Source organism: Camellia sinensis, unplaced genomic scaffold, assembly GCF_055761805.1.
Source record: "Camellia sinensis isolate YWXY unplaced genomic scaffold, ASM5576180v1 Unanchor14, whole genome shotgun sequence".
Lineage (NCBI taxonomy): Eukaryota > Viridiplantae > Streptophyta > Magnoliopsida > Ericales > Theaceae > Camellia > Camellia sinensis.
In genome coordinates this window covers 3,957,088-4,029,176 of record NW_028129020.1, presented here as the reverse complement: position 1 = coordinate 4,029,176, position 72,089 = coordinate 3,957,088, and the positions used below count along the sequence as shown (strand labels likewise).

Sequence of the window (72,089 nt, the reverse complement as noted above, 5' to 3'; positions counted from 1 at the left end):
CATCATAATATATACATGTTATACGATTTTTTATTTATTGTTTTTCAGTCAACATAATCAACAAATTAAAAATTTGAAATTTTCATTTTTTCAAAAATTACAGAATTTATATACCAAAATATAAATTTTTTAGGATGTTTGTTTTTTTTTAATTTTTAAAATATGTTTAATTAAAATTTATAAACTTGTATACAATACTGTTCATGAATTACCAAAAAGAAAAATAGAATTTATACCCAAAAAAATTGAGAATATTTAAAACATAAACAAACCTATTAATTGTAGTTATTTTTTTAGAACAAAATTTATACCTAAAAAGATTAATAAAAAGGATAATTTATAATTTAGATTAAAAAATATTTAAAACATAAACAAAACCCTATCATTTTACAAAAGTTTCAATGCCAAAAATTATAAATTGAAAACTCTTAAATACTTACAGAACTTATATGAAAAAATAACTAAACAAAAATTTCAATTACTGAGAATATAAAAATTAATGAGCCTTAGATCATTTACCTTTAAAGATGAATGATAATCTTATTTGTATGCCATAATTGTATATAACAATTTTATTTTGTAGTTTCTTTAAAAGAGAAAATCATTATAAAATGATAGAATAAACCAAAAAGCATAGAGGAATAAATCAAAAAGTTAGGTTGTGTCTGGTACAACTTTCTAATTATAATTATATCTCTTCACGCGAATAAAGTGTTTGGATGGGATTTTCAAAAATTAATTCCACAACACATTTCAAAATACGTTTCTGTTTCACGTTTGGTAGAGCTCATTCTAAAACAAACTTCCAATGCAAAACTCTCACTTTTTCATACAGTTTTTAAATTTTTTGAGTCTACGGGACATCCTCCAGACATCCCCTCGGATGTCCGGCTCAGTTGAGCACTATGGTGGCTTTTTTTTTTTCTTTTTGGGTAACTTTTTCATACATACATACATGTGTTTGTGCTTAGACTAATTTTCTGTTGAAAGCGAATAAAAAAAATTGAATAAAATTGAATTGTGTGTGGTAAGTTGTGTAGATGCTAACAGAATAATATTCTAATTTTTGTTTGACTCCCACATAGGTAATACTAGATAAATTTTTTATCCATTTATTTGAAAATAACAATACAATAAATATTAAATAATTTGTGACAGCAATTATTAAAAATATAAAAATGTTTTAATTGAAAATATTTATTTTGAAAAAAAATTATTGCCTTTGTAATATTTTCAATTAAAAAAATTGATTAATGTTATTTGCCGTTAATAATTAATTTTTTTAATTGAATTTTAAAAAGAGTTTGTTTATTGATCAGAATTTTCAATAGAGTTTTGAGTAGTATTTTTGGTTATGAGTTATAACAATTTGAATTAAATTTTGAAAACTCTTTCTAAAATTCATAACCAAACAAATTTTCTTATTTTATAGGTCACATAAAACATTAAAAACTCAATTTAACAGTCAATTCAAAACTCAATTCAAAATTCATAACCAAATAAATTTTCTACACTCGAATCATAATTTAAAAACTCATAAACTCAAAATACAACTTTATCCTTAAATTATATTTAAAACTGTGGGGACATAATTTTTGAATGACAACACGTGGCCGAGGTGTCACCGAAGTGCCAGCTGAGGTGCCACGTGTCCTGGTCATGATGCCGAGATGATCTCGGTTAGGCGAAGGTATCAACGAGAATACCAGAATCCGAGATAAGCGGATAAATAACAAGAGTCCTAAAATGGGAGAAGACTTCAGTTTGGGTAAAGGTGAGACTCTTAGAGAGCTTATCCTGATCTTATTGAGAATCCAAGATTAACAGTAATCCTGAGTCCATTGGAGTTAGGCTTCTATTGGGACTAGGATTGAGTTGGCTATAAAAGAGAGGCACCCCCATGAGTCTAAGGTATGCTTTTTATGCTCAAGTTAGTGAGTTTAGCACTATTGATTATCTCTGAGAGATATTGAGTACTGACTTGATCGTCGGAGTACCCCCAGGTGGCGAACCACCACCGGAGTCTTCTCTTTCTGTTGCAGATCAGCCAGGTGTCATCTATTCTGCCGGTGCCCTCCAGCTGGTCACTAAGCGGGCAGTGTGGTCAGAAAATCACTCACACAATTTGGCGCCGTCTATGGGAAAGAAAGGAGAATAGATGGCCATCATCGTATAAGATCAACGCAGCGGAAACGACGAATTTAGCAAAGATAGAGAATGTGTCGACATAAACAGAATGAAGACGCTTCCAGAAGGGACGCAGAGACAGGGGGCACGAGCGCTCCCAAGGAGATAATATTCGAGTATAGACGAGCTCAGCCTAAGTGAGCAAATCCCGGATCCCAGATCCCAGAAGACATGATCTCGGCCTAGATGAATAGGTCCGAGAAGAGAAGAGCTCAACCTGAGTGAGCAGATCCAAGATTCCAGAAGACAAGAGCTGGGCACTTAAATCCGAGAAGAGAAGAGTTCAGTGAGCAAAATCTCAGACCCTAGAAGATAAAAAAGAAACACACAATTAGGGGGCAGAGAGAAGACAAAGATGTTTAACACTTGTTGAAATTTGTAGCAATTTACAAGTTGAAGTTAAACCAAGATGATGTTTAACACTTGTTGAAATTTGTAGCAATTTACAAGTTGAAGTTAAACCGAGATTATTGTTTAACACTTGTTGAAATTTGTAGCAATTTACAAGTTGAAGTTAAACCGAGATTATTGTTTAACACTTGTTGAAATTTGTAGCAATTTACAAGTTGAAGTTAAACCGAGATTAATGTTCAACACTTGTTGAAATTTGTAGCAATTTACAAGTTGAAGTTAAACCGAGATTAATGTTTAACACTTGTTGAAATTTGTTGCAATTTACAAGCTGAAGTTAAACCGAGATCATTGTTTAAACACTTGTTGAAATTTGTAGCAATTTACAAGTTGAGTTAAACCGATATAATGTTCAAACGCTTGTTGAAACTTGAGAAAGGTTTACAAGCAGAGTTAAACCGAGATGATATTTAACGCTTGTTGAAACTTGAGAAAAGTTTACAAGTAGAGTTAAACCAAGATGATGTTTAACACTTGTTGAAATTTGAGAAAAATTTACAAGACAAGACAAGGTTGTACTGAAAGAAGTATTTACATACTTGCCGAGATTACCATGTTGCCAGGACTTGGAAGATAATGAAAGACAGAAGTCTTAAAAAGTAAAAGAAAAGTGGCGAATTTTTGAGCAACACTTGTGAACATTTGTTACAATGTTTTCAAGTATTAAACCGAGATTGAGATAAACCGATTAGTGGGTACAACCGAGGTGTTACACCCCGAGGCGATTACACAGTTAAGGTGTAAATTGAAGACATGCAAATTATTTTTCCATACAAGAGTAAAAAGAAGAACACATCGGCCAGAAAAGGATTTGTGACTGCAGCATGAAACCAACTTCCATAATGTGATCCTAAGTGCAACTTATGTTCACATTAGTGGGCAAGGAGAAGGAATGATAATGTTACCACTTGTTGAAATTTTAAAACAATTTATAAGTTGAAATAGTTGGAGATTACGAAGTCTACCACTTGTTGAAATTTTTTAGCAATTTACCAGTTTGGTATAGCCGAGATCACACTAAAAGACGTTTTTCGAGATATGATCATCCGAGATGACCAACTAGCTTGTTAAAAGCTTAGAAGAAGCATGTATAAAAGAAGGCAAGTACAAATGAGGAAGCAATGCCTGAATGCCTCTGTTAAAGAACACACTTGTAGAAATAAAATACCGAGGTTATGTTAGTTTGAGGTGCCTACCCAATGATAATTTCGAAGTGATGCTTATCCGAGGTGTCTACCTTATGATAATTCCAAAGTGATGCTTATCCGAGGTGTACTACCCCGAAGTGATTTGCAGGATATATTTGAAAAAAAATTGAAAAAAAAAAATCTAAAGTATGGGGAAGCATACAGGCAGTAAGCAGAAGAAAGCATTCAATACTCAAAAAAAATACAAACATGCATTAAAAGAAGCACTTCGACCTGGTAAGGTGATTTCTTGTTCAAATACAAAGCAGTGGCGTATCGGCGAACAACAGACATTGTTTAGAAGCAAAGAAGTTACATATGCAAAGACAACAAAAGTACAAGAATGAAGACCCTAAGAACTAGGGACTAAAGCAAGAATGTCGAACTGATCTGCTTCGACGATTGACGGTAGTTCAGCCTCGGCAGTCAGTTGGGGAAGCTTCTCTACTGTTATCTCGACATTTATTTCAAGAAGGGACGTGGTTCTAGGACTATGCAGAAAACAGAAACGAGGGCAAGAATCTGGAAATACAACAAGAAGAGACAAGAAGAGAAAATTTAGAGCCAAGAATAGTGGTGAATCATCAAGAACACTGTGACAGAGTGTATGCAAGGGTACAAGGCCAAGAACAGTGGCAAAAGTGCAAGAAAGTTGTGAACAGTATGTGTATTCAAGACTTGGGCAAAAACAAAATCATGAAATAGACATACTGAGATACATGATTCATGAAATCGAATACTTGAGCAAAACAGCAATGGCAACAAGTAATGAAGCAAAAAATCTTGAAAAACAACAAAACTTGAAATCAGGAGGAACAGTGGCTTACCAGAAAAAGTGAAGCTGGTATGAGAATCGTCGAAATCAGACGACGACAGCAATCGGAAAGGATCAGCAAAAGCCTCACGGGAGGGAGAGAGTGAAACTGGTTGCAGAAAGCTTCGCAAAAGCAGCAAATGAAAGATTTGAAAGGGTTGATTTTGATTAAAAGCATAAAGTGGCGGCAAAATGGCAATTATGGTGCATGGGACAACGTGCTTGTCAGACAGCGCAAGTAAGTGCGAGACGACTTAATGACGCATATCAGACACAGCTCCGTAGAGAAAAGATGCGTGACGGTTTCGGTTGAAATATTGTACATGCCAGTTCATACGCGTGATGAAACACTTGGAGTTTTTGATTTAATGAAACAAATACCTCGGCTAGGAGGACGGTTTCGGTTGAAAAACTTGGACGAACTTAGTTGTTGGATCCAAAGTATTGATGAAAGCAGATTATAGGTCTCGATCATATTGAGCCAACGAGTTCTGACTTCGACAATAGATAATGAAGCAAGCTTAGCCGACGCGCTAAATGGAGGGAATGATATAGGTTCCATCACCTCAGGATGCCGAGGTAATAGAACCTAGGGGGCAGTTGTGGGGACATAATTTTTGAATGACAACATGTGGCTGAGGTGTCACCGAAGTGCCAGCTGAGGTGTCACGTGTCCTGGTCATGATGCCGAGATGATCTCGGTTAGGCTGAGGTTATTAATGAGAATACCGGAATCCGAGATAAGCGGATAAAGAATAAGAGTCCTAGAATGGGAGGGGACTTCAGTTTGGGTAAAAGTGAGACTCTTAGAGAGCTTATCCTGATCCTATTAGGAGTCCAAGATTAGCAGTAATCCTGAGTCCATTGGAGTTAGGCTTCCATTGGGACTAGGATTGAGTTGGCTATAAAAGAGAGGCACCCCCATGGGTCTAAGGTATGCTTTTTATGCTCAAGCTAGTGAGTTTAACACTATTGATTATCTCTGAGAGATATTGAGTACTGACTTGATCGTCGGAGTACCCCCGGGTGGCGAACCACCACCGGAGTCTTCTCTTTCTGTTGCAGGTTAGTCAGGTGCCATCTATTCTGCCGGTGCTCTCCAGCTGGATACTAAGATTGCAGTGTGGTTAGATTTTCACTCACACAAAAACTCTACTAAACCTTACCTTAATTTTATTTTATTTTTTTATCAAATTAACGGAGAGATTGAGAGAGAGATGGAGAGATGGTTAGTTGATTGTTGCTTGGGTGGCAGAAACGTGGGGATGAAATGGGCAATTTTTTTAAAAAAATTCTTCGTCAGGCTGAGTGTTGGTTGGGAAAATGAGGAAACGTTGGTGTATTTTTTATTTATTTATTAAAATCACTTAAATTCCATATGGCAGCAGCTTCAGGAGACCAAATCCAGAATTGGGATCCTCCCCTTAGAGCATCTCCAACCCATCCTCCATATCTTCAAATATGGAGGATCCTCTCCCAAAAATAATTCCAACCCATCCCCTATGTCCTCCTCCATTTGAGAGGAGGATGAATTGATCCTCCAAATATAGAGGGAGGATGAAAAAATAGAAGTGACTCTAAAACACTATTCACTCTATATTTCTTAATTATATTCGAAATAACTTTTAATGTGTAAATTTAATTTTTATAAAAATGACATCAATAAAAATTATAAAATCATACCTTTAAAATGAGTATAATATTAAATATGTTTTACACAATGTGGCAAAGCTTACTGATTTTATTTATTTATAATAATAATGAATAAAATTAAATTATAAAAATAAAAAATAAATAATCACTGAGATGTAGTTTTATATAAATAACTAAACAATTACTCAGATGTGCTCTCAAAGTTCAAATTTTGAAAAGATTGGCCAAGAAGAGTGATATTACTTAACATAATATAGAGTAAAATAAATAAATAAATAAACAAAAATTTCTATAATTGAGAATTTAATAAATTCAAGACTCTTAAACAACTAAAGAATTTATACCCAAGAAAATAAACAAAATAAACAAATTCAAAACGCTTAAACAATTATAGAATTTATTTTTAAAAAAAACAAAATTTATACCCAAAATAAAAATAAAAAAATAATAAACAATCATTGAGAATATTTAAAATATAAACAAACGAATTAATTCTAGTTATTTTTTTTAAAACATAATTTATAGTTTAGAATAATAATGAACAAAATTAAACTATAAAAATAAATAAATAAACAATCATTGAGAATATTTTAAAACATAAACAAACCTATTAATTCTAGTTATTTATTTTTAAAAAAATTTGTAGTTTAGATTAAACTTTTATATGGTAAAAAAAAAAATGAAACAAATTTTCATAAAAATATAAGCCTAAAATTCACATCATAATATATACATGTTATACGATTTTTTATTTATTGTTTTTCAGTCAACATAATCAACAAATTAAAATTTTGAAATTTTTATTTTTTCAAAAATTACAGAATTTATATACCAAAATATAAATTTTTTAGGATGTTTGTTTTTTTTAATTTTTAAAATATGTTTAATTAAAATTTATAAACTTGTATACAATACTGTTCATGAATTACCAAAAAGAAAAATATAATTTATACCCAAAAAAATTGAGAATATTTAAAACATAAACAAACCTATTAATTGTAGTTATTTTTTTAGAACAAAATTTATACCTAAAAAGATTAATAAAAAGGATAATTTATAATTTAGATTAAAAAATATTTAAAACATAAACAAAACCCTATCATTTTACAAAAGTTTCAATGCCAAAAATTATAAATTGAAAACTCTTAATACTTACAGAACTTATATGAAAAAATAACTAAACAAAAATTTCAATCGCTAAGAATATAAAAATTAACGAGTCTTAGATCATTTACCTTTAAAGATGAATGATAATCTTATTTGTATGCCATAATTGTATATAACAATTTTATTTTGTAGTTTCTTTAAAAGAGAAAATCATTATAAAATGATAGAATAAACCAAAAAGCAGAGAGGAAGAAATCAAAAAGATAGATTGTGTTTGGTACAACTTTCTAATTATAATTCTATCTCTTCACGCGAATAAAGTGTTTGGATGGGGTTTTCAAAAATTAATTCTACAACACATTTCAAAATACGTTTCTGTTTCACGTTTGGTAGAGCTCATTCTAAAACAAACTTCCAATGCAAAACTCTCACTTTTTCATACAGTTTTTGAATTTTTTGAATATACGGGACATCCTCCAGACATCCCCTCGAATGCTCGGCCCGGTTGAGCACTATGGTGGTTTTTTTTTTTTGGTTAACTTTTTCATACATACATACATGCGTTTGTGCTTAGACTAATTTTCTGTTGAAAGCGAATAAAAAAAATTGAATAAAATTGAATCGTGTGTGGTAAGTTGTGTAGATGCTAACAGAATAATATTTTAATTTTTGTTTGACTCCCACATAGGTAATACTAGATAAATTTTTTATCCATTTATTTGAAAATAACAATACAATAAATAATAAATAATTTGTGACAGTAATTATTAAAAATATAAAAATGTTTTAATTGAAAATATTTATTTTGAAAAAAAATTATTGCCTTTGTAATATTTTCAATTAAAAAAATTGATTAATGTTATTTGCCGTTAATAATTAAATTTTTTAATTGAATTTTAAAAAGAGTTTGTTTATTGATCAGAATTTTCAATAGAGTTTTGAGTAGTATTTTTGGTTATGAGTTATAACAATTTGAATTAAATTTTGAAAACTATTTCTAAAATTCATAACCAAACAAATTTTCTTATTTCATAGGTCACATAAAACATTAAAAACTCAATTTAACAGTCAATTCAAAACTCAATTCAAAATTCATAACCAAATAAATTTTTAGGCAAATTACACTAACAGTCCCTATAGTTTGGGACTTGTGTCACTTTGATCCCTAACTTTTCAATTGTGACACATTTGATCATGAATTTTGAATCTTGTTCCAAATAAGGACAATTAAAGATACCATTGTTTAATTTGAAGGGCAAAATCGTCAATTTAATAAAATATAAACTAATTTGACAAAAATAAATGTCAAAAAAATATTTTTAATTTTTTAAAAATTATTTTTATCCATCAATGATAAAATTATATAAAATTGATAAAAATTAATAAAAATTACATGATTAATTTTTAAAAATTAATTTTATATGATCATCATCCAAACACATAACAAAAATTAATTTGGTAAAAAAAATAAATAAATGTCTAAGAGATTTATCAATTTACATAATTTCATTTTTAGTGAATATAAATAATTTTTAAAAATTCAAAAATGTTTGTTTGACATTTATTTTTGTCAAATTAGTTTATATTTTATCAATTGACAATTTTATCATTGAAAAATCTAATGATATTTTTAATTGTCCTTATTTGGAACAAGATTCAAAATTTAGGGTCAAATGTGTCACAATTGAAAAGTCAGGGACCAAAGTGACACAAGTTTCAAACTATAGGGACTATTAATGTAATTCACTCTAAATTTTCTACACTCGAATCATAATTCAAAAACTCATAAATTCAAAATATAACTTTATCCTTAAATTATATTTAAAACTCTACTAAACCTTACTTTAATTTAATTTAATTTTTTTATCAAATTAACGGAGAGATTGAGAGAGAGATGGAGAGATGGAGAGATGGTTAGTTGATTGTTGCTTGGGTGGGAAGAAACGTGGGGATGAAATGGGCAAATATTTTTTTTTAAATTCTTCGTCAGGCTGAGTGCTGGTTGGGAGAATGAGGAAACGTTGGTGTATTTTTATTTTATTTTATTAAAATCACTTAAATTCCACATGCCAGCAGTTTCAGGAGACCATATTTAGAATTGGGATACTCTCTTTAGAGCATCTCCAACCCATTCTTCATATCTTCAAATATGGAGGATCCTCTCCTAAAAACAATTCTAACTTATCTTCTATATCTTCCTCCATTCGGGAGGAGGATGAATTGATCCTCCAAATATAGAAGGAGTATGAAAAAAGGGCCATTTTTTGATAAGTCCTATTTATAACTGTTTTGTTCCATAAAACCCAAACTGTTTCTGAATATTCCATTAGGTCCATTAATTGTTAAAGGACGAAATAACCCTCTCCGCCTCTCCCGCGTGAAACCGATTCTGCAAAAACCCATTCCTATTCGAAATATTCAGTCCACAAAATTTCCAAAACAAAAACTCAATCGACGAAACGATACTGATATTGCCTCCAGTAACCCTAGATTCCTCTTCGTCTCACCACTGCGAAGCTTCACATCGGAAGGAGGGTGCTTCGTCGTTCGAAGATTGTTGTCGCCCCATTGAGTTTATTTTATCCACTGAGTGTGATCCATATCCACCAACCATGACGAACAAAAGTAAGGAATACCATTCCACCTTCTGCTTCTCAATCATAATGTCATCATTGATGTATACATACACCCTCTGGTTTTCGGATTTGAATTTGTAAACATAGATGTTTTCGGAATTAATTTTGTAAAAATATATGTAAACATTCACATTGGCCTCTAACTGTTGTAGTTTTCGGGATTTGTTTTTGGACACATGGATGATGTGAACATTCACATTACTATTGATTGCTGGGTAATTTTAGAGTAGTACACACTGATGTGAATGTTCACATCATGTGAATGTTCATATTAATGTCAGAACCCCCCAACTTCACTCAACACTGTGATGGAGGATGATGAAAACATTCACATTGTGACATCAATGCCCAAGTTGTTTGTGTTATTGGGTGTAGTTTGGCCCTGTTGGTTCCCCCCTTTGATTTTTAGAAAATTATAACATAATGTGATCACCCATGTAAGCATTCACATTGGCCAGTAAATGTTGTTGTGTTCGAAATTTATTTCTTAAACATGGCTGATGTGAACATTCACATTACTATTGATTGCTGGGTAATTTTAGAGTAGTACACACTGATGTGAATGTTCACATCATGTGAATGTTCACATTAATGTCAGAACCCCCAAACTTCACTCAACACTGTGATGGAGTGTGATTTAAACATTGACATTGTGACATCAATGCCCAAGTTGTTTGTGTTATTGGGTGTAGTTTGGCGCTGTTGGTTCCCCCCTTTGATTGTTAGAAAATTATAACATAATGTGATCACCCATATAAGCATTCACATTGGCCAGTAAATGTTGTCGTGTTCGAAATTTATTTCTCAAACATGGATGATGTGAACATTCACATTACTATTGATTGCTGGGTAAATTTAGAGTAGTACACACTGATGTGAATGTTCACATCATGTGAATGTTCACATTAATGTGAGAACCCCCAAACTTCACTCAACACTGTGATGGAGGATGATGAAAACATTCACATTGTGACATCAATGCCCAAGTTGTTTGTGTTATTGGGTGTAGTTTGGCCCTGTTGGTTCCCCCCTTTGATTTTTAGAAAATTATAACATAATGTGATCACCCATGTAAGCATTCACATTGGCCAGTAAATGTTGTTGTGTTCGAAATTTATTTCTCAAACATGGCTGATGTGAACATTCACATTACTATTGATTGCTGGGTAATTTTAGAGTAGTACACACTGATGTGAATGTTCACATCATGTGAATGTTCACATTAATGTCAGAACCCCCAAACTTCACTCAACACTGTGATGGAGTGTGATTTAAACATTGACATTGTGACATCAATGCCCAAGTTGTTTGTGTTATTGGGTGTAGTTTGGCGCTGTTGGTTCCCCCCTTTGATTGTTAGAAAATTATAACATAATGTGATCACCCATATAAGCATTCACATTGGCCAGTAAATGTTGTCGTGTTCGAAATTTATTTCTCAAACATGGATGATGTGAACATTCACATTACTATTGATTGCTGGGTAAATTTAGAGTAGTACACACTGATGTGAATGTTCACATCATGTGAATGTTCACATTAATGTGAGAACCCCCAAACTTCACTCAACACTGTGATGGAGGATGATGTAAACATTCACATTGTGACATCAATGCCCAAGTTGTTTGTGTTATTGGGTGTAGTTTTGCACTGTTGGTTCCCCCCTTTGATTTTTAGCAAATTATAACATAATGTGATCACCCATGTAAGCATTCACATTGCCCAGTAACTGTTGTCGTTTTCCGAATTTATTTTTCAAACATGGCTGATGTGAACATTCACATTAGTATTGATTGCTGGGTAATTTTAGAGTAGTACACACTGATGTGAATGTTCACATCATGTGAATGTTCACATTAATGTCAGAACCCCCAAACTTCACTCAACACTGTGATGGAGCATGATGTAAACATTCACATTGTGACATCAATGCCCAAGTTGTTTGTGTTATTGGGTGTAGTTTTGCACTGTTGGTTCCCCCGTTTGATTTTTAGCAAATTATAACATAATGTGATCACCCATGTAAGCATTCACATTGCCCAGTAAATGTTGTCGTTTTCCGAATTTATTTTTCAAACATGGATGATGTGAACATTCACATTAGTATTGATTACTGGGTAAACTTACAGTAATAAACACTGATGTGAACATTCACATCACTGTATAATGATGTCAATGTTCCAATTACTGTCAATGCTGGTTGTTGAATGTTGTTTGTTGCTTCGAGTTCCATCCTCTGTGTTTCAACCAATTACATGTGCTCATTTGAACACACAGGTCTTCCCCATAAAGTTCATGGCAAGCGAAAGCGAGGGGAATCCCGTTTCAAAACCAAGCCTGATCAAACAGCTATTCCGGAAGAAGTGAACATGAAAAAAGTGAACTACCGGTCAAATCTAACTGGACTGGTCAAACTGTTAAAGGATACCAAATTTACAAGTGGCCAATTGAAGTGCCTTAGGAAAACACCATTCTGGCCATTATTTGATAGGTTGATCAGTAACGGAATCGACCTCAACCACTGCATGAAATATGATGATGTGATTGTACGTATAGTACAAACATTCAAGCAATCTAGTGGAAGGTTTTACATTGGGGATAAGAACATCCAGATTTTTAGAAGCGACGTATCACTGATTTTTGGGGTGGACTGCGGCACCAAGTCGATGGACCTCTCTTATGGTGCAAAACCAACATCCGGCATCATACACCGAATGTGCAAGGATGTTAGCCGGTTAAGTGCTGCCAAAATACGAGAAATTCTGAGGGAAGCATTGAAGGGCACAAAAAAACATGACGATGAGAAGGTCGCAAGATTACTTTGCATGTATGCATGCGTCAAGCTATTCTTTTCTACATCCGGAGAAACAATTGGATGGGTTTTCTACTCATACATGGACCCATTACACAAGATGATCGAGTATGATTGGGCTGAGAGCATCCGGGCAACCTTGATGGGTTCATTGGGCCAAAACTGTGGAAAACCAGGACGAGTCACCGGATGTGTGATGTTGTTAATGGTAAATCAAATCTCATACAACTTATTCTATGTTTAATATGAACATATACGGGCTCTGAACACTCTGATGTGAATGTTCACATTTCTCAGCTTTGGTGTGGAAGTTGACAACATTGATGAAAACATTCGCATAACTGTTTCAGTAATGTACAAAACACACATTAGTAGATGCTGGTGTAAACATTCACATTAACAGATGTGAACATTCACACCAGTTGTACCACTCACATTACCAGATGTGAATATTCACATCAGTAACATCACTCACCATTAGCAAAATGTGAGCATTCACATAGTAATAACACTGACTTGAACAGATGTGAACATTCACATCAGTATCATCACCCACCATTAGCAAATGTGAACATTCACATCAGTAATAGCACTGACACTAACAGTTGTGAACATTCAGGTCAGTAATATCACTCACATTAACAGTTGTGAACACTCACATCAGTAGTATCACTCAACATATGTGAACATTCACATCAGTAACATTACTCCACATTAGCAGATGTGAACATTCACATCATCGGATGTGAACATTCACATCAGTTTTAAGTGATGTAAACATTCACATTACTGGCCTAGTGGTGCACTGTGAACATTCACATTACTGCACCAGTGGTGTAAACATTCACATCAATGTTAATTTCATATGAACATTCAAATTACTGATATTTGTTATTTGTTTCAGTATTGGCTGTGTGAGCATACAACAATCTTACAACCCCACAACCCCAATGCCATTCCACGATGCGTAAAATGGGACCTCACAGCCTTACATAGCAACATGAAGTCCCTAACTCTGGCTAAGCTAGGTTTAAATGAGGTAGAAGTACAACCAAATATATTGTGCTTATTCAAATAGTGCGACGAGGAACTATCTAACTAACATACTGTCTGGAAATGCAGGTATATGGCGGCGAGCTAATGGCATCACCAACTGAAGCGAAGATTTATCGTCACACAAAATTGAATGTGGAGTCAAGTGCAGTAGCAAAAAAAGATGAAAGCAATGAGGATCAAAGCAAAGACAGTCAACGCAGTGATGACAGGGATGCATTTTCTGTTGATGCAGTGGACCTCAATGATGTTGGACATTATATCAACCCCAGCTGTAGCACCCCCAATGCTGAGAAGGGAATCATCATAGCACAACCAACTGAGCCCGACATTGTGGAAGTACTCATGAAAGAAAACCAAAAAGCTTGGGCTCTTGTACGGCAATGGGAAGCGAAATACAAACAGTTGGAAGAATCGTGGGAGTTGAGGGCAAGGGTGATTGCTGCCCTTGAAGCCAAACTATTTGACCAATCGGGCTCATCCAATGTGGACATGCACATGAAGACTTGCATGGAGTGGAAAGATACAGAAATTCAGCGGCTGACAAAGTTGGTCATCAACTTGGAATGCGAAAAAACAATACTTGAAGACCTTTTTGACGATCAGTCCGTACACATCATCACTCAAGTTGAAGCACAAAAGGCTCATGACAGCCTTAACAACAATCCCACTGCAGCATTGGAACACGTTATCAGCCCCCCATCAAGGGTAAAGCGCATAAAGCAGAAGGTAAGGACAGAACACAGGTTGGACGAGTTTGAATACCCCAACCTGCCTGGTCAGAAGAAAGGGAAAGAGGGAGCCCAACAGAAATCACATGCAGTCCAAATTGCACAAGATTTAGACAAGCAACCACCAAAAAAGCAGCCAACCAAGTCCAAGAAGTTATCCTTGAACAACAAACTCAAGGTCTGGGCTAACATGAACAAACTCAACAAGCAAAAAGTCCAAAATTTGCACAAGAACGGCGGTGATGAGTAAGTGATCTTACATATCCCCAACTGCTTTTTTTTCCATCATGTTCAGTTCACATACATACTTAATAAATTAGACCATTTCATAAATGTGCAATGTTGACATTAAAATTTTCTGTAATCACAATGCACAGGTTGCTAGTGTGGCGAGGGGACTCAAAGACTAAACATGTGTATTTTGATGACATCATACACCTCATCAAGGAAGAATCAATAACCAACAACGTATGGCAACTGTAAATGTGTACAAAACACACACACACACACACACACACACACACACACATAGAGTGAAGACACTGTAAATAATGTACTGCCACCCCTCCGGTTCTGCAGGTGATAGATGCTTATGGTGAAATTCTACTTGAACTACAAGGGCTAGTCAACCCAAGTTTGGAAGATTCATCATTCATCTTTACAAGCACATGTTTGGTAACCACTAGACTTTAATTTTGATTATGTCTCCATACATGTGGATGTTATTCTCAGCATTACATGCTTACATTGTTAATTTAAGTAATAGGCAGATGTCAATGTTAACAAAAACATAAAATGACCTTTGAGAAGATTCACATTGACAGATGTGAACATTCACATCATTCGCATTGAATATTATATGCTTATTATGTTGATTAACTTAAATGATACACACATGTGAACATTCACATCAGTAATATAACTCATAGTAACAGATGTGAACATTCACATCACCAGTATTACTCACATTAACAGATGTGAACATTCACATCAGCAGTATTTACTCACATTAACAGATGTGAACATTCACATCAGTAACATCACCCACCATTAGCAAATGGGAACATTCACATCAGTAATAGCACTGACATTAACAGATGTGAACATTCACATCAGTAGCATTACTCACACTAACAGATGTGAACATTCACATCAGTAACATCACCCACTATTACCAAATGGGAACATTCACACCAGTAATATCACTGACATTAACAGATGTGAACATTCACATCAGTAGCATTACTCACACTAACAGATGTGAACATTCACATCAGTAGCATCACCCACCATTAGCAGATGAACATTCAAATCATTAACACCAAACATCGATATAAATACTTAGTACATCATTGTATGCCCTTTGTGTGCAGAAAATCATTGAACAGTACCCCCCCCACAAGAGGAATAAACTAATTGATGTACACATCAAGGAGTATCAAGGCCAGAGATTCTTAATCTTCCCATTACACGACAACTTTCACTGGACAATTGTTGTGTACGACGTGAAAGAGAATGTATGGAGGCATTATAACTCACTGCGCCCAAGAGAAGGCATACATGACCCACATATTGACAAAGCACAAATACTGGTAAGTGGCTGTCAAAAACAATACTTGTCGTGATGTGTAATATTTGAACTTGGACGTATGCCCTATGTTGGTTGGTTCCTAATATGAAATTTCATTGTTGGCAGAGGGACTACATCACAGCTTTGGTGCACAACATTGGACCGTCATCACCATTATGGACCAATTTATCAAGCCAAAATACTTCGAAAACAATCATATCAGTGGACATCTGTCCCCAGCAAGCATCAAATTCGTAAGCCTAAAATCGATTTCTACACATGTTCCACAACCTTTACCCACCTTAATTTCAAAATCTAACAAGAAGTTTGCATTTTCAGGGTGGATTGTGGGCCTGCAGTTTGTTACATCATGAGGGCGCATGTATATCGTGAAGACATTGTTGCCAGCCTAGATCGCTTTGAATGGTGTCAAATAAAAGACTCATTAGTACACCTTTTCCTGAACCACAGAAAGACAGTGCAATGTGAAAACCTATAGGTGGGGGGTGTCCACCTATCACTGTTACCCAAATCTGTTATCCACAGTTAAGACAATTTAGTTTCACTAGCTTAATTGTAAATGAAGTCTATATCACTGCTTGTACAGATACTTTTCAGTCAATATATGTATATGCATTTTCAGGCCTATTTTGCGTTGGTCGTGTACATTGAGATTGTATTTTCTTTTTTTTTGTTTGGATACACATGACATGATGTCAATGTTCACATCACAGAATGATCGTACACTTTCTTCTATTTTAAACCATACTACATGGATGTGAATATTGCTTAAAGTGTTCATGTAACACAATATGACAGGTGTGATTATGATATTTCTTAACACAAGTCAATATTCACATCTAACAATTTGATGATGTGAATATTCACATCATAACTTCTGATTATGCGAATGGCAACAATTATGTCATGAATATTCACATCTTATGAGTTGATGATGCGAATTGTTACATTGATGTAAACATTGCTTTTAACAGTAACAACAATGTGAACATTCCCACCACAGAAATGTTTCAAAGTTGAACAATGTGAACATTCACATAATGTGAATGTTAACAGCATGCATTCATCCAAAACACACCCAACATAAATGTCAGATTGGTACCTTAAAAAAGTAAAAATAAAACACAAATCAAACACTAATGCATTATTATGTTTGCCAACGCAACGTAATCTTATTGCAACCCAATGTTTCCCAACACAACACAATCTTATTTAAAAAATGAATATAAGAATCCAATGTAAAATACAATGTTGAAATGAAAAAAGGTACATCTTATATCGGCTCCGTGCATGATTTTCGATTATGGCTCCCCAACTTATCACATCTCCCGCACCTTATTTGCTTCAGTTTCTCACCCCTTGATGGGATCCTATTCTTCTTCGGCCTTCCGGGTGGTCTTTTCACGGTAGGCGGGTATATAGTAAAGTCCGTGGGATCAAAAGGCGGCTTCTCCACCGATGGTATAGGGAATATGGCTCCCGAATAGGTTGCACGATATGTCTCTACATGAAAGTAATGTTCTACACAATCATTGAGATTGTAGCGGCTCTTTTGAATGGCAATAACAGCATGGTCACACGGGAATCCGTTGATTTGCCATTTGAAGCATGAACATGTACGCCTCGCAACATCAACTGTAACCGATGGTATCGAATGAACTTCAAACACATCCTCGTTGGCTTTGCTAACTTGCCAAGACTTGCTGTCATTGAACGAATCCATAAGCCTTGTTTCGAATGTCGGACAAATAATCTCATTCCATTTGTTTGCTTGGTCACGCCGTGCAGACATTTGCCGCATCAACTGAGTACGAATTTTGTCCACCATTTGAGTGATAGGAAGATTACGTGCTTCTTTAATCCAGTTATTAAATGACTCCGCCGCATTGGATGCCATCTCCCCATAACGCATGCCCCTGCACAGTATATCACAAACATTGTACAATACGGAATTTAACAGGCCTGACCATTAATGTTGACAGATGTGAACGTTCACAGTACTGCCATTAGTATACACTGATGTGAACATTCACATCAGGGTATAATAATGTGAATGTTCACATCTGCTACCAGGTTTTAATAATGTGAATGTTCACATTACATGGTTATTACGTTCTCAACTTAAATGATAGACAGATGTGAATGTTAACAACAATAATAAAATATGACATGTGTCAACATTCAAATCTGTAATACATTGCATGACTATTTGACATATTAGCAGATGTGAACATGACATCAGTCATCATTAGCAGATGTGAACATTCACATCATTTACATTGAAGATGAAACACAATTCGAAGATTGTCACCATTATAAACTGAAAATTCACATCACTACCATTCTAAACTTCAAAAATGGAACACCTTAGGAAACTGTTATTACCTGAAGTATGAATTTGCCCAGTGCTCAGGTGCTAAGTCCTTGAAAAAATTATGAGCTCGTTGTTTACCCTCCTCTTTTAATTTTGCAAGCTTTTCATGGAACCCTACCACAGTTGGCTCGTAGGCACAGTCACCCAAACTCCTTACTAGGTGATCCCTGAATCCATTATCAATTCCTTTCATCCGGTCTCTTAAATTGCTCTTCAAGTGTTGTAAGCAATAACCGTGATGAGCTGATGGGAACACCTTTGGCATAGCTTCTAACAGACCAAGATTACGATCCGAAATAAAAGTAATATGGCGCTTCCCATCAACAACCTTCCCAAGTTCATGCAAGAACCACGACCAATTAGCCGTGGTCTCCGAATCAACAATTGCAAATGCAACAGGAAACAGACCTACAACACAACACCAATACACAACTGTTCACAATATTCCAAAGTGAATAGAAAAATAGTATAAACGAAACAGGTCATGTGAATGTTCATATGTACATTGCCCTCTTTACTATTTCTATTTTCGGATTCAGGTTCGTAAACATCAACGATGTGAACATTCACATTAACGACCATTAATAATTCATTGTTGCTTGTTAAGTCACTGAAAATGTTAACATTCACAATACTGTTCATTAATAGATCAACTAACATTAGTATACACTGATGTCAACATTCACATAAGAGTGTAATAAGTCTAATGTGAACATTCACATCAGTCTGATGTTAACATTTCTGTCAGTAGCAGACAAAGATGTGAACATTCACATCAGTGCATACTAATGTCATTGATGTGAATGTTCACATTACTTATAATTTAGCAATCACTCTTTCGTCCAGACTACGCTGCTCAGAGCGAATATTGACATGAATAGACAGGTAAAAAAAACTTCTAACCATTGTTCCCGTCTTTCGCCGTTGCCGCAAGTAGCTGACCTTTGTACTTTCCTTTGAGGAATGTTCCATCCAGGAATAATAAAGGCCGACAAGCATTGAACCCAGAAATACACGCAGCGAATGACACAAAGAAGCGACAAAACTGTTGACTACTCGCATCATAGTCAATATTGACATAACTCCCCGGATTGTACCGCATCACAGCATCCGAATACCACCGCAACTGGTCAAACGATAACGAGTGATCTCCATGGATACCAGCCTTTGCTTTCTCCACACCCAACCATACGACATGGTAACTCACATCTAGCCCATAATCCCTCTTCAAAATAGTCACCACTTCACATGGCCGAGTCAACGGCTTGTCCCTCACAATTTCAGATATGGTACTCGACACCAAATCCGAACTAACTCGCGGATTCTTCGATGTTCGAACATCCGTACCACAAGTATGCACATCACTAAACCTCTTGATGTAGAAAAAATCATTTGCTCGTTGTGCTCTACAATGTATAGCCCACAAGCACCCCCTCTCCTCCCGCATCGCACACACAGCCGTAACTCTTGTTGTCTCGTTCTTCACGTATGTGAACTTAAACCCACATTGGATCGCATACTTACATAAAACGTCACGAAATTCTTGTGCACCTCCAACAAACCGTTGTCCTACATGCGTAATACCATTTGCCCAAGGGGCTGACAACAACACCTTCTCCTTATGGTGGCAAAATCTCCGTAGTGCATCAATTTCATCCTCAACCCCCACACGCAGCAATCCCAAACTACTTGACTGACCAATATCACCCTTCAACTCAACCACAACTTCTACATGTTGTACCCCCATTGATTTAGCAAGCAGTACCATGTTCTGAAATTCTTCCTCATTGTCCAAATGACACTTATTAATCCCAGGTAGTTTACAGAACAATGAAATAGAACCAGCAGACAACTCATCCCATTTCTCACACAAACACTCCACCAAACGAGAATAACACATTGCGCGGGCAACATTTATTACAGTTGTACTACAACCATATGTACACACCAATAGCATAAAGGTATCCATCTCCTGTAAAAACACAAAAACACAACAATGAACAGTAATGAAAATCGATATGAAAATTCACATTGCGCAAAAAATAGATGACTACGTGTACATTTCAACTGCTAAATCCATAATTCACAATATGAAGATGAGAACATTCACATTACTATTAACAAGATGTCAACATTAAGCAAACATCAAAGTCCAATGACAACAACAACAATCTTCACATAATATAATGATGTGAACATTCACATCAGTGTATGATGATGTAAACATTCACATCAGTGTATAATGATGTGAACATTCACATCAGTTTATGAGGATGTAAACTTTCACATTGATATTAACAAGATGTTAACATTAAGCAAGCATCAAAGTAAAATGAGAACATTAACAATCTTCACATAATTATTAACAATCTTCACAGAGCCTCATTAAGCAAACATCAATTTAAAATGAGAACATCCACATTCTTCACATATTCCCCATTCACAAAATGTGCAGATTGACATTGATATATATACTGATAATCAAATCATCCACACCAAGCCTCATTACGCATGCATCGAAGTCAAATGAGAACTACACAATCTTCACATAATACGAATGAACTCCCCTCCACATAACCACGTAAAATGCATATAATTAAAAAAACAGAGCATTCAATCCATATAAATCCAAAAACAGAGCATCTGATCCATTATACGAACGAAACCATAAACTGAACATGTATTCATAACCAAATTGATACTAACCTTGATCATCCAATCCTACAATCGTACAGAAAGTTGAAAAAAACTGATTTGAACTAGTTATAATCTGGCAAATGTAACAACCGAACACACTCCTCTTCGTCGTCTTCACACGCAAACCACAGAACCAGACTCCAACAGCAAGGACGAAACCCTGGCACAACCAAATCTTGCAACGAGCATGCAAAACATAAACGTATCTCTCGGAATTGGATTGATGATGAAAAGCGTAAAATACAAACTGCCAAACTGCATGAACGAAGAAACAGGCACCTTTTACGTATTAACACTGTACATATATATATAGGGGCAAAATAGTCCAACAAATTATATTAAATTAGAAAAATGGACCTTATGGAATATCCAGAAAAATTTATGGGACTAATTAGGTTATAATATTTTTTAGTGGACCTAATGGGTTATAACAACTCTAGAATGGATTTATCAATAAAAATCTCATGAAAAAATAGAGGAGACTCTAAAACACTATTTACTCTATATTTCTTAATTATATTCGAAATAACTTTTAATGTGTAAATTTAATTTTTATAAAAATGACATCAATAAAAAGTATAAAATCATACATTTAAAATGAGTATAATATTAAATATATTTTACAAAAATTTTAAAATTAAATATTTATTAATGAACAAAAATTACTTTTTGATTAGAATTTGAATGAAGGAAATGAAGGTTTGTGGTTAGAGTTTGAATGAATAGTGATCTCCTCTATATTTATTTTTTAAATAAAAAATATTATTTCCATCGTCTTGAGAAGAGGATGTGGTTGGAGATGCTCTTACACTCTTTCCTTGCACTCCCTCCTTGCGAGGCCATTGCGCCTACTTTTAATCCTAATTTTGATAATCTGTATTTTATTTAGTATATTATATCTGTTTATTAAATTCTTTAAAAATATAATTTTTAGTTCGATTTTTTCAAACACATACTTTTTTGATATCCGACCAATTTAATTTTTTACAAATATGATATACTAAATAAATCTTAAAATATTCACTTAAATTATCAAAATTGGACCTAAAATGGCCCGACGACGGAGTGCAGGGGAGGATCTGTGCTCCCAAATCCAAGTGTATAGATACTCAGACAGCTTTTCTAGTCTGGATTTCACATCATTATCCACATCCACAGAGCAGCAGCACTGCTAAAGAGAAGAAGGCCCGACAACCAATCGCAACGGCAGCCGCCATGAGGAGTTCGGATCCGCCGATGGCGAAGAAGGTAAATCACGAGATGGACGAGATGTTTGGCGATGTGAGGGTTGACTCCTACTACTGGCTCCGCGACGATTCTCGTTCCGATCCCGATGTCCTCTCTTATCTCCAACAGGAAAACGATTACACCGACTTCCTCATGTCTGGTACTATCCATTCTATCTCTCTCTCTCTCTCTGGCTATGCCTATGCCTATGCATTAACCTAATTTTTCACCAAATCTTTCTCAATCTAATACAGAATACTCCAATGGTTGATTTTCATCAAATCAACCATGATCAAATCTGTTTCACGGATAACCGGTTGGTTGACCGGCTGGTCGACCGGTAAGACAAATTTTTTTTATTTTTATTTTTTTAATTATTTGAACCTACCTATTTGAAGTGGTTGACTGTTTGAATCTTTTAGTGGTCCACCGGTAAAAGGTAAAAAAAATATATATATATATATATATATTTGAATTATTTGAATCAACCCATTTGAATTGTTTGAATTTTTAGTGGTCGACCAGTTGGTCAACCGCGAGTAACCGGTTGGTTGACTGGTTCCTCTCCTCCAACGGTCACAAATAGTATTTGCTGAAATATGTATCCTGTTATTTTTGTTCAATTCTCAATTTGATATCAGTTTGGTGAAACGTTGTAGCTGTAGCTTCAAAAAGTGTCTTTTTCACCAAATTTCAAATTTGATGCCAGGTTTGGTGAACCATTGGAGATGGTCTAAGTAAATGTATCTGATGTCATCATTAAGATTGATTATCATCATGGATGACCTCGTGGGAGATTTCCACCTGTTACGTTGACCCCCTGTTTCTTTAGGTCATTTCATGTTTCATGATCTTTGTTGCCATTCCCCCTTTTTTTGAAGACATCGTGCCTGAGGCCATGATCAATGTGTTGGTTCTTGTGTACTCTGACTAGTAACCTGGGTCCAATGGGGGGTTTTGGGGGCCCCCCAAGGGATGGGGTCCAGGGGTTAACCTTTTTTGGGCTACTTTGGTAATTTTATGTTGCTTCCGCGTTCTCCTAATTTCTATCCTTTATAAATAGAACAAGGGGCAAAATCTTGTATTGTAGAGAGTTGTAATTGTTTTCTGATTAGAGTGAAAACTGTTGCAGCTGTGGACATAGCCCTATTATGGGGGTGAATCACGTAAATTTTTATGTTTCTTGTGTGTGATTGCTTTGATTCGTTTTAGCTTTATTGTTTGCTATTTTGTGTCTCACCCATTTTGGTTAGGAAGAGTCGATTTCCTAACACAATAAACTAAAGACAATTAAAGAAAAATGAGCACACCAAAGACAGAAATCGAAGCACCATGGCTTTTATTAAATGAGGAGACTCACATTGCTTGGTCTAGAATAAAGGCCTTATAGGATCTTATTCACTCACATCACATGTAAGAGAGGATGCTTGGTAATTAGCTTCAAGCGGTTTCTCAAATTTGCTCATTCATTTATTGTCAAAAGACCAGTTAGATGGAGGATTCAAGCGTTGGATCCAATTAAAATGTAGGTTTGGACCTTTTAAATCACATTCCTCTCATTTTAACTGGCCCACACTCAAGTAACCAAACAAAGCAAAGAAAACAATTGAGAAAGCATGCTACATCCCAAAGCTGAAGTTAGTAAATAGTTAAAAGTCGTGTAAAATTTATCCACACTTGATATAGCATCAAACTTTATCTATCTATTTAGGATTGACATTTCTGGACTGATCTTCAACTTTAGTGTTGTGAGTAAGGCCTAAACCCGATCTACCTAGGTGACTAGGCAAATTGTGCTCTAACACACAAATTGGCATACCGATAGGAAATTCAGGTAAAATCCGTGAATTGAATACTAACTCAATGACAAGTTGCAATGTACCAATCAAACTTAATACTTTGCCAAACACCTTCCAATGTACCAAAGTGGTGTTAGTGGTTCAGACACGCGACCATAGATGTAGACATCTCACACTTTGACAACTGCACCACTAAAGCACTTTGCAAATAAATGCAACCATATACTCCCTCCGTCCAATAGTGTTTGTCCTTATTTCCAATTTGGGATGTACCCAGTATGGTTCTCTTTGAAAAGTGAAAAGAACTTTGTTCTTTGTTGTTTGTTGTCATGAATTGACCTCATTTTCTTTCCTCTTCAACTCTGATCACACACAATTTTGATTTAGAATTGGAAATGGTTATGTTAATGGTATAGTTGTTGATGGTATGGAATTAGCTTGGTGCAGACATATTTGTTGCAATTTATTTTTTTTTCCAGATTGTCTCAAGAATTTATTGATTATTTAGGTTGTCCAGTGGGTGCACATTCTGGATAAGTAAATTATCTTTGTTGTTGGAGCAAAATAGAAATGCCATTCCGTTAATCTAAGTGTGCATGTGTTCTTCTACGTTATGAGAACATTTTGGGGGATGTCATGACTCTGATGCATCAAATTTTAAGGCCAGATTGGTTTTGACTTATAGTTGGGGGTAGGGCTGTTTATAAAACCAATTAACCCATTCAAACCAACCGAATTGAACTGATCCGACAGTCTATGGTCAGTTTTGCCAAGTTAAACAGTCGGTGGCAGATGATACCAACTAAAAAAAACAATTGCTGGTTCGGTCTGCAGATTTGAAGCATTCCATCCGACTAAAATCCGACTGACTGAATTATATGTTCTCTGAATGTTTTTACAGGTGGTGCATTCATATTAGTTGAAGAATTTGTCCTTTATCACTTGTTATACAATTGTCTCATTTTAAATTAATGCTCTTTTTTCTAGATCAGAGAGCTGAGACCTTTACTTTATTACTTTATTCTCTTGCTAAGAGAGCCTTATCATTTCCAATGCATAAGGTTGACAGCCTCTTTTCTCTCTTCCCTATCCCTCTCTCATTTATCACTCTTATCCTCTCCCTCTCTCTTCCATTATTCTGAAGTTCTATTTACCCCTAGTCTCCTCGCTCTTCGTATCCTCTCATCAAAATTACTCTCCCTAATCTCATTTCTCTCACTTCTTCTATATCTCTGAGCTTCTATGTATCTGTCATGGGGGCTGAAGCCATGAAAGGATTTGGTAGTGGTGACGCTGAGATACTTGGCGGAGATGTGTGTTGAGATCGTGATAATGGTGCTAGCGGTGAAATGGTGATATTGATGGTGGCAGTGATCATGATCTTCTCATTCTCTCTCCTTCTCTAACTGTCTTTCCCCCCTCTCTCTCATCCTCACTCCCCCAGCCCCCCTTTCCTAAATATCCATTGATCTTGATGGTGGTTTGTTGTAGTACCAACTGATGTCTGAAACAATTTTTCTACACCTGAAGTGGCCAGGTTTGAATGATAATTGGGTTCAAATCAGTTGGCAAAGTCTCCAATCCGAGGTTGTTGGTTCGGGTGATGGTTGGCTAACAAATCTGAACTGGACCACCCGTGAACATCCCTAGTTAGGGGGATAGAGCTTGAAGTTTGGACCATGGTTCAAATTGTGAATTGGGTCAATCCAGTTTTCAGAGAATCAATAACTTGAGGTTAAGGAAAACGTAATGGGAAAAGAAAGAAAATAGAAGCGGAAAAGGCTAACATAAAAGAAAATGGTGGGGGGAAGAGAAGAGAAAGCATGCACAGTTTTACCTTGGTTCTTGAGCACTCTCACCAAAGAGTAGATGCAACACAATCGTCACATACAAGTGATGTGTGCTGATACAGTTAAAAAAGATTAATTTGTACTGGAAGAAGTAGGAGTGCAATATGGTTTAAGAATTATTTCTGGATCCTGTATTAAAACACTTAAACAAGTCATGATTATAATATTTATTATGTCAACTTATCCTTGAAATGGGTGAGTTTGTAATTGTTCCATTGCTCTTTAAGGGACCAAACACTTAGAAGACCAGATATATGCTGAGATAAGGGGACGAATCAAGGAGGATGACATTTCTGCTCCAATACGCAGGGGGCCTTACCACTACTATGAAAGGACCTTGGAGGGAAAGGAATACATTCAGCATTGCCGCTGCCTAGTATCTGACAATGGGGCTCCACCCTCTATTTATGATGTTTTGCCAACTGGACCAGATGCTCCTCCTGAGCATGTTATACTCGATGAGAATGTAAAGGCTCAAGGGCATGCATTTTATAGCATTGGTGCTTTTAAAGTAAGAGCAACTTCTCTTTTGCATTCATTGTGTTCAAATATAGAACAACTTCTTTTTTGCATTCCTTGTGTTCAAATATTCTGGGTTTTCTGTTTCAATCAGTAGCTCCATTTTAATTCTTACTTTTCTGTCATTTCCTGTCATTTTTCTTAATCTCCAGGTTAGTCCAAATAATAAGTTGGTAGCATATGCAGAAGACACTAAAGGAGATGAGATCTACCATGTTTACGTCATTGATGCTGAGACTGGAACGTGTTTGGGGAAGCCTCTAGTTGGTGTAACATCAAATATTGAATGGGCTGGTGATGATGCTTTACTTTATGTTACGATGGATGCAACCCTTCGTCCAGAGAAGGTATGATTTTTCAATTTGAACTATGTTTGAGTGAACTCTGATTGCCTCACAACTGCTTGAGCCTTTCTCTCTTATCTTGCTTAATTATTTTATGAGATGTGGACTTGGCTTATAGTTGGTATCTGCTTCTCCCTCTTCCTTACGATTCTAATAGCCTAACTAGCAAGATCTAGCTCAATTGGTGTAATGTTGTTTTGCTAGGGCGATTGAGATCTTTTTTTCATACTCTTTGTTGCACCATTGAAGGTTTAATAGCTAATGCCTAGCTCATTGGTAACAATCAGCACAATCTCTAATCCTCTTCTTTTTTCAACAAGAAGAAATGAAAGGATCTCTATTCGTTCTATTTTGTCTTGTGAAGCACTTGAGAGCTAGAGACCCCTTTTATGACTTACATTTTCATTTCATAACGGTCCTTGTCTTGTATTTGAGTTATAAATATCCAGAAGTTCAGATATGTTGTTTTTTGGCTTGTTAATTTGTTTTGTGAAATTGTAAAGTCAAAGCTCTTCTGGAAACCTCAAGCAATCAACCAAGATTGACGATTCATCTTTAGGACTGTTGGTTGATGGGCATTGAGGAATTTGTTAATTTGCATGTCCTGGAGGTAACACATGGCACTCATTAAGCGCTTTTGCTACCATACCAGTTGTACATTCTATGTTAGTTAATTTTTATCACGAAGGTGATCAAGTAATTCATTTTCTTTTTAATGAACTTTATTTGTCATCCAGCTCAACCATGCATGTCGAGAAGCAATCCAAACACATAGGCAGCATCCCTAGCCACAAAGTGCCCCCAATGTTGAACATGCGAAGACCAAGGTTACATAATGGAAGGAAACCAATCCATCTAACACAAAAGCGACCATAGGCTACAATGTCGCTCATCACACAACCTGAGTATGACTTGCTGCTATAAAGGCATCTATGATAATAGCTCATTGAATTCTGATACCTTGAAACCAACTGCAAATGAAACTCAAGCCAATGCAACTTAAAAGCATCTCACTGAACCAAGAAACCAAACAACAGTCTTGTTATTGTCCTTACATTGTAGCACGCTACCCCTTCCCCCAAAGAGAGACCCATGCAATACTCTTCAACCAGAGGGGCAACTGTTAGGGGGCAACTCTTTTTTCACAGCAAGAGTTTCCATGTGAGGCGCTCAAACTCCTCTGTTTTCTGTAAATTAGTGCCACCTCTAGAATGAAAAACTCCATTATTCTCTGCACTTTCATCATTGCAGTCATAAATTTCAAATCTCCAAACTACTCTTGATCAAGTAAATTGGCCTTCTCTAGCCAAACTTGAGCTTTAACTCCAGATGAAATGATGATATTAGCCCTCTTTCTTCCACCCACCACCTACATTGAATCTTTAGGAAATACACCTTTATTGTTGGTAAGCTTTTCAACCCGTGCCATAGAGCTACTTCGGAAGAAGACATATCCATCTATTTACCATTACTTCTAGTATTGTGACCTTATATTTGTGTACTTTTAATTATAGTCACATGCAATTCCATGTACCACATTTCAGTTTTAGATTGTTGCAACTTATGTAATTCAACCAGGAAATAATGCTCTTTGTTTAGTTTACTTGCAAAAGGAGAAATTTTACTTTTGCTTACAAAATTTTCTAGGGTCCATTTGATTAGAAAGAAATAAATGGTGGAAAGTGAAAATGATAGAAAGTGAAGAGAAAGAAAAGAAAGGAAAAGAAAACATATTTTCTTATATGAATTTGATTAGGTTGAAAATTTTACGAGGAAAAAGAGAGAAATTAAGAATTCTAATTATAAGTAACTACTTTTATAAACAAATTTAAAGTTTCTTGTATTTTTCTGTGTTTTCTGCAAGAAACAAAAAGCTCAATTGCCATGCTGTCATGGATTGTACAAGAAAATTAACTATCTTGTAACTTCCACCATTTTCATGCTAAACCTTCTCATAATTTTTTATTTTTATTTTTTTTCATTTCCCTCACTTTCCACCACTTCCATTCTAAGCAAACTTCGGCTAGAACTTTTCTAATTGGCATGTTTTTCTAATGGTTCTTTTACTATAAGTAGGTGTGGCTACATAACTTGGGGATGGAACAATCAAACGACTTGTGCCTTTATCATGAAAAAGATGACATGTTCTCTATCGGAGTTGAGGCTTCTGAGAGCAAGAAATTTTTGTTCATTGCATCTGAAAGTAAAACTACAACTTTTGTCTTCTATTTTGACATTTCAAAGCCTGAAAACGGGCTTATGCAATTGACACCTCGGCTAGATGGTATTGACACTTCAGTTAGCCATCGTGGAAATCATTTTTTCATCAAGAGGAGAAGTGATCAGTTTTTCAATTCAGAATTACTAGCATGCCCACTGGACAATATATCTGCAACCTCAGTTCTTCTCCCTCATCGGGAAAGGTAATATTAAATCTTTGCTTTCTTACAACTTGGTGGTAGCATTAAATTAGCTCTTATTTTGTTCGTATTATGGTGTAATCTTCACAGTTATAACTTACTAGTTACAACAATGATATTAACATAAAGGGTTTGAATTGAATATTGTGCACCCATACACAAAGTAACTTTTTTGTGTGTAAGAATTTATGTATTATTGATTGATGTCTTGATTGATAGATTACAAGATTCATTAATTACAATTCCTATACAATCTATATATAGAAGAAAATGTGGTAGTAGGTGTAGTGGAGGTGATAGTGGGTTAGGTGAAGTGGAGTGTGTAGTGGAGTAGAGGTAGGTGAAGTGGAGTGTGTAGTGGAGTAGGTGAAGGTAAAGATGGGAAATTCTAACAGGTGAAGGTAAAGATGGGAAATTCTAACAGCCCCCCGCAAACTCAAGGAGGAGAGAAACTAACCAACTTGAGTTTGGAGAGAGTAACAAAACAAGAAAATACATAAAAATAAAAAAGGATAGGAGACACTGTATGGTCGTGTCAGACCGTTGGTGAAGACACTGTATGGGGTGTCATAACGTTGTAGAGGACACTGTATGGTGGTGTCAGACCGATGTAGAAGACAGTTTATGGGGTCATGTCGGACCGTTGTAGAAGACAATGTTGTGACAGTTTACGGAGTCTTGCTGGACCCTTGTAGAAACTAACCGGAATCAATGTCGGGACAGTTTACAGAGTCTTGTCGGACCCATAAAGGAGCTAACCGGAATCAATGTCGGGACAGTTTACAGAGTCTTGTCGGACCCATAAAGGAGCTAACCGGAATCAATGTCGGGACAGTTTACAGAGTCTTGTCGGACACTTGTAAAAACTAACCGGAATCAATGTCGGGACAGTTTACAGAGTCTTGTCGGACTCTTAAAAAGTTGCACCCTCAAAAGGTGTGCCCAATTTTGTCAAAAGGCGTGCCATCAAAAGGCGTGCCCAATTCATCAAAAGGCGTGCCATCAAAAGGCGTGCCATCAAAAGGCGTGTCCACTTTGTCAAAAGATGTGCCATGAAAAGGCGTGCCAGTTTGTCGGGCGGCAAGAGGCGCGCGATACGCGTGGCTGCCTCGGCTATTTAACCAAGACGAAGGCTGAGGCGGAGGCATACCATTCTGAAACCTCTGAAACCAACCCTTCGCTGAAAAAACTCTGCCTCTGCGGAGAGAGAAACTGTGGAACACTTTGTTGCCATTCTGTCACCAACCCTTCCGAACATTACCAGTCTGAAATTGCTATTTCGCTGAAACACTTAGCAACCCAAAAACATGGCCTCTTCTTCCCGTCCAGCTACCCAGAACCTGCTCACGCTCTTTCCAGAACTGAACGAGCCCACAAGAGAAATAACTGGTGCGGTGGCCAGTGAACCTCAACCAAACACCTCTGGTTTTGCTCCATTGAACTTTCCGATGCGGTCGGTGGAGCAAAAAATGGCGGTGCAAACTGATATTGAGGCTAATCAGTATACTCTGAAGTCATGCGTGGAAACCATGACGGCGGTCACAAATTTGTCGAACCGGCTGCAGAGTAGGACAAATGAGGTGCAGCATTTAAATTCCCAGCTGGCTCTGCTCCAACGCATGTATAAGGATGCGCGAGCAGAGATAAGTGTGCTGAAAGCAGAAAATAAGGAGCTGAAGCGGAAGGCCACTGTGATGTTCCGATTTGGAGGTCCGCCGTATGCTGCAGTGGAGGAGTATGGAGGAGTGAACGTGCTCGGCGGCGTAGGAAACACGGAGGCAGCACCGTCAAGGGCCGCCCAGGACGGAGGAAAGAAGAAGAGATCTGCAGCAGAGTAGAGAAGAAAAATCCCACTGTGGGTGTTGGGTGTGTTATGGTGTTTTTTTTTTTTTTTTTTTTTTTTTTTTTTTTTTTCTCGTGTAAAATTATGATCGGGGTTGATCCTGACATGAATAAAATAAGTGTGTTTGGCAAACTCGAATGGTAGGTGTGGTAAGGCAGAAAAATCAACTGGAATGACTTTTTTTTTTTTTTTTTTTTTGTGAAAATAATAATAATAATAATAATAATAATAATAATAATAATATTAATATGGAAATCATGGAGTGGGCGGTGGTACAAAAATATTGTGTAGAAAAAGAGGGAGATGGTGGAAAAGAGAGGCCACTCATGTTATTAAAATAAATTAAGGAATTAAAAAAAGTGATATTGGTTTTGTTTTCAAAAAGATGGATTAAAATAAATATAAAAAAAGAAAAAGAAAGTGGAGACCATGATGAAAGGTGGGAACAAGTGTGCTGGTGCTGTGTTGTAATGGTCAGAAAGAGAGATAAGAAAATAAAATAAAATAAATTTCAAGGTGCTGTGTTGTAATGGCATTGAAATATCCACCATCATAAAGAGTATCAGTGGTGCTGCATATGTTTATGAGCATTATTTGAGGCCTTTCTTTCTTAACCCACAGCAGACTGTTAACGTCTAGTATGTCCCAAGGAAGAAGGACATCTTCAGTAAGCCAGATGACATTCTAACTGCTGCTGAGAAGTACATAGAAGAACATGGCCCGGAAGCATTTGAGAAGCTTGTTAGCAAGGATAGGGAAACCAAGTTCAGGAGTAGCAATTACACGTATTTTGATGAGGACCACAGCTATTGAGCCTTGTTTGGCTGAGGGAAACACCTTTTTTCCGCTGCTGTTAGGAGTATCTTTCCGGTGGAGAAGCTGCTATGGACTATTTGGGGAGAGTGATGTCGAAAGCCGGAGCCTTGGATCTCGCCACCGGCGTCGGCGGAAAGATCGAGAAAGACGATGTTCTCTCCGCTGTCCAGAAGTATGAGCAGTATCACGGCTACTATGATGCCGAGAGAGAATGAGATGTTATGAAGATATGATGAGGAGGTAGGTATGTAGTAGACAATTCTAGCGGACTAGGTTGAGGTCCGGCGGGCGGCCAAGGCGAGGTTGCCGCCCGCCGGTGAAGCGAAAAAATATTAAATTCTTAACCTTGCTCTGATACCATGTAAGAATTTATGTATTATTGATTGATGTCTTGATTGATAGATTACAAGATTCATTAATTACAATTCCTATACAATCTATATATAGAAGAAAATGTGGTAGTAGGTGTAGTGGAGGTGATAGTGGGTTAGGTGAAGTGGAGTGTGTAGTGGAGTAGAGGTAGGTGAAGTGGAGTGTGTAGTGGAGTAGGTGAAGGTAATGTGGTAGTAGGTGTAGTGGAGGTGATAGTGGGTTAGGTGAAGTGGAGTGTGTAGTGGAGTAGAGGTAGGTGAAGTGGAGTGTGTAGTGGAGTAGGTGAAGGTAAAGATGGGAAATTCTAACATTGTGCTAGCAAAAGACACAGTGGATACTTCTAATCCTAAGAAATGTGATCCAAATTAGTGGTTGATCTTAACTTGGTCAAGAAACTGCTATTCGAACATAAGGATAGCATAATGGGTGTCGCTGCTCAAAACTGTGTCAAAAGAAATATAAAACATTAATCTCTTGCTGCAAATGGTTTGTGTAGAAGAGTTAGATGCTTGTTTGGATTTTCTTATAGTGTGTACAGTTTGAGGTCGTGACCTAGAGCAATGACGAGTGCTTTCCATTCCCACTGCTTTGGTGTGGGGTCATTTTATAGGAATTAACCTCTTCACAAAAAGAGGATAAAACTCCTTCCTTCATTGGAACGGCATTTTTGAGTTAGAGGAAATTAGAAATGCAATATTTGAATGGGAGATGGATAAGTACAAGGACCGGATGGTTTTTCTATGATTGTATTTCAAGATTGATGGGATGTGGTTAAGCATGATTTTGTTGAAACCGAGACTTACTATATCCATGTGAATTATGTTATTTTTTTATTGGGGTGATCTCTGAAAAGATAGATTGCCCATCTCTTGGTGAATTTTTTGACATTGAATTGTGAATGCTTGCACAAATGCTACTTTTTATTTGTTTGATTCCCAAAAAGGAGAATTCCTTGAAGATTTGTATTTTTCAACCAATTACTTTGATTACATCTTTGTAGCAAAACTTCTTTCAAGTAGATTTATAGTGGTTTTGAAGGATACAAGATCAGGGTGCCTTTGTGGAGGGGAGACAGATTTTGGATGTGGCTTTTATAGCTAGTGGGTTTGTGGAGTACAAAAGTACAAACAAAGAAGGAATTATCATTAAAGTAGATTTTGATAAAAGCATATGATCACTTGGAGTGGGATTTTTGGACTTTTACGTGAAAGGGTTTGATCTTAGATGGAGGAATTGGATTAAGAGGTGTTTGTTTTCTATTAGCTTTTCATCTATAATTATTGGCAAGGCTAGTGACACCTTTATGGCTTCTAGTGCGCTTAGGCAGGATGACCTTTTGTTAAAAACCACCTACTCTCCACCTACTTCACCCACTTAAACCTACTCCACTAAACCTAACCCACTACACCACTACCACCTCACCTACTCCACTAAACCTAACCCACTACACCACTACCACCTCCACTTCACCTACTCTCCACCTACTTCACCCACTTAAACCTACTCCACTAAACCTAACCCACTACACCACTACCACCTCACCTACTCCACTAAACCTAACCCACTACACCACTACCACCTCCACTTCACCTACTCCTTACCTACTACACACTCACCCTCTTCTATATATAGGAATCATGAATCATTGTAATAGATATCAATATATCAATCAATAATAATACATACAATTTATTCTCTCTCTTTCTCTATACATTATTTCTTATATGGTATCAGAGCTGGTTTAAAACCTAGTATTTTCGCTTCCCCGGCGGGCGGCAACCTCACCTTAGCCGCCCGCCGGACCTCAACCTATTCCGCTGATAAAATCAACAAAGATTTGTGCAACTGTAGTCATGTGTGAGGCTGATGGAGAAGAATTCTTCACCTCATATGACGAGACAGTCTGGAACTGGAAACACTGCAACATTCTGCTCTGGAATTCTGCAGCAGCTAGATTATAGCTTGGTTGAGTGCCAAGCTTTGGTTCTTCCACCCACTCTTGAACTTGCCCAGCAAAGTGTGAAGGTTCATGCTTGTGTTGGAGGGACTAGTGTGCGCGAAGATCAGCGCATTCTCTCCAGTGGGGTTCATGTTGTTGTTGGTACTCCTGGTCGTGTGTTTGACATGTTGCGGAGACAATCACTTCGCCTTGTTTACATCAAAATGTTTGTCTTGGATGAAGCTGATGAAATGCTGTCACGAGGTTTTTTAAAAATCAGATCTATGATATTTTCCAGTTGCTGCCACCCAAAATCCAGGTTGGGGTGTTCTCAGTTGCTGCAACCCAAAATCCAGGTTGGGGTGTTCTCTGCCACAATGCCACCAGAGGCTCTTGAAATCACCAGGAAATTCATGAATAAGCCTGGAAAGAGAAAAAGCTCATGCTAGGATTTGCGAAGTGATTCGCTGCAGGAATTTTGGCTTTGGATGAAACCCTTACCATACTCCACTCATTCTCTCCAACTGTTCTAACTTTTTATTTTTATTATTATTATTATTATTATTATATCAAATAATCAATGCACTCATGTTCCCCACTAACAGTGTCCACTTTTGACCCAAACCATTTTCAATCCATCATTTCTCCTTCACCTTTTGCACCCCACTCACCGACTCTCTCTCCACTTTATCACATGGGTTTGTCCCTCTCTCTCCTCCATTTGATTTCAAAAATCACTTATTTTTATTTATTTTTTCCAAGTCACTTTTCCTCTTTTTTAAATACCCCACTTTATTTTGAAACAATCGCACTGATGTTTTTCATATAATCCATCTATAAATATTTTTTATCTATTTTCTTTCTCCCTTGTTTTCTTTCATTTTATTTTTATTTTTTCAACAAAACACTCCCAAAAAAAAAAAAAAAAAAAAAACAACATTTTACAAACTTGTCATTTCTTCATGCCGGGGATCAACCCCGATCAGCATTTTACACCATAAAAAAAATAAAAATAAAAAAAATAAAAATAAAAAAACACAAAACAAAACAAAACACAACCAACACAAATCGGAACAGTGGGATTTTTCTTCTCGCCTATTCCGCCGGTCTTTTCTTCTTGCCACCGTCTTGGGCGGCCCTTGCCGGTGTTGCCTCCGTGTTTCCCACTCCACTGGGCATGATCACTACTCCCTGCTCCTCCACTGCAGCATATGGCGGCCCTCCAAATCGAAACATAAAACTGGCCTTCCGTTTCAGCTCCTTGTTTTCCGCCTTTAGCACACTTATCTCTGCTCGCGCATCCTTATACATGCGTTGGAGCAGAGCCAGTTGGGCGTTTAACTGCTGCACCTCATTTGTCCTACTCTGCAGCCGGTTCGACAAATTTGTAACCGCAGTCATGGTTTCCACACATGACTTCAAGGTATACTGATTGGCCTCCACATCCGACTGCACCGCCATTTTTTGCTCCACCGACCGCATCGGAAAGTTCAACGGAGCAAAACCAGAGGTGTTTGGTTGAGGTTCACTGGCCACCGCACCAGTTATTTCTCTTGTGGACTCGTTCAGTTCTGGAAAGAGCGTGAGCAGACCACGGGAAGAGGAGGCCATGTTCTGGGTAGCTGGACGGGAAGAAGAGGCCATGTTGCTGAGTGTTTCAGAGACGGGTTGGTTACAGAGTATTACAGAGTTTCTTTCTCAGCAAAGGAAGAGTTGTTTTCAGAGGATTTTCAGAAGTTTTTTTGTCTGCCTCAGCCTCAGCATCAACCTTGGTTAAATAGCGAGGCAGCCACGCGTATCGCGCGCCACTTGACGCCAGACGACAAACGGGTGCGCCAGTCAAGGCACTCACGTGCCTCGCCATCATGTCCGGCACATCTTTTTATGACTTGGGCTCGCCTTTTGATGGCACGTCTTTTTATAGATTGGGCACGCCTTTTGATGGCACGCCTTTTTATGGATTGGGCACGCCTTTTGATGGCACGCCTTTTGAAAGATTGGGCACACCTTTTGAGGGTGCGACTTTTTAGGGGTCCGACAAGACTCTGTAAACTGTCCCGACATTGATTCCGGTTAGCTCCTTCAAGGGTCCGACAAGACTCTGTAAACTGTCCCGACATTGATTCCGGTTAACTCCTTCAAGGGTCCGACAAGACTCTGTAAACTGTCCCGACATTGATTCCGGTTAGCTCCTTCAAGGGTCCGACAAGACTCAGTAAACTGTCCCGACATTGATTCCGGTTAGTTTCTACAAGGGTCCAGCAAGACTCCGTAAACTGTCACAACAACTGTCACAACAGTGTCTGTTACAACGGTCCGACATGACTCCGTAAACTGTCTTCTACATCGGTCCGACATGACCCCATAAACTGTCTTCTACATCGGTCTGACACGACCACACAGTGTCTGCTACAACGGTCCGACATGACCCCATAAACTGTCTTCTACATCGGTCTGACACCGCCATCCAGTGTCCTCTACACCGTTATGACACCACCATACAGTGTCCTCTACATGGTTATGACACCCCCATACAGTGTCCTCTACAACGTTATGACACCACCATCCAGTGTCTTCACCAATGGTCTGACACGACCATACAGTGTCTCTTATCCTCTTTTATTTTTATGTATTTTCTTGTTTTGTTACTCTCTCCAAACTCAAGTTGGTTAGTTCCTATCCCCCTTGAGTTTGCGGGGGGCTGTTAAAAACCACCTACTCTCCACCTACTTCACCCACTTAAACCTACTCCACTAAACCTAACCCACTACACCACTACCACCTCACCTACTCCACTAAACCTAACCCACTACACCACTACCACCTCCACTTCACCTACTCTCCACCTACTTCACCCACTTAAATCTACTCCACTAAACCTAACCCACTACACCACTACCACCTCACCTACTCCACTAAACCTAACCCACTACACCACTACCACCTCTACTTCACCTACTCCTTACCTACTACACACTCACCCTCTTCTATATATAGGAATCATGAATCATTGTAATAGATATCAATATATCAATCAATAATAATACATACAATTTATTCTCTCTCTTTCTCTATACATTATTTCTTATACCTTTGTCTCCATTTCTATTATCTCTAGTTGTTGATGTGTTAGTGGACAGTTTTGTGGTAGGGAGGGATGAGATCTCTATGTCTCACTTACAAATTGCAGATGATATTTGCTTTCGGTTTTGAAGGTTTTTGAGTTGATTTTTGGGTTAAGAGTAAATTTGAGTAATAGTGCATTAGTGAGATCAATGTCCTGCAAGTTAGATTTTAAGGGTTGGTAGGACTTTTGGGATGTCCATTAAATCATTGCCTTTGAAGTACCTAAATCTTCATTTGGGGGGTAGTCTAGGTCTTAAACATTTTGAGCTCCAGTAGTAGAGGAAATTGATGGAAGGTTAGAATGAATGGAAGAGGGGGCGATATACTTTGGTCCAATTTGTTTATCTAGTGTGCCTATTTATTGTTTATCTTTGTTTAAAATTCTTACAGAAGATTAATGGAGAAGTAGTTTCTTTACTAAAAAGCAAAGGGGGTCATAATATTTTTGCTCAGTATATTTGCTTGGAAAGTGGTTATGGAAATTTCCCATTGAACGTGATCTATGAAGCGTGGGTACTTCAAAAAACAAGCCGTACCCGTACCGGGTATTTACCGGCGTATGGTACCTCGTATGGTACTTCTTCATATGTACCAGGTACACGAAACACGTACCCAAATTTTTTCTTCTTAATTTTTGACGTACCCAGACATACCTACTATATACTTAAGCCGTACTCTACGTTACACGGACTCGTCAGTTTTGGCGAAGTACCCGTGTCGACACGACACGACACGGGTACGGGTACGGAATCCGGACGGGATACGGCTTGGAAAAAGTGGATACGGCATAGAAGAAGAGGATATAGCATATGGAAGTAAGAAGAAAGATGGCATACCTGTGATTAGGGCTATGAAAAGTGCAATTAGGGCTTCGATCCTGCGATTAGGGATGCGATCTTCTTCTTTCGAACTGTCTGCTTTTCTCTCTCGATCGTTCTCTTCGTCTGTCTCTTCTCTCGCTCTCGATCTCTTCATCTCGTTCTTCTCTCTGGTTCGATCAGCTTCGTCTCTCCCTTGCGATGCTTCGCTTTTTCTCCCTCTCTCTCTGTGTCGTTTTTCTTCTTCTTGATTCAGATCTCTGCTATCTATTGTATCTATCTATTATTATAATAACAATCTACCTATTATTATAATAACTATAATAATAATAACTAATAACTATAATAATAAATGTTATTATTATATATTATATAATAATAATAGTTAATAATTATTTATATAATAATTATTATATAACATATAATATATTTATTAGATAATATATTTATTAACTATTATTATTATTATCTATCTATTATTATAATAACTATAATAATAACTATTATTATTATATATTAAATAATAATTATTATATAACATTAATATATTTATAAGATAATATATACTTATATATATATTAATAAAAAAAATAAACACATGTATGTAAAATAAAATAAAAAAATGAATTAGAACACATTATTTAAAAAATATAATAAATAAATAAAATAATTAATATATATTAAAATAAAAATATTTATAAAATATATATATATATATATAATATAACTCATCTTCATATAATAAATATATATTTTTTTTAAAAAGTTATTTAACGTATCCCCGTACCCGTATCCAAATTTGGATACATATCCACGTATCCTTAATTTTTAATTTTGAAGTGTCCGACCCTTAGATACGTACCCGCACCCGATACTCGTACCCGAGTCCGTGTAACATAGGCCGTACTGTACTTCAGTTGAAATAATATTTTCTTCTACTATAGAGATAAAACCCCTTTAACTAGACTTCTTTTTTATTTTTAATTTTATACTTAGCATGTTTTTAAAATTAAACTATGGTTTGTAAAATATATTGACATTTAATTTTGATTTATACATTTACTTTTGGCATTAAATGTTAATTATAGGTTAAATCTTAACAAATTAAACCATTTAATTAATTTTACATTACTATAAATTAAAAATAAATATTTTTTTACAAGCGTACCAAGCCGTACTTGTACCCTGCTTTTTTTGAATTTACCGTATCGACGTACCCATATCGTACCAGTACCAGAACTCGTACCCGTACCCGTGCTTCATAGAACGTGATTCTTTATGAAATTATGTTGTTAAAAGTAAGCATGGAAAGTAGTATAACCATTACTGATAAAAGTGAAGGATGGATTAAAGGATGATTTTCTGATTTCGTGATTAATCGGTTGCTTATTTATTTGACAATTGTGCTTCCATTGAAACAAGTCATGCTGATTTTTGGTTTGTATTAAGTTCATTGCTATCTCAAAACATTTAGATGTCTTTCGCTTTGACAAGTTGTCCAGTTTTTTGTTAGCTTTCATGTTCTATTGGTGGAGAATTGGGAATGTATTCATGATGTTGTGCTTCTAATTTTCCATCTTTGAAAGTGTGACTTAGGATCGACAGTTTTATGACCATGTATATAATGTATAGAATGAAAACTCATTGAAGACATATTGAAAGCACATACACGAGCTCAAAGACACTAAAAGTTCAAATACAAAGAAGCCAAGAGATAATCATGAAGAAATGTCTTCACCAACATGATAAGGCTTAGTATGGACGGCAAGATTCTTGAGGGGGGAATGGGAATGAGATTCCAGGTTGTCATGGTTCAACTGTTTGAAATGGATTGGATTGGGAACGTGATCCCTGATTACCTACTCAAGCTGGAATCACTTTTCCAAACTAAGCAGGAATCTGATTCTCACACTATGTTAAGATCACATTTATGGAGGAATGTGAACCATTTAAGCGTAAAAAGTCCTATAATTTTTTAAATTTCATCATTTTCCCATAGAGAATTCCTAAGTAAGCCAAATACTTGAACAATGTAGTAGTAATAGGATTCCTGGTAATGAGATTCTTAGTTGTTCCGTTTGATTCCTGTCATTCCAAACAGTCAAAACTGTTTAGCGGGAGATATATTTGAGGCTATATTGTCAGAAGTGAACATTTATCAAGAGCGTGTTGAATTAGCCCACTCATTCACATAAGCTTGGAATCAAGGAGCTAGTTTGAAAAAGCAAAATATACAATATTTAGACACATGTTACTATGCACATTTGTGTTGGACTTAGTATTGAATAGGTTGACAATAAGTTTTGGTAAACTTGATGTAGTTGTTTGATTGTGATAAGTTGTGGTTGTAGATTAAGGTCTCGTTTGGGAACATGTTTTTTTAGTAACTTTTTGGCTTTTTGGCTAAAATGTGATGTAAAAAACACTAGTATGTTTGGGATGATTTTTTGGCTTTTTACGAAAAGATGTGCAAAAAGTAGAGAGAAAAGGAAATCTTTGACTTTTTGGTATGGGTTGTTAGCTTTTTGATTTTTTTAGTAACTTTTTAGCTTTTTGGCTAAAAAAGCCACTTGCCAAACGAGGCCTAAGGGTGAGGCTAGGAAACCTATTTTTAAAGGATTTGAAAGGTTGTGGATGACCTTCTAAGTTGTAACACCTGATGTTGAGATAGTGAAGTTTTGTAGGATTGCCTAGGTACAAAACCTGCAGAATTTCTATTAGGAGGTCCTAGTAGGTTAGGTTGGTAGATTACCTAGGTAGGAAATTCTATAGGATTGAACTTTTGTGTCAATCTATTGAAAACCGTCTGTAGTGGGAAAATGAAATACGTAAATCTGACGGGAGTCTGTGTATGTAGGCATGAGTGTTATGCCGAACCACTCTAAATCATGTGTTCATCTCGCTTTAATGTTTGGCACTTTAAACTTACATTTGAATTTTGAATTGATGAGATGAGTGTGAACTTGTGTTGTGCCTCCATTTTATATTACTCAATTATGTTCATGAAAGAAGAGTTGAGGATTGTGTAAACTATGTATAATCAATTTGTTCCAAAGCAAATACCATTGAATTGTGTATGTGAATGAGTAGTTGAGTTTATACTAATTGATTACTAGAATTGATCGATTAAAAAATTGAAATTAGTTGTGAACTCACAAACCCTCTCTAATTGGTCGTCGAAGATAAGTTAAATTGTTTTAGGGGTTTAGGGTTTTATTAAACATATGAATACTTGAAATATATCTAAAAAGATTTGAAAGAGACAATACTGACATGCCAAATTGGGTTAGAGGACTTAAAACTAGACAATGTCTTAAAAATAAGGGACAATTACAAAATAACTCCCAAAGTTTGATCCTTATAACAAAATAAACCCCGAACTTTTAATTTTGTCAATTTAATCTCTAAACTTTTGATTTGTTTTCAGTCTAAACCATTTGCCTATTTTCCTTATGTAAAATTGACCGAAAAGGGTATTTTAGTCATTAAATTCAATGAAAATGGTATTTTAGACATTTTATGTATACCTACATTGAGTTTAATGACTTAAATACTATTTTTTCATCGGTTTTACTTAATGAAAATAGATGGATGGTTTAGATTGAAAACAAATCAAAAGATTAGGGTTTAAATTCACAAAATTGAAAACTCAGGGTTTATTTTGTTAAAAGGCTCAAATCTTGAGAGCTTCTTTTTTTTTTTTTTTGTGGTAATTATCCCTAAAAATAATGATTGTCCTGTTCAATCCCGTTTAGGACACTTTCAGTATGTACTTGATCACTGACACAGAAAGGTTTAGATACTGACTACCCAAAGTAGTACTGGCTACTGAGTGCTGACTACTTGTCTTCTCTGTTTACCCCCAGAAAAAGAATTTTGCATTGAGGCATTCCGCTATAGATGACTACGAACTTGTGAGAAGAAAGTTTAGTATCTGAAAATCTACGAAACTTCTAAATATTAAGCTGTAATGCTATGCTGATCAGATAGTGATATTGAGAGCTTGTCATGAATAATGATTGCATGATGTGCTTGTCTTTTTTATTTCTAAAAAGCCAAACTTCATCCTATGTCTGTTAGCAGGTACAACTTGATGATCTATGAGACATGGACACAAACACGGACACGGGACACGACATGGACACGTGGACATACAAATTTTTAAAAAATGAGGGACACGAGATGCTCAATATATATAATTTTTATATATTTATTATATGTAAAATTAAAAAAAAATATTATTTATTTATTTACTTTAATATAAAATATCATTTTCAATTTTTTTCAACAAATAAAAATAATTTATTCTGTATGTTAATGTTTAGCAAACAAGAATATTAAAAAATATAGAGAAAAATAAAGTTCTTTATTTTTTATTTTTTTTATTACTAAAAACAAAAAAGGTAAAAAAAGAAAAAGAAATAAAGAATAAAAGAGGGAGAGAGACAGTAACATGAAGAGGGGGAGAGAGAGAGAGTCGAACAAAAAAGGAGAGAGAGCAAACAAGAGAGACGAACACAGAGAGAGAGAGAGAGAGAGATGGAAGAAACGAAGAATAGAGCACTAAATAGAGGGAGAGAGAGTCGAGGAAGATGAATAGGTTCGATGATGAACATAGAGCACCGAACAGAGGGAGAGAGAGAGAGTCGAACACATAGATTGGAAGAACATACCTTGATCTAGCCTCCTCGTTCTAGGTCTTCAACAGGTTCTTCCCCTTTCTCTTTGTCTTTCTCTCTCTCTGTCTCTCTCTCTCTCTCTCTCTCTCTCTCTCTCTCTGTCTTTAATGGGTTAGGGTTTCTCTCTGTCTCCTGAGTTAGGGTTTCCCTCTATTTTCAACGTGTCCATAACGTGTCAAGAGTGTCCAGTTGCGAATTTTTTTTTTTAAAAAAAGGAGACACGTTAGGTAGAGTGTCCGACATGTGTTCACCGCGTGTCTGACTCGTGTCCGTGTCCGCGTCCGATATGTGTTCGTGCTTCATAGTAGATGATTGTAACCATCCTAAATGTATGATCTTGAGGTAATTATATCTGGTGAAACACCATCCATGTTTTAATCCAAAATAATATTATTTTTCAGCCCCAAATTTCATTCATTAATTATTATCTTGCCTTTACAATTGAAGCTACTAAAAGTACATTGTGTAGTCCTATAAAAGAATTGCCATATGAAATGATATACTTTGTTACACAAATTTTCTTTTTTTGTGTTCTTGTCAAACTTTTGTAGTGGTACAATGAAAATAATATTAGGAATGAAAAATAAAACCTGAGATGGGATGACAATGAAAATATCAATACACTAATTGAGCCTAAGTTGCAACTTGCTCGCTATAAACTCCAGGCAACACAGCATAATCACTTGATGAGAAAGTCAGATATATCAAGAAGAAAATTTGGAGAGTGTTTTCCCTCCCTTAATTTTCTATTAAATCTTGTACTTATTTTATTCAATTCTGATTGTCACTATGTTAAGGTTATGGTTTCAAGTCTTGGGGCCACCACTTTGTGCATTATGCTAAAGGTTAGGTGTGTACTCAATCTTTCCCCTCCCAAACACACATTAATGTGTACTAATTGGGCGTTGCTTTTTTTTGATTGTCACTATGTTAAGGCATTTTTTTTGTATTTTTTGTTTCTGTCTTCATGCTAATCAGGGGCTTCCTATTATTAGAGCTAATTAGCTAAATATAATCGGTCATCTACCATCAGTTTTTGTGGTTCCAATCCCTATCACACCCACAGAGCAAGAGAAGGAAATGATTATAGCACTACCCCTGTATGGAGTTTCCCAGAATTCATTGGTTAATTCTAAAATTTAATGTGTGACATGGTCATTCCGCAAATTGATCTGATGACTTTGCATATCTGTGGTAGATGTTATGTTAAATTCTTCCCTGTCAGCATTCCATGTACTTCTCTTGCTGTGGCATTTCAGAGCTTAACTTGTTTTACTTTTTGTCCAGTGTAAAGATTCAGGACATACAACTTTTTAATGATCATCTTGTCGTATATGAGCGTGAAAAGGGCCTTCCCAAAGTAACTATATATGGCCTTCCACCCATTGGAGAACCACTTGAAAGGCTTCAAGGTGGTCGGGCTGTTGACTTTATTGATCCTGTTTATTCAGTGGATCCATCAGAATCACAATTTTCTTCCAGCATTTTAAGATTTTTTTATAGCTCATTGAGGACACCGCACTCCGTTTATGATTACGATATGAACACAGGGGTTTCGGTACTGAAGAAGATTGAAACAGTAAGTCAACTGATGAGTGATTGTCAAACTTTTAGCGGGTTAAATTGGATTTCAAATTACATGTCTACCTTGTAGGTCATATCATATTTAGCTTAATCAATGTGATTACTCTCTGCTCGTTGTTAATGGATATAATTTTTCACATTTCTGTATTTATTCATTAGTGAGTGTGCTGACTGCTTTTCTTAATGTTGTTTCTTATATACTTTCATAGATTGTTTAACTCAAAACATTTGAAACTATATTAGGATGACACTATTCTTTCATTCCATGTTTCCAAAAGAATGGAGGTATTGCATGATGTAACTGTACTGTGATGCTTGACTCCTTTTTATTTTTCATAATCCAAAGTGTTAGGTCCTTGATTGGCAATCCCGACCGACAAGCACATTTCAGCTGTATATTTTCTTTTTTCATGTTTTGGTTCGAGTGTTTGAGAGCTTAGAGTTTGAGTCCTATCCTAATATTCTTTTGAGTCAAATTTGCATACAATTACTTTCTATTTCTAATTTCTTTATTTTTTTTATTATTAAATTTTAATATGAAAATGATCTAGGTGAATAATAATGCTAATGGGCAATATTGTCCATTAGAAGCTACTTGAGATGTTTGAAATGTTTGTCACCAAGCGTGTAAAAACATTTCCTCATGTCAAAATATTTCCAAAATGAACATTCACCAAACAAAATTGCATCCTCTTGTAAGTCCTTACAAAAGGACTTTCAACTATAAAAAGCTGTGCCAAACAGGTTCAAGATCTATTCAAAGCAAACTTAAAGGCCTTCAACAATATTGTGCTCTCTTATAAAATCTGCAAAAGAGAAAGATGATTCAAAAACTTAGCTGTAAGCCAAAAATGAAAGGAATAAATTAACGCAACTCAGCACCATGTCATCAAAAGTATGCCACTTATCCCTCCATATACGCATCAAACACAAAGGCACTGCTTTCTAACCGTTTTTCACCCTCTTTACATGGTTAGAATTGAATGACTGATCTGACATGACCCAAGAGATACCAAGCACAAAGAATAATGTGCTCGCTAACTCTGTTCCTGCATCATGGTGAAGCAAAAAGTGATTCATGAACTCTTTCACCTTACAACAGATGTAAGATCAGTCACGGAGCATTTTCCCCCTTTTCTCTAAGTTTTAAGAATAGAATCGAGAGCTGCATTCCAAATGAAGAAAGAGAACTTGGTAGGGACACCCACCTTCCAAAATACTCTTCCAAAGGAGAGGGCTATCTGCCCCACCTTGCAAAAAATGATGAGAAGATTTGGCTGAGAATCTCCTACCATTGGCTTGTTGTAAAATGATGTCCTCGCGATACAGCAACCTCTGTCCCTTATAAGAGCTCAAATAATTCATTTTGCACTGATACATCTTAAGTAGTTTTTTCTGCTAAATTTACCACCTGGCATAAGGTTTTTGCTAACACCTAGTATATTCCCAAAATTTATATTTGTGAGATTCATGGAATTTTTCTTTTTTTCTAGTATATTTTAAGGCCGGTGTGGGATGTTAATTTGTGGCACACTGGCAGCAACACTGTCTCAAACTGTTTAATTTTCTTTTTTGTTCCCATTTGTGTATTTGGGATATTGTGGCTGTTACATTGTCTCTCAAGTGTTTAATTTCCTTTTTGTTTCCCATTAAGTGTATTTGATCTTCCATCAAAGCTACTTTTTGTCTGTTTGGTTATGGAAATGTGTTGAAATTTTGGGGAATGTTAGATTTATTTTGTACTTTCTTTTAACTTTTAATGATGTATGTACTTTGGCGCAAGTGGTTCATCTTGGATTTTTTTTTTTTTTTGAAGATTTTTACATTTTGATTTTCCTCTTTATTTATTTTTAAAGTTTCTGCATAGCATGTCCGTGCGCATATTTTACATTCTGCAATAAGCAGATAGATTAAAGATTGTGACTTTTTTGTGTGCGACAAATATTACTTCTTTCCTGGTTAAGAAATTTCACTGTTGCCATTAAATTCTTTTGTAAGTGAAATATGAAGATTATGAATCTCACGTGTAATAGTTTCTATACTGTTTGACTAGGTCTTGGGAGGTTTTGATGCCTTAAATTATGTAACTGAAAGGCAATGGGCCACTGCTCCAGATGGAACTCAAATCCCTATATCAATTGTTTATCAAAGAAATATTGTGAAGCTTGATGGGTCTGATCTGTTACTACTTTATGGTTATGGTTCCTATGAGGTAATACCTGATTTATTGTTCAAATTACTGTCATATATTCAGGCAGGAATTTTATTCTGTTAAGAGACTACATTTTTTAGAAATGGGAAAACTTATGGTCTTATGTCTGATGCCTATGTTTTTGAAAAAATAAAATTTAGGCTTCTTTGCTATAATGTTCTGGTTTGCATTATGGTGCCCATTTGGATTTTGAAGTTCTGCTCTGTATTATTGCTTCATCTAATGGCTGCTTATAACTATGAAATATACTATTCATTAACGAATTTTCTTCTCACCTTCTGTTCTTCAGCATCATTATTGTCTTAAAAGGAAATATTGTACAAATTTTGAACATTCACAATTCTTTAACTTTCTAGTTTCCATGCTTTCTTTGCTAGTCGTAATTCACACAATCAGTTTGGTTATTCACAATCACGAAATCAATAGCACCTGTCCAGTGATTATTTTCTAAAACTAAGAGTTTGTATTTAAATGGATTTTTGAGTAATCTTAAAAAGTATATCCAGTTTAGTCCAGCCTGGGAGGGGTAATACCCATAAACTACTGCACAAGCAAATGTGGAGGCAGAGTTCCTGGTCCATTATTCTTTGCAAATGAAATGATGCTTCTTGTCCTGCTTTTATTTCAAGATTTTCATTCTAACTTTTACTTGGTGGATGCTGCAAATGGCGTGTTTTCAACAGTATTGTCTGGATCCTGGTTTCAAGGCATCAAGACTGTCTTTGTTGGACCGGGGTTTTATTTATGCAATTGCTCACATTCGTGGGGGTGGTGAAATGGGGAGGCAGTGGTATGAAGACGGAAAACTGTTGAAGAAGCAAAATACTTTCACAGATTTTATTGCTTGTGCAGAATATCTCATAGAGAAAAGGTACTGTGCAAAAGAAAACTTGTGTATTGAAGGAAGAAGTGCAGGGGGATTGCTTGTTGGTGCTGCTCTTAACATGCGGCCTGATTTATTCAAGGTTGCTGTAGCTGGAGTACCCTTTGTGGATGTTTTGACAACAATGCTTGATCCGACTATTCCTCTTACGACGTCAGAGTGGGAGGTCTGCTCTTTCCATTTTGTAGATTATCAACTCTTAAACCTTAATATCCTTTAGTAACTGTTAGTGGCATTACATTTACTGGAATTTGATCTTCAATTTGGAAGATTGGTCCTGGAGATTGATTCTAAAAGGTGATTATCATATGATAATATCTTTTGTCTATCATCTCTCCAATTCTATTGGCTACATGGAATTAATCTGACCAGATAGTTATGGGCTAATGTCTGTTATTTAAAGCAAAAAGCAAACCGAGGTGACGAGGCCTCTTGAGGCCTAAGCACAAGGCAATGGGGTGAGGGGATGGCTTCATCAAAAGAGGCGAATGCTAAGGAATTTAAAATAAAAAAAATATCCATAAAAAATATAAACTATCCAACCAAATCCAACAATCCAAATTCCGATATCCATTGAAATCTCAAGACCTAACAAACACTAATAACATTTTAACATTTTGAAATATAAAAATGTGATAACCATTCATTTAGTTCTACAGTTTCACCAATCCTAAGGTCCTAAAAATCATCAACACTTTCACCCTAATACATACAGACACATACGTAGACAAAGGCAGACGCAGTCATAGACACGGACATGTGATACGACACGAATACACCGGCATGACAATATTAAAAAAATGTAAGACATGACGTGTGAGACACGCATGAAATATAGTTTTATATGTTTATTATATATCATATATATTCAAATTGGTCATTGTTTCTAGTACTTCTTGTTCATTAAGTAGGTATTCAATTTTCTTTTGCCGCATGTCATAATTGGTCTTATCTAGGCTTTTTTCCCCCTTTTTTGGGTCATTAGATTCTAAGTTATTTTATTGAAACTTGTAGTGTGTTTGATGTGTGTCTGAAGACTCCAAACAATGTCTTGTAATGTGTTTGTTACATGTTTTCCAATTTTTTGAAGCATCTCTGAGTGAAGAAAATTTTAAACCTAAGTAGCACAAATACGAACACGTGATACGATATAGACACGGCACCGACATGCCAACACATCGATTTTAAAAAAATGTAGGATATGACGTGCTAGGGACACATTAAAATTTTATATTTTTATATATCTATTATATGTTATATATATGAATAATTTATTCAAAGATAATAAGAAAATGTAAGACAACACAAAATTTACATTTAAAAGCTATATATTACATAACTTAAACACCAAGATATCATTTACATAGCAATTGCATTCTAAACAATGCAAAACAATTATATAACATTGTATTATAAAAGTTTCGAAACATATATAGGATACATTACTTGTGTTATGAAGAATGGACAATATTGTTATAATGAAGGTATTCATCATATAGGACGTATTTGGAGAGTTTTCAGGAAGTGTCACCAAAGTGTCCACAAAATGTCGCTAAAGTGTCCAATGAGAATATTGAAGAAGTGTCGGACACACTTTTAGGAGTGTCCAAAGAGTGTTGTGTCGGACATGGGTGTCGGACGAGACATGCTTCCTTCATAGAAGTGTCCGTACTTCTTAGTTTTAAACCTTAGTGGAACATGTTTGGATGTGTGCCTACTGAGTGTCGAGAAGTGTCTGATGAGTGTCATCTTGTGTTTGGTGTTTGGTGTTTGACATGCAATGCCACCTTGGAAGAGTGTGCGCGCCATAGTTTAGGGGAGTGGAACCAGAGGACTTTTGACGGAAAGGAAGTACAGCTTTTTAAATTGAAAAGTAGATTCTTATCCCCTTTCAACGGTTGGTTCTTAGGCATTATAGATCCATCCTTGAACTAACTTTTGGACATTTTGGAGATTTTTTAGTAAAGTTTTACATATAAGATGTTTAGGAGTTTTGTTGTACCTGCTTTATAATGTTTATGGGTGGCACCCACTTTGTGCATTTGATAATATTTTGATTAAAAGAACAAAGGATTAAATACCTGCTGTAAGGGATATGGACAGACAACTTCACGTAATGATTCTTTGTTCATCGTCAATTTTCCTATTTTATATATGCATGAATTACTGATTCTTTGATAGATCTCTCGGCTGGAAATCCTTTCATATATGCACATCTACTTTGGTGGATCTATCCCTTAATTGGTCCCACTTGTTCCCTTGGGCTAAAAGAGTAGTAAACGTTTATATGTAGAAGACAAAATTGGATAAAAAAATTGGACAAGTGGCTTGGTGATGTTATCTAGTGATGTGATTGGGTGGTTTAAACCAGAGTCCAACCCAACTAAAAGGCATATTTAGGAAAAGTTTACTTAATGGCCAGACCCAAGATTGGGCTGCGTTCGGTGAATACTTCGGCACTCAATCCAAGCTGAACCTGGTTCACTGTACTTTTTTTGGTTTGTTTCTCTTGTTGATTATTATACACATTTTTTGTGCAACACATTGTATTTACATATCTAAAGTACAAAATTTATAGAATTTAGTGTTACATTTTATTCTACTATTTTTTAGCAGTTATGACAAATGTAAAAGGACATATCTCATCAATTTTAGAAGACTCTTTATTTCGTGTAATTATAATGCTGGTACCTAACTTTTTTTTTATTATTATTCTTGTGTATTCGACATTTGTTGTATTTTTCAAAGGGTAAAGATATTTACTGGGTTATTGTGGTGAAGGAGGGGGAAGAGGTAGGGGGGTTTTCTTTGTCTTGTTTATTTAGATGTGTGGAGGATGGTTTTCAGTGGGTGTTCATTGGAGTGTATGGGCCGGTGAGGGGGGGAGAGAGAGATGCTTTTTGGAAGGAATTGCAGGATGCTACATTTCGGTGGGGGCCTCCCTTGGTGTGTTGGGGGTGATTTTAATGTGGTAAGGAGTCTGGAGGAGAAGCTTAGTGCGAGCTCGGTGGTGGGGCCTATGAGGGCTTTCTTTGTGCTTATTAATACGATGGGGCTGCTTGATTTGCCGGTGCATGGTGGGGACTTTACTTGGTTTGGAGGTCGGCTTATGTCTCTGATTGATCGATTTTTGGTATCTGGGGATTGAGAGGAGCATTTTTGTCAGTCGATTTAGTTGAGGTTGCAGCGTCTGATCTCTGATCACTGGCTAGTGTTGTTAGATAGCGGGGGAGCTCGGGGTGGTCCTTTGCTTTTTCGGTTCGAGAATATGTGGTTAGGAGCAGAGGGGTTCCCAGAGATGGTGGGTGGATGGTGGAGGAGCTATAGGGTGGTCGGGATGCCTAGCTGTAGATTGGCCCAGAAATTGAAATTCCTTAAGGCTAATATGAAGAGATGGAATGTAGAGGTGTTTCACCATTTGGAGGTTTAGAAGGTGAATATCTTAGTAGTCTTGCAGGGGCTGGATGAGAAGGAAACTGAGGGGAGTTTCTCTGCGGAGGATGTGATTTGCTGGGAGGGGGCTAGGAAAGAGTATGCGCAGGTTGCCTGGATAGAGGAAATCAGTTATCGTCAAAGATCTAGATGTTTATGGCTGAAAGATGGGGACCGCAATACCAAATTTTCTCATCGAATGGCAAATGCTCATTGGCGGGCAAATAAAATAGGGAAGGTGCGGGTGAATGGGGTGTTGTTCTCTTTAGAAGAGAAGGTTAAGACTGGTATAGTGGGTTTTTATCAGCATCTTTATCAGGATGAGGGAGAGGTGTGGAGGCCGACTTTCGATGGTGTTGGATTTGCTTCTATATCCCAGGTGGATGGCATGTGCTAGAGAGTCTATTTACTGAGGAGGAGGTGTTGGACGCATTGAGGAGTATGCCGAGTGATAAGGTGCCAGGACCAGATGGTTTTTCTATTGTTTTTTTACAGCATTATTGGGGGGTGGTGAAGGGGGAGGTGATGGCTACGTTTGAGCAATTCTATCAAACGGGGCAGTTTGAGAAGAGTCTTAATGCCACTTTCGTAACATTGATCCTTAAGAAGAGGGGGGTGGAGGATATTTGAGATTTTTGGCCGATTAGTCTGTTAGGCAATGTTTATAAGTTATTAGCTAAAGTCCTGGCTAATAGACTTTGTGCTGTTTTGGAGGGGGTGGTGTCAAAGTCGCGGAATGCTTTTGTGGGTGGTCGTCGGATTCTGGATGCTGTGCTAGTGGCCAATGAGTGTGTGGATTCACGGCTTAGTCAAAGGAAAGGGGTTATCATTTGTAAACTGAGTATTGAGAAGGCATATGATAATGTAAATTGGAAGTTTTTGGAGAAAAGTGGAGGAAATGGACGCAATTTTGCATCTCCACTGTGTGGATATCGGTCTTGGTGAATTGGACGCCGGCGGGTTTCTTTCCTACTTGGAGAGGTTTACGGCAAGGTGATCCTTTGTCTCCTTTATTGTTCATCCTAGTTATGGAGGCCTTGAGTCGTCTAATTTCCATAGCGGTCCAAGGTGGTTTGTTATCAGGGTTTGAGGTGGGGAGTGGGTCTGCCTCTCTGTTGGTTTCTGATCTTTTCTGTGTTGTTGATGCGTTGATTTTATGTGAGGCGGATGTGGATCAGATTGGTTATTTGAGATGTGTGTTATTGTGTTTTGAGACAGTGTCGAGGCTTCGGGTTAATTTGGCAAAGTTAGAATTGATTCCGGTGGGTGAGTTGGCGCACGTTCCAGTGTTGGTAGCTGTATTGGGGTGCAAGGTGTCCACGTTGCCGGTTTTCTATTTGGGTCTTCCGTTGGGGGCTTTTTTTAAGGAGACTAAGGTATGGAATGGGGTGGTGGATCGTGTTCAAAGGCAGTTGGCGGGGTGGAACTTGTCCAAAGGTGGGTGGCTCACTTTGATCAAAAGTGTCCTATCGAGTATTCCGACGTATTTCATGTATGTGCATGTGATTCCAACAGGGGTGGCTAGGAGGTTGGAGAAGCTACAAAGGGATTTCTTATGGGATGGTGGAGGGGAGGGTTTTCATTATCATTTTGTGTCTTGGGCGAGGATTTGTACTCCTAAGGAAAGGGGGGGCCTCGGGGTGAGGTGGTTGGCTGTGTTCAATCGAGCTCTTTTGGGGAAGTGGTTGTGGCGTTTTGTGGTAGAAAGGGATCGCTTGTGGAGGAGGTTGGTGGTGGCCAAGTATGGGATGGTTAGAGGGGGGTGGTGTTCAAATAGGGTGAGTCAATCATATGGGTGTAGTTTGTGGAAGGGGATTTGGTTGGGGAGGAAGGCCTTTTGGTATAGGGTTCGATTCAAAGTGGGGGTTGGGGATCGGGTTCGCTTTTGGGAAGATATGTGGTGTGGCGAGTTGTCTTTGGCTGCCATGTTTCCACTGATTTTTGCTATTGCCGTTGATGTGGAGGAGTTGGTTGCTTCGGTTCGGGTGCGGCAAGGGCATTCATATACGTGGAATCTTCTTCTTCGTCGTAATGTGCAAGATTGAGAGTTGGACCAATTGGTGGGTTTGTTGGGTTTTATGTATGAGTTGCAGTTTGGAGGGGATGGGGATGATACTTTATTATGGGAGGGTCCAAGGGATAAAGGGGTTTTTCGGTGTCGTCGTTTTATGGGATGCTTGAAGGGGGTGGAGTTGGGGTGTTCCCTTGGAAGCGCATTTGGGCGGTGGGATCACCGTCCAAGGTTGCTTTCTTTGTTTGGACAGTTGCTTTGGGTCACATTCTGGCTATTGATAACTTAATTCGGTGATGGCATGTGTTGGTAAATTGGTGTTGTATGTGTTGTAGGGATGCGGAAACTGTGGATCATTTGTTTGTCCATTGCCTGGTTGTGGTTCGGTTTTGGAATTTGATTGTTGTTTTATTTGGTTTGGTTTGGGTGCAGCCGGGGTCTATGTTGGGTGTTCTACAAAGTTGGGGTGGGACTGGGGTGGGCAAAAGGCGTCGGAAGGCTTGGGTACTTGCTTCAGATTGTTTGTTTTGGTTGATCTGGTTGGAGTGTAATAGGCGGGTTTTTCAAGATTTTAGTCACTCGACTCTTTGGTTAGAAAGTAGGGTACTTTTGATTTTGTATAGTTGGGTGAAGGGTTTGGTGGATCCTGATGTTTTGACTTTTGTTGATTTTGTGGAAGAGTTGATTAGTTAGTTTAGTGCCTGGTGTGGGGTGTTGGTTTTCCTTTTGTATTATTTGCATCGTCTTGATGCTTTCTTAATAAAGTTTGATTATTTATCAAAATAAATAAATAAATAAATAAATAAATATTAAGCATTTAACATGTGCAATGGAAAAGAAAATCTATGTCCGAATGGTTCAACCAGCAACTTTGGGTTTGATTGGTTCCAATCTAAAGACTAGGTGAGATTTGATCAAGGCTTGGGCATCCACTCCAACCATTTGGGTTGCTTGTGTCTTAGGGTAACGTTCAACCTAACCCAAATAAGCTATCATATCATCGAAGTTGGGTTAGCATCTTTCTGGGGTTCCATACCTTGGGACTTTATGTTTGTAACTTGTCTTTGGTACTCTGGAGAAACAAACCTTGATTGGGCCCCTTTACCATTCTGTATAATGGGCTATTCTAACAGCCCAAGTTGCAGCCCTGCTATCTTATAATTTGAGTTGTAGTATCTCGTGGATGTAGATCAGCCCTATTGTTTTTTTTATTTGAAGTTGGAGATTATGGTGTTGATAAATTCCAAATAAGACAGGTTCAATCCAACGGATTTTCTTTTGTTGCTGTAGGAATGGGGTGATCCTCGCAAAGAAGAGTTTTATTTCTACATGAAGTCATATTCCCCTGTTGATAATGTGAGCACCAAATGACTCTTTTATTTATTTAGTCATGTTATTGTTCCCAGCTTATAAGATCCCTACAAACAACCTGGCCTACAGTGACCAACACTTGGCAATTGGCACCATCTGAATTAATGACTTGGTTAGTCAGTTCTGAACATTTTTAACAACTTACAGACTGAAACCATTGCCTTGTTTTGCACAGATTAAGGCACAAAATTATCCAGCCATTCTCGTGACAGCTGGTTTTCATGGTAAGTTAAAGGTTGTAAAGGTCCAATCCTTCTTTGAGTTTCTCATTTATAAGCATTGTTGTTAGAATCTTACGATTCATGATTTGATTCATACGATTCGATATGCGTTTCAAACAAAATGATTCGATTTATTTGTCAACAAAAAAAAAAAAAAAAAAACAAAATGATTCGATTTGTGTAGTTGAATCTTAAATTGAGTGAATCTTACGATTCACTATGATTTATTGCGATTTGGGCGTGTTTGCATAATGCATGAACAGTGTCATTTTCGCAAAATTAAAAAAGATTAACTAAATATATTGATATACATGATTATATATACAGAATTTAGATATATTGATATTTATTTCATTTTAGGCATGTTTGCACCTGGATTTTTGATCCTCAATGCAAGGATCGATAAATCAAGAATTTATGTGCTGAAAGAAATACGATCCCGATATCTGTAACTCAGGCTATAAGTGTTTGAAAATTTGGAGTCGCCATCTAACATATAATTCGGGTGTGTGAGGTCACCCAAAGCCATTTTTAAGAAAAAAAAGCTTTATTTAACATTGAAAAAAATATTTTAGAAAAATGCAAGGTTGGGCCTATTGTTGACTTCCATTTCAGTCTTCGAAAATCAGAGATGGGTTTGAGGGTTAACTGTCATGAGTAGGGGAGGTGTTAGGAACTCTTCATCTCTATTTCAGTTTTATTTTTCCAAATCTGTTGATTTCTGAGTCAAGTGAATTTGTCTTGACTTTTGTTTCATATAATGAAAATCATGCAATAATATATATAGCCCATACAATGTGTATTGTGAAAATTGGGTTGAGTAAAATGATTTTTTATTTTTTATTTTTATTAAAATGTTTGCAAGAGTAAAAGAAAAATTTCATGCAACGGCAAGCAATATGATATTATGTAAATAGACAAAGAGGATGCAATACGATGCAAGCATGCCAATTTTTTATTATGTGAGATAGTTAATAATAATTATAAAATTTTAAAATGGTAAAAAAAAAAATGGCATCGGCATAGCCATACATTGCCAAAAGGGTGGTGTTGGCATAGCCAGACTGAACCAAAAAAATTAGATAGAAAAGTGCAGATTTTAGGATTTGTTATACAAACAACATGCCGCAATTCAAGTTCCATGGTCTGCAACATTTTTTATTTTATTTATTTATTATATAATCTCTCTTGAAATTCAAAAAATAAACCCAGGAACCTATATATAGAGAATATTATGAAGAATGAACCAATTGAGGTATTTTATTTTAAAACCTAAAACAATTTAAGTGATGTATGGTTATTGTTCAAAAGAAAGTTGCAGAATTATTGCGTTTGGCTGACCTGACCCATGTACTGTTAAATCATATGTATTTCACTAAAACAATGATAGATAATTTATGGGTGTAGGTTACTTTAAACTTGAGCATCTGTCTGAGAAGATGTTATACATCAAGTTAGTTTAATCTTAAGCATTTGTATTATGACACTAAAATAGCAATAGATAATTCAAGGATTTGATTGGATCCCATTAAAAACTCCATGATCACCAAAATAACAGCAAACCATGCACAAGTATTGGTTATTTTCATACTGAACACTTTTAGAAGTTATATTGTGTCATTGACACTAAAAGTAATTAGGAAAAAAAGGATCAAAATATGTTGAACAAGTTTGTTTCAAGAATTGCCTGAATTGTAAAAAGTAAATCGAATCGCAAATCAATTGTAAATCGTGTGATTCACCATAAATTTTATCCCAAAATAGATTCATCCATAGATTCATATCGATTTTTGATAAATTGCGAATTGAATTTGTCCAGTATTGTAGATATAATGATTTATAATTTAATTAGTCCAGTATTGTAGATATTGTAACTTTTGATGTTACTTGTGTCAAATTTATGTTGGTGGATTAAACAATCTTATTATTCAATATTTTCATAGATGATAACTCTATTGAAGTTGTCTTTTTTGTTAGTAATAATAACTTTATTGAAATGGGAATAAATATTATTTCTAGTGCAGAACTAGTGCTTCTCTGAACACTTGAACATGACATTGGAATCTCATTACTGCAAACCTTATTGATGGTGATGGAATTTCATTCCTGATCCTCATTCATTTCTTACTGATGGTGACAAAATAGGTGAAACCTTTTCCACTAATTTATATTCCATGCTGTAAAACCTGTCCTGTATCCTTCAAACCAGTCCTGTATTTTGTTTTCTTATAAACGCAAACTAGCATTCAATAAAAGTCCCTAATTTGTCATCATACTGCTATTATATAATTCTGTAACGTTTGGAACATTGTCAGTAAGAAAACAAAGAAAAGTTTATTTTTTGGGTGCAAAAAATAATAACAAATAATATGTTTGGTATGTACATATGTTTTCAAAAGACATAAAAACAATAACGAGAAAATATGTTCGGTGAGTTACCGGAGGTTTGGGAGTGCCTGGAGGGAATGAACAATGTTTTTAAAACAGGTGAAATCACATTTTTGTTTCCTTAAAATTTGAAAATATTGAAACTTCCCAATCTTTTGGAAAAGAGAACAGTACCAAATGAATTTTTGTTTTCAGTTTTCAAAAATTTTTGACACGAAAACAGAAAACATAATACAAAAGGGTTACCAAACGGGCAACTTGTAATTAACAAAGTTTAATTTTTTTTTTTTTTTTTTGAAAATCAACAATGAAGTTTATTAAAAAAGAAAGTGTGGAGGACAAGAAGTCCTCATACAGTGAAAAAGTTTAATTGGAAACTCTGGTTGGTAATTTTCTATATTTCTATTTGTGGGTTGCTTGATTCACCTGGTGAATGTTGTTGAGGCAAGCAACTAGTTCCAGCATGTATGTTTACCTTAGCGATTGAAAGATGGTTTCAATTTAACCATGTTTTTTCAAAAGTAGACTTGGTGGGATCAATTGGACAGGGAGTACTGAAACTGATCCCCCAGCCAATGTTGCTTGCATTAGGAATGAATTGGATGGCCATTTTCTTCTATTATCTGTTGCAAGATTTTCTTTTCATTGTATTTTAATATGAACTACGATATTTTTTCCAGATACACGTGTTATGTATTCAGAACCTGCCAAGTTTGTGGCAAAGTTGAGAGATATGAAGACTGATGATAACATGCTATTATTCAAATGCGAATTCGGTGCTGGGCACTCTTCAAAGTCTGGAAGGTAATATTCTTGCTTTTGTTAAAAAAATCAATTATGTTTTGAAGCTGTAAGTAAAAGTTGCACTAAACAATCTGCATAGTCTTCCAAATTAAAATAAGGTATAATCGGCTCATTTAAGCTGCAACAAATTGCCGTGTGCTTTGTCAAATAGGCCCAATTTCTGACTGGACAGTTGCTCATATGGAACCCTTTGGATATGGAAACTTGATTATTTGGTGTCATATTATTAAGGGCAAACTTCACTTTACCTCGTTATAGTTTAGGTCATGTGCGGTTTACCTGCCTAATGTTTGAAAATAATCACATAACTCTCTTGTGGTTTGTAGATTGAAGTGCACCGTTAGACTTGTTAACGATTTAATTAAAAAGACTAAAATAGCTTTGTATTTTCATCATTTGTTTGGAAGGCAAAGTGCACTTTAACCCCCTGAGCTTATTCCATATGCGATTTTCCCCCTTGAAATTTGAAAATGAGAATATAACTCCCTTATGTTTGTGACGTGTTTCACACTTGCTGTTAAGTTAGACAGAATGTTTAGCGGTACACTTCAATCCACAAACCACGTGGGGCTATATGGTCATTTCCAAATGTTAGAGGGGGAAATTGCACATTGCCCAAACCACAAAGTGGTAAAGTGAAGTTTGCCCTGTTATTAATATAATATTGAAAGAAAATTCCTTGTCACGTCCTGCCGAGTTGTCTACACACAATTTTCCTCGCTGAGGTGGACTAGAAGGATGGAGGTTAATGGAAGATTCCAAAATCTCCGAGAAGACTTGAGAGAATTGTGGCAATGTTGTACATAATTCTACAACTTGTATAGAATACTCTAGAGTAGGTTCTAAATAGTTCTTTGGAAGATTGTGGAGGACTCTAATTGATTCTACACAGCCTATTAATTGTATATTCTAGATGGTTCCTAGAAGGCAAGGGAAAGCTATATAAGGGGTGAAGGCTCATTTGCCTCTCAACCCAGTTCACATCCATCCAATTTGGAGTGTAAATTCTCTCTAGCAATACAAGTGCATTCTCTCAAACCCTTGTGTGTGCTGATCTTCTCTCTTGTTCACTAAAGGTTAGGCAGACTTTGCATCAGTAGCTAAGTTTGTAAGTAGCTAAGTGTCACATGAAGCACTTGCAAATAACTAAGGCCGTGATGTCCTGCTCTTATTTTGTTGTCTAATGTGTTCAATTTTTTCAAGTTTTTGAAGCAAATAGTTTGTTCCTCTCTCCACATAATTAACCAATATTAAAAGGGGTTTCTATTTTTGTTCATACGTACATAGAGCAGAGTCTATGCATGATGTATGACAACTTTAGGAAACTTGGCCTAAGCCGCCAATAAGTGTGTTTGATGTGGGTTAGGAGTGGATTCTAGGGTTAGTGTTTTTGAAAGATTGGAAGTGGACCTAATTCATGCCTAGAGGGGTGAAGAGGCCTAGGAAGTATAGGCAATTAAAGTTTTTAATTGCAACTACAATATATATATACTAGCGTATGCCCGTGCTTGAAGGCACGGTATAAATAATGTTAGGATTAGAATATAATTGTAATTCTAATACTATTTAAATTTATTTTTTAATTTGATAAATTTACAAATTTATTATAAAATTTTGGAGTCCTCATAAAACTTCTTACGAAAACTCGTTTTTGTTTATACAATACATAGCAAGATAGATAGATGTACCTGGCATGCATACAATTTTTACGGGTATACATACAATAATGTTTTTGCTTATATAATTATATGAAAATTGTATGTATGCCTGTAATGTTCTAGTGTATTATGGGCATACATACATTGGATGGAAATATGTATAAAATATATTGAACAAAAAGGAGAAAATAGAAAAATAAACAAATAGAGAAAAAAATAAAAATGGGAGAAAATAAAAAAATAAAATGAAAAGAGGGAGGAAGGTCTCATGGAAGGATGGGTGAGAAAATAAAAAAGTAAGAGAGAGAAGAGGGAAAATAGAAAATGTACATGTAGGAGATTTTTTGAAAAATATATATCAGCCATTGTTTTAAAATTTAAACAGATATGAGCCATCCAAATGTCATAGTAAGACAAAAATATATTGAAGATTCAAAAACCGTCATACTTTATTAAAATATGTTAAAATTCATATGAGATCTAAATTTATGAAGTCTATTATGTATTCAATATATTTAAAAATAATAATTAATTGTTCAAATTCATTTAATTTTGGACTGTAAAATTCATTAATTTAATCTCCACAACACAGAGTAAAATCTGGCTCTTAATTCTGAAATCGCAGACTTTTTCATATAATATGAATAAAAAATAAGTGAACAAAAATGAGAAAAAAAAAAAACAAATAGAGAGAAATAAAAATGGGAGAAAATAAGAAAATAAAAAGAAAAGAGAGAGGAAGGTGGGATCATGAGATTATAAAAGGATGGGTGAGAAAAGGAAAAAGTAAGAGAGAGAAGCGGGAAAATAGAAAATGTATATATAGGATATTTTTTGAAAAATGTATATCAGCCATTGTTTTATAAATTGAATAGATCTGAGCTGTTCAAATATCCTAGTAGGACAAATGTGTGTAGGACAAATTCAAAAACTGTCCTACTTTATTATATAGATATATTAATCCGTAACCAACCGCACATATAGCATAAATAGCATAAATAGATCAATACTTGCATGCAATTTACGTGAAAACCTTGAAGACAATGACCCATGAGGAAAAAACATGAGCATCTTAGTAGTCAAAACAATTCATTGTATCTAAAGTTCAAATACAAAACTCAAATATTAAGTGACTTGCAACCAAATTGGGACACACTTAACCCTTGATATATTGACCCACAATACCCCCTGTTCCATCACCACTTGCTGGTGGCTCTGACGACCGTCGACCTTCTCTTGATTTTGGATTGCACACTACGATTCCTCTTGATGGGATCCAAGAACAAGAGAGCTTGTGTTTCTTCTTAGATCTCTTGGATTCAAGGATTCACTTGGATGGTTTGGGGAAATGAGGCCCTCCCCCTTTTTATAGGACACAAAAGAACATTCTAGAGTATACAAGAACAATATATACATGTATAGAATTATGTATAAAATTCTACCATTCTCAACAAGGCTCTAGGAAACTCTAGAAAGTTCTATTAACCTCTAGAGCCTTCTAGTGTCTTCTAGAGTGAGCATCCAAATTAGCCAGTCTGTGACACTAGGCATTTGTTGCTCAAGATCGTTAGAGGATTGTGGTTTGGAGGCAATCGAGGTTTCCTTGCTTGCTTCTCCTTAGGGAGCAACTGCTCCTTGACTGGTCTTAGAGGGAGGGTTGTTGACTCAACGGATACCTCGAGAAAGGTATCGTACCCACGAGCCACATTGTGTCATGATACACCTTTTGAGGCATCATAACTAACTCTCGAACTCCCATGATATAAACTCCAAGATATGAATCATGGAATGTAGAGAAGACTTGATAGCTCCACTGTGTTGGTCTAAGGAGAGCTAGCCACCGGTCCATGGATGAGCTTGGTCTTCAACCATCTTGAAGCATATATAAGGGGTATCCATGCACATTGACAACACAACCATTATCAATTCAGTAACAATGGTCTTGATGACCATTAAGTAAGGTTGCCTTTGTTCTCTCATCTGTTTCTAGTGACTTCCAGCTATTGAAGTGACCACTATGTTCTCAGAGGTTAACGATCGACCACTTCATTACCAAATACCTACACTTAAAATAAGGATGAAATTGAGACTCAAATCAATCAAAAGCTTCATTTCGTAATGCCCTAAATATGTTGCATGTGGAATTCTAAATTAACCCTTTTTTCTTCTCCATGCTCTGCATTGTGTCGCTTCTATGGTGGAGCTATTTACATCAAAATACTATTCACTACTCATGAACAAGTACTTGAACATGTTTCATTTGTTAACTCGTTCACTTCACATATCCAACAGAGAGGAGGGTGTGACCATAATAATACCAATCTAGCTTTTAGCTATGAATGAATGAGTGTATGAGATGGCCCAGTTAGTTTATTGTCATTTTTTTATGAAATCATGGTTGTTGGAATCTTACGATTCATGATTCGATTCATACAATTTGATATGAGTTTCAGCCAAAACGATTTGATCCGTGCTGCTGAATCTTAAATTAAGTGAATCTTATTCAATTGCGACTCACAACAATTCATTTATGTTTGTATAATTCTTAAAACAACGTTGTTTTGCAACAAAAAAAAAGAAAAAAAAGAAAAAAAAGGAGATCAATTCATTGTATTGATATACGTGATTATATATATAATTTAGTTATTAATGTTTACTTCATTTTAAACATTGTGTATACTTTTATGTGTATATATAATTATACATTATAGTAAATAAAGTGAATCTTACGGTTTACGATTCACTTTTTTAACAAAACTATTTATGATTTAATTCGTGATTTGACAACAATGGATGAAATACCAATTGACATCGAAAAATAGATATAAAATAAGAATATTCAAAATCTTTTTTAAAAAGGGTTCAATGTGTAATTGAATCCACAACATGAGAGGAGCACTTGTCAAGGTAAAGAACTGAAGATGGTGCAAAACCAAGTGCTGGAATTGATATTTACATGTATCTTCTCACGATGATAAGAGATATAGAAGGAAATATAATATTGTAAACATGCAATCATATTGCCAAACATAGGGCCATTATTTGTTGCAATGGTAGCGATGGTAAAACCCCGGGTTTGCAGGCACATAAACACAATTTTGTGTCTTAGGAACAAGGATAGCCACTTTATAGGGATTAAGCTAGAGGCCAGGCCATTTATGAGTTCACACCCACCCTTTCCTTCACTTTGAATTGATGGGACAATATGAGGGGCGAATGGCATGATTTGTCAACCTAATTATCTTGCCTTTTCTACACAAGATTTGCCACCCTAGTAGCATGCTTTTTATTGCATTACTTTGACCTTTGCTTAACAAAAAACATAGAAAAGAAATGTTTGATATTTACAAAAACCTCTCACTTGCAATGAAAACAACTATACACTTCCAATTTTTTTGTCAATGGTTCAAGCCTTGCCTGTGGCAAGACTTTCCCCTCCCCCAGGCTACTGTAAGTTTTTTGTATATTCAACTTATATCAATTACATCAAGACTGTAGTTTATATAACCCTAACGCCTAAACCAAAAAGGAAATACAGAACCATGCCTAATATATACACAATCATGCCTAATATATATATATATACCCTATCATGCCCAATATATATATACACAATCATCCCTTATATGTACACAATCATACTTATATACAATAATATTCTCATACCTCCGCTCAAAATCAAGGTGTTTTAGCTGAAACCACAGAGAGTTTGTCAAGAAGAAACCGAAAATGATTAGTTGTGTGAGTTTTGGTGAAAAAGTCAGCAAGCTGTAGAGTCGAAGGGACAAAAGGAAACAAGACAGAGCCAGACTGGAGGTGCTGACGGACGAAGTGACAATCAATCTCAATGTGCTTCGTTCGTTCACGGAAAATAGTGTTATGGGCAATCTGAATAGCACTGTGGTTGCCACAGTAGAGAGAGTTTGGAGAGGACTGAGAAACGCCTAAGGCAGAGAGGAGACAATGAAGCCAGACAACCTCAGCAGTAGCATGAGCCATAGCACGGTAATCAACTTTGGCACTAGAACAGGGAACAACAGTTTGTTTCTTGCTTTTTTAAGAAATTAAGGAATCACCAAGAAACAGACAGAAACTAGAAGAGGACTTACGATCAATAACATCACCAGCCCAATCAGCATCAACATAAGCCACCAAATCCAAGGAAGAAGTAGAAGACAACAACAAGTCTTGAAAGATAGTATCGCGGAGATAGTGAAGAATCCAAACCAAAGCAGCCCAATACGGAGAGCAAGGAGCAGAAACGAACTGGCTAACCACATGAACAACATAGGTAAGATCAGGGCGAGTAACGGTCAGATAGACTAAGCAGCCTATAAACTTGCGATACGAAGTAGGATCATCCAGTGGGACACTATCAGTAGTGTTAAGCTTCAAATTATGCTCAATGGGGGTATCAGAACTTTTAGTGTCAGCAAGATTGGCACGGTGAATAACCTCATTGGCATACTTGGCTTTAGACAGAAAGTAACCATTGGGAGAAGAAGTTACCTCAATACCAAGAAAATGCCGCAAGGGTCCCATATGCTTTATTTCGAAAGTGCAGAAGAGATGTTGCTTGATCTCAGAGATAGCAGAAGTGTCAGAGCCAGTAATGATCATATCATCTATATAGTAATAAGGTAACAAAACCAGCAGAGGTATGGAGGAGAAACAAGGCAGAGTCTTGGTCACATAGATGAAACCCAAGCCCAGTAATAGCTGCCTGAAAGCGATCATACCAAGCACGAGGAGATTGCTTCAAACTATATAGAGCACGCTGAAGGCGACAAACAAGTCCAAATGAATAAGGAAGACAGGGGGAGGACGCATGTAAACCTCCTCAGTGAGATGACCATTAAGAAAAGCATTCTTAACATCTATCTAATAAAGAGGCCAATGACGAACAACACCAACAAAGATCAAAGTACGAACAGTGGTCATCTTGGCTACAGGGGCAAAGGTCTCCTCATAATCAATACCATACTCCTGTGAGAAACCTTTGGCAACCAAGCGAGCTTTGTAGTGCTCAAGAGAACTAGCAGAGTGAGTCTTGACTTTGTAGACCCATTTGCAACCCAACCAGACTCTTACCAACAGGCAAAGGAACCAACTCCCAAGTACTAATTTTCTGTAAAGCAGATAACTCATCCTTCATAGCTTGAATCCAATAGGGATCCTGACAGGCCTCCTTGTAAGATCGAGATTCTGAAAAAGAATGAATAGTAGACAAAAAAGTATGATAGGAAGCAGAAAAACATGTATTAGACCAACCCAACCTGTTTGGAGGATGACGCGCTCGAGTAGGATATCAGTGTGCAGCGGGATCAAAGTCGTCAGAAGCAGGAGGATCTGCAGTAGGAGTAGAGACAACTGGTGGAGGAATAGCTTGGCGATGAGAATAAACTAACAACGGAAGAGAAGGAGGAGCAGGCTGGGGAGAACGAGGAGAAAAGGGAGTAAGGTCATAGGGAACAATAGAGATGTACTTATCAAGAAGGACCTTAGAAGGAAATGGATTAATGTGAACCAAATTCTCTTTGGAAACTGGAGCAGTGATAGGAGGAAGCTGAAAGTAAGGCAGACGTTTGAGAAAAGAAACATGAGGGGAGACGTAAAGACTACGGGAAATAGGGTCGTAACACCGATAGCTTTTCTGAGTAACACTATAACTCAAAAAGACACGTAGGACAGATCGGACACTAAGTTTGGTTCGATCTTTACGGGGAAGAAGGACAAAACAAGGAGACCCAAACACACGAAGGAGGGAGTAATTGGGAAGTTGAGAGAACAGAGCCTCACAAGGAGACCGATCAGAAAGAAGGCGAGTAGGCATACGGTTAAGAAGAAAAGCAACAGTAAGAACTACCTCTTCCCAAAACGAAGCTGGAATTGAGGCAGAGAGAGAGACCTAGTTGCCTCAAGGAGATGACGATGTTTACGGTCGGCTCGACCATTTTGGGCAGGTGTATCAGTACAAGAAGTTTGGTGAATGGTACCCAAGTTGGCCAAATATTCATAGAACTCAGTTTTAAAATATTCCTCACTCAAGTCAGATCATAACAATTTAATGGTAGCCCCAAACTGTGTAGTGATCATAGACTGAAATGTATGATATATTTGGTAGAAGTCAGATTTATGAGTCATAAGATAAACCCAAGTATAACGGGTGCAATCATCAACAAAAGACACATAGTAAGGAACCCCCTTTAGTGAGAACAGGAGAGGGTCCCTAGACATCAGTATGCACAAGAGAAAATGGAGAAATAGAAATTGAAGTACTTTTATTAAAAAGTAAAGTTGACATTTTGGTAAGTTTATACCCCCGACATTCATCAATTTGACTGCGAGAAACTTTACACAATAATCCTGACTGAGCCAAAGACCGTAAGCGGTTAACAGACAAATGACCTAGGTGAGAATGCCATAAGAAAACTGACTCGACTGAGAATTTAACTGAAATAAGGAAAAAGCAACTAGAGAGGTAGATAGAGGGAGATGCAAGCTTTCTACGACATAGAGATCTCCAACTCTATGACCGGTCCCAATCTGCTTCTTGGACACTCGATCCTACACACAACAGACAAGAGAGGGAAAGATAACATCAAAACCAGAAGTATCAAGTTGACTGATTGATAATAAATTGACAGATAGATGAGGAACATAAAGAACAGAGGGAATAGTAACAATAGACATGGTAGATGGTAAGATAGACCCAACAGATAGAACATGCATACCAGACCCATTAGCAGTATTAACAGTAAGAGGAGAAGGGGGGGACAGTTTTGAAGTAAGGACAGGTGAGGAGTCATATGATGAGAGGTATTAGAGTCAAAAAGTCAGACAAAAGAGGAGATACTTGAAGAGGACCCAAACAAACCTGACTGAAGAGAGGCGAGAGCAGAGGTAGATGAGGATGGCTGGGAGGTGGACAGGAGATGTTGAAGTTAAGCCATCTGGGCACGCAAGGAAGTCAAGTCAGGATCAGACGGCGGAGCAGATGCAATATAAGTAGCAGGAGGTCAAAATTGTGTCTGAGGCGGCTAAGAAGACTGAGCAGATTGACGTCCCTTCTTGGGACAGTTGTACTTCCAATGGCCCTTGTGATGGCAAAAAGCACACTCATCAGAGGCTAGTGGCCCCTTCTTGGGCTTCGCATTGCCCTGAAGCTAATGAGGTGGTTGGGTCGACAATAGAGGAGGCTGAGTAGGAGCCAAGAAAACAGATGGAGACAGAGTCTGACTGGTCATCTTAAGACGAGTTTCCTTGGAGAGGAGCTCATGAACAATAGCATCCACAAAGGGGAGATGAGACCGATGAAGGATGCCACTACGGCTAGTCTCATACTGAGGGGAGAGAGCCGTTAAGAACTGCACTAAATGACATTGCTCCCGAAACTCAACGTAAGCGTTTAGGGCCTTGAGGCTAGATGGTTCCATGAGAACCAATTGATCCCAGAGACCTGTCATCTCAATGTAGAAGTCCTGAATAGATTGATCCCGTTGACGAGCATTTTGAATAGCTGTTTCCAACTCATACCGTTTGGCAGAGTTGGATTGCTGGTACACACCTAATAAATAGTCCCACACCTCCTTAACAGTACTGTGTTTGGAAAACATCATTCCAATACAGTTATCCACAGAATTATGAAACCAGGTCAAAACTTGGACATTATCACAATCCCAAGTGTCACAGGTAGTCAAATATCCTTCTTGTTTGGACGAGGAATAGAATTAGAAACATAGCCTCATTTTTTCTGATCAAGAAGAAAATTCTTCATGACATTAGCCCAATAAGCATAATTGGCACCAGTAAGTTTACATCTGATGGCTTGGATTTTGGCGTCCGTCATTATAATGGAGTAGGGATAGATTAAAGAGAGAATTAATAGGCCAGAGAGTAATAAGAAGAGAAAGACTGAAAACAAATAAATGAACAGAGAGAGAGAGACTGAGAGAGAAATATATGAACACCGAGAGAGAGAGAGAGAGAGAGAGAGAGAGACGAAAAGCCCTTGCAATCAAGTCAAAGGCCACAGACCCGACGAACCACGATGATCGATGACGCAAGGAGCTTCGACCGACAACCAGGTTTGAGGGAAAGAGAGAGGTTGTGGACCAGATAGAGCCAAGAAGAAGACTTACGACTGACGGTAGATGAAACAAAGAGCTTCGATCAACAACTAGGTCTGAGAGGAGAGAGATCGATGGAGCTAGGGTTTCTCAACTTGTTCTGATACCATGTAAGTTTTCTGTATATTCAACTTGTATCAATTACATCAAGACCGTAGTTTATATAACCCTAATGCCTAAACCAAAAAGGAAATACAGAACCATGCCTAATATATACACAATCATGCCTAATATATATATACCCAATCATGCCTAATATATATACACAATCATCCCTAATATGTACACAATCATGCCTATATATGATTGTATTCTCACAGCTACAACCTCTCAATATACCCCCTAGAAAGAAGATTTAATAAGTAACTCTTTAAACTTTAATGTATCGAATTTTTTCAAGATGTATAGAATTACTAGATTCTATTTTATTTCATTTCATTCTTATGTTAGAAGCATCCAAGCAAGATGTTTATTTTAAGTTTCAATACTTCAAGGGAGGATCCAATCTGTTGTAGCTATTCAGCTTTAAAAGGAAATCTAGAATGGTCATGGACAATCTTAAGCAAGAGTTTTTTTTGGGGTTAAATAGCATTGTGTGATTCTATTTACACCACAGTTAGCTCATTGCACCCCATTTCTAATAACACCACCTTTCAATATTTAATTTTCTTTTCTATCTTATTACATAATTCCCAATATATCCCCATCCCTAACAACTCATCTTCTCTTTACACCTCCTTAACATTTCAAACCCTAACTCCACTCCCGCCTAGGGCTGCAAATGGGCCGAGGCGAGCTTGAGTTTAAGAATTAGTCGAGCTCAAGCTTGACTCATCAAATATTTGATAAACTCGAGCTTGGCTCGAGCCAAGCTTTGGACAAAAAAAGAAAAAAAAAAAACTTAAATTAATGTACTTATTAAGATAAAAAAAATAGAAAATTATAAGCAAAATATACAAGAATGCTTATATTAATAATAAATGTCATCAATCAAATATTTAAATTTACACAAACACCAAGCACAAATAGAAAAATAAAATATATTATTAAAAAATTATTTGGTATATTGTTAAAAGTAAATATTAATTTATTTTCTTTATGTTCACGAGTCTTATCAAGTCGAGCTCGGAGCTACTCGTGCTTGGCTTGATTAATAAATGAGTCTAAAAATGGGGTTTGAGCTCAATCATTTAGTAAACGAGTCGAGTGCAAACTGGTTTTAAACAAGCCGAGCTCAACCAACTCGATTAATTTGCAACCCTCCTATCTAACCACCACCTCTAATAGCCACAATCACCACCACCTCCACCTTCGCCCACTTGTTGCAACTTAGCACCTTCTTAGCCCCTACCTCTGCAATCTCCTACCTAGGAGTGGATAAACGTCAAAATTACATAAGGGGTTTTGTGTTTGCCTAAGCCTGTCCTAGCCCTAACATCAGGTTTCTATATTTGCCCAAGCGCGGGCCAAAAAATAATTATAAATCCCAAGTCCATCAATCAGGTCATATAAAAAAGAAAAATTAAAACATTTCATAATTAAATTTAATCACAATAAATTTGTTGACATCATTATAAATTGAAAGATTGTGTATAAATTGAAGGATTTCTTAAATAAATTCAATCACACGTTACCACAAATGTGAGTTTTAATAAAATCAATAAAGATAAAGTGTAGATTCCAACAAAAAATATATATTTTAATGTATTGTAAATAAATAAATAAATAATTAATTTAATAATGGGTCGGGTTGGACCGGGTTGGGTTGAAAGTATAAATCCCAAACCGAACCCATTAATATTTGGGTATATTACCAATAGTTCCTAATAGTTGGACTTAATTCAAATTAAGTCCTATTGAAAATAAGTTTTATTACAATCGTCGCTAAAAATAATTTTTGTGACGATTTTTTACAAAAGTCGCTAAAAATTGACAGTGATTTTTTTTTTACGATTTTAATAAATTGTCACTAAAATTTACAATTAGTGATGTTTTTTAGTTACGAATTTTTTAAATTGTCGCTAAAAGTTAAAAATTAGTGACATTTTTTTGTGATGATTTTTTTAAACTGTCGCTAAAACTTATAATTTGTGACATTATTTGTGACAATTTTCAAAGTATCGCTGAAAATAAACAATTAGTGACGTTTTTTAATAGTGTATGATGAAAAAGGTTTTTAATTATCATAGGACCTATTGGATAATAAGTTTACTTAATAGGACTTATACTTGAGTCTCCCTTAATATTTCGTGCTAAAAATGTTGGCCCAACACGGCCCTATAAGCTAAAATAAAGCCCTAGAAAAATAGGGCTGGGCGGGCCAACGGGCCGATGTCCATGCCTATTCCTACCCATGTGAACCCCTTCCCTCACCCCCATGACCACCCCCTTCACAACAATGCCTGCAACCGCCACCCCCACAACCCTTTGTCGTGCAAGAGAGAGAGAGAGATTCAAATCTAAGGTTCGAAGTAGAAGGAGAAGAATAAGGTGGGGGGTCATGGTGATGTGGTTCATATGGGAGAGGGGTTGGGTGGAGAGAGAGAGAGAGAGAGATATTCAAATCTAAGGTTTGAAGAAGAAGAAGGAGAATAAGGTGGGGGTCATGGTGGCGTGGTTCATACGGAGGAGGGGTTGGGTGGTGTGCAGGGGTAGGGGAAGGGGTGACGGGGGAGGGGGAGGGGGAGGGGGGGGGGGGGTTGGGGCTGGGGGCTGGCAGAGGTGAGGCATGGGTGGAGGAGAGGCGGCAGTGGCAGAGGTGAGGCATGGGTGGAGGTGGTGGGGAAGGGATGGATGGTGTGAGTAATTTGTGTTTTCAATTTTTAGGGTTTTAAGTCTTAATGGTAATTTTGGATATGGACGAAATTCTAATTTAAAAAAAATGAAGGGTGGAGTGAGATCTTTTTGTGGTGTAAATAGAGGTAGGCCATAGTAGTCAGGAAGGAGTTTCAGATGATGGAAATATGAAATGGCCTGATAGGTTTTGGGGGTGTTTTAGAATTTTACTAACTTTGGTATAGGGTAAAGAGGGATTAGAATTTTTATTTTATTTATTTATTTATTTTGGATGGGGGCTTTGCGTAGCCCCTGCCTGCAAAACCACAAGCAACACTTGTAATGGCCTCTTTCTAACACACTACCAAGTATGTTAACAATGAACTCCATGATTGAGGGTGTGAAGTGTCAAATTTACTCTTGCCTTTTTAATGGAAAGATCCCAGGATATTTATTGACATATATGCTTGTTTTAATTAATACTCACCTTTTTGTTGAGTGCAGGTTTGAGAAGCTCCAAGAAGATGCCTTCATCTTTGCTTTTATAATGAAGGCTTTAAACATGGTTCCTCCCATCAGCTTAGGTGAGAACTGAGTCAAATGGAGAATGGTACCCACTTCTTATTTGGAAGGTGTTGATAGAAGCTTGTATCATATTGAGAGAAAAATGACATTTAGAGGGGAAGGGGAAGGGAAGAGGAAGGGGAGCGGGAGGGGGTGAGAGCCTTTCTGTTGAGAAAATTCCTTGCTGTCATACTAGCTTTCTTATTCTCTCTGTCAAGAGCTGTGTCCTTTTTTCCTGTTTGTTACTACTGGTATCAAACAAGATGATATTTTAATAAAGCATGTCACGCTGTACGTGTTGCTTGTTGAAGTTGGAAACTCCTTAATATGGCAGCATACCTTTCAGACTTCAAAGTTGGAAATGTCACAAATAAAATCAGTGGCTACTTTTTCTTTTTTTGGTGTGGGGTTTATAATTGGGAAAATTTTAGGTTTTTGAGTTAGTTATTCATTCCATGTTGATGCAAAATCAAGGAAGTACACAAAATATTAGGTTACACAGCTTTTAGCAGCTGTGTACATTGAAAAGTTGGTAGTAGATGAAATACAGGCATGGTTGTATCTCAATTATGAAGTTGAGGACTTGTTGTCATAATAATGGCATTTATTGGTCTTCTTCCTTCTCCCAAATTATGTGTTGATTCTTAGGTATTATTGAGAGCTGAATTTATTTATTTATTTTATTTTTATTTTTTTAAAGATTTATTTCCCCCCTGAGTGCTGCTGCTATATGTCATCAGATTATTTCATCAAATTCTTCATTTCTTATGTGATTTATCATGTGTCATGATAAGTCTTAATATACATATGTGTGTTGTGTCTAACACCTCAGCACCTGCGCCGATCAAATAATTCATTGGCATTTTGTACCTCTAGTTTATTTCTACTACTCAGATTCAGGACTTGTGCACCTAAAATGTGTGAGGGCAGGGTGGTTGTCTACACAACATGGCCTTACAAAAATTTGGTTAGTTTGCTCGCCACCAGATTAGGTGATGATTGCATACACAGGTGTGGATTAATATGAGAAGATGACATTACATTACATGCCC

At 36.6% G+C, this 72,089-nt stretch overlaps 3 protein-coding genes and 4 long non-coding RNA genes across 8 annotated transcripts; 3 read left to right on the top strand and 4 right to left on the bottom strand.

The window, feature by feature from the left end:
* The first annotated feature begins 13,841 nt into the window (after positions 1–13,841).
* On the top strand, positions 13,842–16,660 carry LOC114289050 (uncharacterized). Its single transcript, XM_082911924.1, has 6 exons — positions 13,842–14,837; positions 14,969–15,059; positions 15,171–15,266; positions 15,965–16,183; positions 16,288–16,415; positions 16,501–16,660. Exons 1-6 carry the CDS (start codon positions 13,924–13,926, stop codon positions 16,658–16,660), a joined length of 1,608 nt encoding a protein of 535 aa, XP_082768050.1. The 5' UTR covers positions 13,842–13,923.
* Positions 16,661–17,370: 710 nt separating this feature from the next.
* Positions 17,371–21,501, bottom strand: LOC114289052 (uncharacterized). The gene is made up of 4 exons (XM_082911853.1): positions 21,263–21,501; positions 19,460–20,528; positions 18,568–18,964; positions 17,371–18,098 (listed from the first exon to the last, which is right to left on the bottom strand). Exons 1-4 carry the CDS (start codon positions 21,269–21,271, stop codon positions 17,456–17,458), a joined length of 2,118 nt encoding a protein of 705 aa, XP_082767979.1. The 5' UTR covers positions 21,272–21,501; the 3' UTR covers positions 17,371–17,455.
* A 710-nt stretch (positions 21,502–22,211) lies between these two features.
* On the top strand, positions 22,212–71,347 carry LOC114301368 (uncharacterized). 2 transcript variants are annotated; one of them, XM_082911888.1, is made up of 11 exons: positions 22,212–22,640; positions 26,357–26,640; positions 26,801–26,995; positions 29,069–29,415; positions 44,293–44,584; positions 46,643–46,801; positions 47,485–47,850; positions 54,418–54,483; positions 54,674–54,722; positions 57,788–57,911; positions 70,978–71,347. In XM_082911888.1, the coding sequence occupies exons 1-11, from the start codon at positions 22,469–22,471 to the stop codon at positions 71,066–71,068; spliced, it is 2,145 nt and encodes a 714-aa protein (XP_082768014.1). In that variant the 5' UTR covers positions 22,212–22,468; the 3' UTR covers positions 71,069–71,347. The 2 variants fall into 2 exon arrangements, 1 of the variants encoding a protein (XP_082768014.1); XR_014358165.1 differs by lacking the exons at positions 54,418–54,483; positions 54,674–54,722.
* On the bottom strand, positions 33,869–34,118 carry LOC145814950 (uncharacterized). The gene is made up of 2 exons (XR_014358168.1): positions 34,023–34,118; positions 33,869–33,980 (listed from the first exon to the last, which is right to left on the bottom strand). It is a non-coding gene; the product is annotated as an uncharacterized LOC145814950 (long non-coding RNA).
* Positions 33,974–34,976, top strand: LOC145814949 (uncharacterized). Its single transcript, XR_014358167.1, has 2 exons — positions 33,974–34,701; positions 34,739–34,976. It is a non-coding gene; the product is annotated as an uncharacterized LOC145814949 (long non-coding RNA).
* On the bottom strand, positions 37,083–37,430 carry LOC145814948 (uncharacterized). The gene is made up of 2 exons (XR_014358166.1): positions 37,327–37,430; positions 37,083–37,284 (listed from the first exon to the last, which is right to left on the bottom strand). It is a non-coding gene; the product is annotated as an uncharacterized LOC145814948 (long non-coding RNA).
* LOC145814951 (uncharacterized) lies at positions 38,344–39,226 on the bottom strand. Its single transcript, XR_014358169.1, has 2 exons — positions 39,189–39,226; positions 38,344–38,593 (listed from the first exon to the last, which is right to left on the bottom strand). It is a non-coding gene; the product is annotated as an uncharacterized LOC145814951 (long non-coding RNA).
* Positions 71,348–72,089: the final 742 nt, after the last annotated feature.

What these genes read in the sequence shown, in the direction of transcription:
- LOC114301368 (XM_082911888.1), top strand. Translation starts at nt 22,469, where the DNA reads ATGAGGAGTTCGGATCCGCCGATGGCGAAGAAGGTAAATCACGAGATG. An exon ending in CAACCCTTCGTCCAGAGAAG is followed by an intron (nt 26,996 to 29,068) that starts GTATGATTTTTC and finishes TACTATAAGTAG; the next exon opens with GTGTGGCTACATAACTTGGG. An exon ending in CTTCTCCCTCATCGGGAAAG is followed by an intron (nt 29,416 to 44,292) that starts GTAATATTAAAT and finishes CTTTTTGTCCAG; the next exon opens with TGTAAAGATTCAGGACATAC.
- LOC114289050 (XM_082911924.1), top strand. Translation starts at nt 13,924, where the DNA reads ATGCAGGTATATGGCGGCGAGCTAATGGCATCACCAACTGAAGCGAAG. An exon ending in CACAAGAACGGCGGTGATGA is followed by an intron (nt 14,838 to 14,968) that starts GTAAGTGATCTT and finishes CACAATGCACAG; the next exon opens with GTTGCTAGTGTGGCGAGGGG. An exon ending in TCTTTACAAGCACATGTTTG is followed by an intron (nt 15,267 to 15,964) that starts GTAACCACTAGA and finishes CTTTGTGTGCAG; the next exon opens with AAAATCATTGAACAGTACCC.
- LOC114289052 (XM_082911853.1), bottom strand. An exon ending in GGCGAAAGACGGGAACAATG is followed by an intron (nt 18,965 to 19,459) that starts GTTAGAAGTTTT and finishes GTTGTGTTGTAG; the next exon opens with GTCTGTTTCCTGTTGCATTT. An exon ending in TGGGCAAATTCATACTTCAG is followed by an intron (nt 18,099 to 18,567) that starts GTAATAACAGTT and finishes TATACTGTGCAG; the next exon opens with GGGCATGCGTTATGGGGAGA.